Source organism: Podarcis bocagei (genome assembly GCF_964188305.1).
Source record: "Podarcis bocagei genome assembly, chromosome: W".
NCBI lineage: Eukaryota > Metazoa > Chordata > Lepidosauria > Squamata > Lacertidae > Podarcis > Podarcis bocagei.
Window position 1 is genome coordinate 51,652,123 of NC_138131.1, and position 71,148 is coordinate 51,723,270.

At 50.6% G+C, this 71,148-nt stretch overlaps 1 protein-coding gene across 1 annotated transcript; it reads left to right on the forward strand.

The window, feature by feature from the left end:
* Positions 1-45,389: 45,389 nt before the first annotated feature.
* On the forward strand, positions 45,390-53,609 carry LOC308577942 (carboxy-terminal kinesin 2-like). The gene is made up of 17 exons (XM_081178280.1): positions 45,390-45,434; positions 45,558-45,695; positions 45,850-45,964; positions 46,044-46,109; positions 47,244-47,285; positions 47,388-47,604; positions 47,696-47,894; positions 48,712-48,858; positions 48,938-49,069; positions 49,721-49,837; positions 50,287-50,460; positions 50,868-51,035; positions 52,207-52,345; positions 52,523-52,662; positions 52,994-53,067; positions 53,259-53,334; positions 53,515-53,609. Exons 1-17 carry the CDS (start codon positions 45,417-45,419, stop codon positions 53,554-53,556), a joined length of 2,004 nt encoding a protein of 667 aa, XP_081034406.1. The 5' UTR covers positions 45,390-45,416; the 3' UTR covers positions 53,557-53,609.
* The last annotated feature ends 17,539 nt before the right edge of the window (positions 53,610-71,148 follow it).

Below are 71,148 nucleotides of genomic sequence, written 5' to 3' on the forward strand. Positions count from 1 at the left end.
AACATACAAAATAAAAACAGTTAAAAAACACATTGATTCTCCATAACATATCTTCTTACACTTATTTCCCCGGACCTCCTCGTACCTCCCTTTTTTGTATTCCACTTCAGTTTGTTAGTTCAGCAAATCCTTACCATTAAGCTTTTACACTTTTGTAAACCTTTTTTCCTACCTCTTAAAGCATTACAGCTGGAAACCACTTAGTTTCTATCCAACATCCTTCTAGCATTCATTAATTTTACAATATTTCTGTAAATAGTCTTTAAATTTCTTCCAGTCTTCTTTCACCGACTCTTCTCCCTGGTCTCGGAGTCTGCCAGTCATTTCTACCAGTTCCATATAGTCCATCACCTTCATCTGCCATTCTCTAATATCACTACAGTCTTGGAGAGTCTCCCCCTTTTAGGACTGCAGTGAGATCAGGCTTAAAGGAAGGAGGGGAAGCCTTTGGGAGCCCCCACCTCTCTCTTGGAGAGCTCAGCAAGCTTGGGCTTCACAGGGAAGGGAAGAAACCTCTCCCTCCTTTTTTAGTGCTCAGAAGGATCTGAAGGGATGGGCAATTCTACTTAGTACTGAGTATTGGCTCGCCAAAGAGCTCTCTGCCAGGAGTGCCATGGCTCAGCCCAACTGAATGGGATGTTCTGCGCTGATATGAAGGGGGAGCCATCCTGCTTAGCAATGGGTCCCTGGTTTCTGCATTTCTTCAGAGGATCCTGACAACTAGTCCCATGCTTTGAGGGCTGTGCAAAGAAAGCAGCTTTGGAAAGCCATGTCCTATCAGTCAAGCCTCACCCCTTACCTGCATGTGAGAATGGCCTCATGGACCAAATGGGGAAGACTTGGGGAGGGGGCAAGATGTGCTCAGAGGTCAGACGTTCCCCACCCCAAAATTTCACCTCAGGAACTGATGGTCTCTTACTTTGCCTCACAATCGTTTTGAAATGTGCCGGGTTTTCAACGTTCGGGAGCCGAAACGTTCCAAAACGCAGGCGTTCGGGAGCTGAGGTTTGACTGTAATATATTGGCGTCCGCATGAAATCCGCCCCATCCCATTGTTGTCCCGTGTCTTTAAATGCAGGGTTTCCCCATCCTTTGGAAGTCCAAAAGGGGCATGATCTTTGTACTTAGCACACGACTGAGTGCTAGCAGTAGGAGGAAGTGCAGGGGCTGAGCCCCAGAACAAAATTTCCCCCATCACTGATTCTTGTTTCTTTTCTTATCAAGGCAAAATCCTACCTGTCTTTGCTTTTCGAAAGATCTCCAAGGGTACAAGGGGATCCCTCAGCTCAATTCTAGCAGGCGGGACAGTTCTTGAGTTTTGTGGTTACACATCAATAGTCAGCCAGTCTCCTGAAAATGCCATGGGGCCTGTTATGTATTCAGTGGTCTCGAGTCTGGACTAAGGATTCTGAGCTCCTGTGTTCTGATTCGATACATGATATCCAATCACAGAACATTTCTGGATTTGGACTCTGCCATTGGCCCTTAAACTCTGAGTCCTGATTCACAGCTTGGAAGTTTAGACAGCCAATCACGTGGGGAGTGGGAGTGGCCCAGGCCTTCAGAAATGTCTATAAGCAGTTGCTTCGACCCTGTTGTCCAGTTCAGTTACCAATCAACTCCTGTTTTTGCTTATCTTTAATCTTTTCCGAGAGACTATCTATCACACAGGATCTTAGAAAGTTGTCCCAAAACAAAGTTTGTCCTCAATACTGTCCTCTTCACATATATGGGGACATTCACCACCTGCACAGGCTCAATGTTTCCACATATTAAAGTAGCAAAAGTCCACATTAGCGGTGAATGTGAATTGCCACAAGCAATCTTGATTGCTTCTTAGCCCTCTCTAAGCAACAGGATGAGAACAGAAATCGCGCGGCGGCAGGAGACCCCATTAGCTAACGTGGTACCTCAGGTTAAGAACAGTTTCAGGGTAAGAACAGACCTCCAGAACAAATTAAGTTCTTAACCCGAGGTACCACTGTAAAAAACTTGGGCTGTCTAGTGACAAAGATGTAGACTGTCTCGCCAGAGTGGTGCATGCTCTGGTTATCTCCTGCTTGGACTACTGCAATGTGCTCTATGTGGGGCTACCTTTGAAGGTGACCCAGAAACTACAACTAATCCAGAATGCGGCAGCTAGACTGGTGACTGGGAGTGGCTGCCGGGACCACATAACGCCGGTCCTGAAGGACCTACATTGGTTCCCAGTACATTTCCGAGCACAATTCAAAGTGTTGGTGCTGACCTTTCAAGCCCTAAACAGCCCTGGCCCAGTATACCTGATGGAGCGTCTCTACTCCCATCCTTCAGTCCAGACACTGAGGTCCAGCTCCGAGGGCCTTCTGGCGGTTCCCTCACTGCGAAAAGTAAAGCTACAGGGAACCAGGCAGAGGGCCTTCTCAGTGGTGGTGCCCACCCTGTGGAATGCCCTCCCATCAGATGTCAAGGAAATAAGCACCTGACCTTTAGAAGACATCTGAAGGCAACCTTGTTTAGGGAAGTTTTAAATGTTTGATGTTTTATTTTTTAATTCTTCTTCTTCTTCTTCTTCATATTCTGTTGGGAGCCGCCCAGAATGGCTGGGGAAACCCAGCCAGATGGACGGGGTATAAATTTTTATTTTTTAAATTATTATTATTATTATTCCAGGAGTGCCCCCAACTATGCCCTGGCTCCTTCAGGGGGAGTGCAACCACATCCAGAACAGGAAACCTGTCAATTTCTGGAACATGAGAACCACCCACCAAGCTACTCCCATCGCCCCAGGATTCAAATGCAGTTTATTGTCCCTCATCCAGTCCACCAGTGCATCCTGACACTGACCCAGTCTAACTGCTACCAAATCTATTTACCTTTTGTGAAACAGGTGAATGTCAAGGATAGCGTGGAAAACCTGGTGAGCGTCTTGCTCAAAAAAGCCCACAGTGACCTGGAGAAAGTCCGAGCCATTTGGATGCGGATCTGCCATCATATAGGTGATTTGTTACACAATAAACTTTTGCTATTTCATTAAGGAAAAAAAGATATATGTTCATTGAATTGATTGATCACTCGCATCTTCTGAACGTTTGTGACCCACACGTGACTTTTGCAGACCCTTGTTCACTATGCATTTTGTGCTTTGGGGTGATAGTTCATAAATGTGTTTATTTCTCCAGAATATGATATGGAAGCCTTCTATGATGAAGCCAAGAGGGCTTCAGAGGCAGCAGATGTCCTGCAGTCAGGAAAAGGAATTTGTACGGGATTTTGTGGGCAGGCAGGTGTGGTGGACACCCTGGTCCTGAATGGGATAACTGTGCCAATAAAGGACCAGGTGCAAAGGACCGCCATGCTTATATAGCAGGCATGCAGAACCTTTGGCCCTCCAGACGTTGCTCAGCTGCAACTCCCATCAGGCCAAACAAGCTTAGCCAATGGCCAGAAATGACAGGAGCTATACTTCAGCAACATCTGGATGGCCAAAGATTTCCTCCATCTGTAATATGAAACAAAACAAACAAACAACCGAAATAAATAAATTCCTTCCAGTAGCACATTAGAGACCAACTAAGTTAGTTATTGGGATGAATGTTCGTGTGCATGCACACTTCTTCAGATACCATGCACACGGAAGCTCATACCAATAACAAACTTAGTTAGTCTCTAAGGTGCTACTGGAAGGCATTTTTTTATTTTGTTTCAACTACGGCAGACCAACATGGCTACCTACCTGTAAATCAGCCACCATAGCCATTAGAGGGCCGTGAAAATTTGTGTCCCGGGCTTTTTAGACTCATCTAAAAAGACTCCCCCTTCATGGATCACTGCCTTGCCGTGGCGAAGGGGCTTGAATAACTCAGGGAAGCTAGGAGCTATGCCATGCAGGGCCACCCAAGATGGACAGGTCATAGTGGAGAGTTTTGACCAAACGTGATCACCTGGAGCAGGAACCGGCAAGCCACTCCAGTATCCCTGCCAAGAAAACTTCATGGACAAAGACAACAGGCACATAAACGTTATGATGCTGGAAGATGAGCCCCTCAGGTCAGAAGGCGTCCAAGGAAGAGGAATGCTACTGAGGAAGAGCGGAGGACAAGTACAAGTAGATTCAGAGCTGATGAAGCGGCTGGGCCAAAGCCGAAAGGACGCTCAGTTGCGGATATGCCTGGAAGCGAAAGGAAAGTCCAATGCTGTAAAGAAAAATATTGCATAGGAACCTGGAATGTAAGAACCATGAACCTGGGTAAGTTGGATGTGGTCAAAAATGAGATGGCAAGAATAAATATTGACATCCTGGGCATCAGTGAACTAAAATGGACGGGAATGGGCGAATTCAGTTCGGACGACCATCATATCTACTACTGTGGGCAAGAATCCCGTAAAAGAAATGGAGTGGCCCTCATAGTCAACAAAAGAGTGGCGAAAGCTGTACTGGGATGCAATCTCAAAAATGATAGAATGATCTCGATACGAATCCAAGGCAGACCTTTTAACATCACAGTAATCCAAGTTTATGCACCAACTACTGGTGCTGGAGAAACTGAAATCGAGCAATTCAATGAAGACTTACAACACCTTATAGAAGTGACACCAAAGAAGGATGTTCTTCTCATTATAGGGGATTGGAATGCTAAAGTAGGGAATCAAGAGATAAAAGGAACAACTGGCAAGTTTGGCCTTGGAGATTAAAACGAAGCAGGGCAAAGGCTAATAGAGTTCTGTCAAGAGAACAAGCTGGTCATCACAAACACGCTTTTCCAACAACACAAGAGACGACTGTACACATGGACATCACCAGATGGGCAGCATCGAAATCAGATTGATTATATTCTCCGCAGCCAAAGATGGAGAAGCTCTATACAGTCAGCAAAAACAAGACCTGGAGCTGACTGTGGCTCAGATCATCAGCTTCTTATAGCAAAATTCAAGCTTAAACTGAAGAAAGTAGGAAAAACCACTGGGCCGGTAAGATGCAATCTAAATCAAACCCCTTATGAATACACAGTGGAAGTGAGGAACAGGTTTAAGGATTTAGATTTGGTGGACAGAGTGCCTGAAGAACTATGGACGGAGGCTCGTAACATTATACAGGAGGCAGCAACGAAAACCATCCCAATGAAAAGGAAATGCAAGAAAGCAAAGTAGCTGTCCAACAAGGCCTTACAAATAGCGGGGGAGAGAAGGCAAGCAAAATGTGAGGGAGATAGTGAAAGATACAGGAAATTGAATGCAGATTTCAAAAAAAAAAAATAGCAAGGAGAGACAAGAAGGCCTTCTTAAACGAGCAATGCAAAGAAATACAGTGGTGCCCCACAAGACGAATGCCTCACAAGACGGAAAACTCGCTAGACGAAAGAGTTTTCCGTTTTGGAGGTGCTTCGCAAAACGAATCTCCTATGGGCTTGCTTCGCAAGACGACAATGTCTTGCGAGTTCCTGCTGGTTTTTTTCTCCCCCCCCCCTTTTTCTAAGCCGCTAAGCCGCTTATCAGCTGATCCGATCACCAGATAAGCCGCTAAAAGCCTCTAAAAGCCTCTAATAGCGCTAATAGCGCTAATCCGCTAATCCTTCAATGGGCTTGTTTCGCAAGACGAAAAAACCACTAGACGAAGAGAATCACAGAACGGATTCTTTTCATCTTGCGAGGCACCACTGTATAGGAAAACGACAGAATGGGAAGAACCAGAGATCTGTTCAAGAAAATTGGAGATATGAAAGGAACATTTTGTACAAAGATTACCATAATAAAAGACAAAAGTGGAAAGGACCTAACAGAAGCAGAAGACATCAAGAAGAGGTGGCAAGAATACACAGAGGAATTATACCAGAAAGATATGGATGTCTTGTACACCCCAGGTAGTGTGGTTGCTGACCTTGAGCCAGACAGCCTATGGCAAGTTCTTAAAGAACTGGGAGTGCCTCATCTGTCTCCTGAGAAATCTCTATGTGGGACAAGAAGCTACAGTTAGAACTGGATATGGAACAACTGATTGGTTCAAAATTGGGAAAGGAGTACGACAAGGCTATACATGGTCTCCCTGCTTATTTAACTTATATCCATAATTCATCATGCGAAAGGCTGGGCTGGATGAGATTGCCAGAAGAAATATAGAATCATAGAATCATAGAGTTGGAAGAGACCACAAGGGCCATCGAGTCCAACCCCCTGCCAAGCAGGAAACACCATCAGAGCACTCCTGACATATGGTTGTCAAGCCTCTGCTTAAAGACCTCCAAAGTAGGAGACTCCACCACACTCCTTGGCAGCAAATTCCACTGTCAAACAGCTCTTACTGTCAGGAAGTTCTTCCTAATGTTTAGGTGGAATCTTCTTTCTTGTAGTTTGGATCCATTGCTCCGTGTCCGCTTCTCTGGAGCAGCAGAAAACAACCTTTCTCCCTCCTCTATGTGACATCCTTTTATATATTTGAACATGGCTATCATATCACCCCTTAACCTCCTCTTCTCCAGGCTAAACATGCCCAGCTCCCTTAGCCGTTCCTCATAAGGCATCGTTTCCAGGCCTTTGACCATTTTGGTTGCCCTCCTCTGGACACGTTCCAGTTTGTCAGTGTCCTTCTTGAACTGTGGTCCCAGAACTGGACACAGTACTCCAGGTGAGGTCTGACCAGAGCAGAATACAGTGGCACTATTACTTCCCTTGATCTAGATGCTATACTCCTATTGATGCAGCCCAGAATTGCATTGGCTTTTTTAGCTGCCGCGTCACACTGTTAGCTCATGTCAAGTTTGTGGTCAACCAAGACTCCTAGATCCTTTTCACATGTACTGCTCTCAAGCCAGGTGTCACCCATCTTCTATTTGTGCCTCTCATTTTTTTTGCCCAAGTGCAATACTTTACATTTCTCCCTGTTAAAATTCATCTTGTTTGTTTTTGCCCAGTTCTCTAATCTGTCAAGGTTGTTTTGAAGTGTGATCCTGTCCTCTGGGGTGTTAGCCACCCCTCCCAGTTTGGTGTCATCTGCAAATTTGATCAGGATGCCCTTGAGTCCATCATCCAAGTCGTTGATAAAGATGTTGAATAAGACCGGGCCCAAGACAGAACCCTGTGGCACCCCACTAGTCACTCTTCTCCAGGATGAAGAGGAACTATTGATGAGCACCCTTTGGGTTCGGTCAGTCAGCCAGTTACAAATCCACTGAGTGGTAGCATAGTCAAGACCACATTTTACCAGCTTCTTTACAAGAATATCATGGGCACCTTGTCAAATGCCTTGCTGAAATCAAGGTAGGCTACATCCACTGCGTTCCCTTCATCTACCAGGCTTGTAATTCTGTCAAAAAACGAGATCAGGTTAGTCTGACATGACTTATTTTTCAGAAATCCATGCTGACTATTGGTGATCACAGCAATTGAAGTCCCCCATTACTACTATCTCCCTTCCTTTTGCATGCTTGGCCATCTGTTCCAGGAAGGCATCATCTATGTCCTCCATTTGGCTTGGGGATCTATAGTAAACTCCCACAATGAGGTCACTGTTATTCTTCTCTCCCTTAATTTTGACCCAAATGCTCTCACTTTGGCTTTGAGGTTCTAAATCTTGGATCTCTTCACAGGTATACACATCCCTGACATATAACGCTACTCCTCCTCCTTTCTTGTCTGCTCTGTTTCTCTGAAATAGATTGTATCCCTCCATTATTACATTCCAATCGTGGGACTTATCCCACCAGGTTTCAGTGATGCCTATTATGTCATATTTAGTTTGCTGTACCAAGAGCTCAAGCTCATCTTGTTTATTTCCCATGCTTTGCGCATTAGTGTACAGACATTGAAGTCCATTAATCATTCCCCCGTGTCTCTTATTTAAGGATTTTTTCCTCCCACCACTAGGTCTGCGTGCTGTTTGCTCCATTTGGTCTATGACATTTGGATGATCATCTTCATCAATTGATAGACTCCTACCTTCAGGAGCACTGTCTCCCTCCCCCACATTAGTCAGTTTAAAGCCCTCCTGATGAGGTTTCTGAGATTTTTGGCAAAAACATTTCTCCCAACCGTTGTGAGGTGTAGCCCATCGCTTGCCAGAAGTCCATCTTCAAGAAACTGCAGTCCGTGATCTAAGAATCCAAACCGTTCCTGTTTACACCATTTGCGAAGCCAGCTGTTCACTTCCACTATTTTTCCAGCACGCTTCCCGAGACATCTTGTCAGGCCCACAGATCACTGCTTCTGTTCCCCTCAGTAGGGAATCCCCTATCACCACTACACGCCTCCTCTTAGGTTTGGTCGGGGTTCTTCCGTGAGCTGTCCGTTCCAAGGTTGCCTGAACATTCCCTGAGGACTGACTTTGCTGCTCGTCTTCATATACCTGATTGACTGTAATGAGGGAGAGATCCTCAAATGGAGTCTGCTCTTTGTCTTCCATGCTAGGGGAGAGGACCTCAAAGCGATTGTGTATTTCTAAACAATCAGAGCGAACCCTGGTCCTCCTACTTCTTTGAGTCACGTTTCTCCATATATCTGGCTCCTGTGTTGGTGAACTAGCCTCCTTCTCAGGGGAGTCCCATGTCTCCTCCTTGGTGGAGACGGTGTGCTCTGTTGCTTCCAAGAAGAGCTCCAGCTCTCTAATTCTTTGGAGCGTAGCTACACGTTCCTCCAGTTGCTGGACTTTGTCTTTTAAGAGGGCAATCAACATGCAATTGCTGCAGGTAAAGCTGCCTGCAACCTTTGGCAAGATGGCAAACATTGCGCAGAAACCGCAGGCGACTGCAGCTGTTCCCTCCCCCTCCATCTTGAGAACGTGTCTTTGGGGGTGGCTACAGCGGTCCTCCATCATAAAAAGCGTGAAGACAGGACAAATAACTCCCCCCACAAAAAAACCTAGGTCTCCTCCAACAAACGTTTGAGACTAGCTCCCCTAAATCTAAAAGATGGATCAAACTACCCTGCAAGCTCTGATAAGCTCCTCCAACAGCTAATCACCTGCCTCAACAGAAATCCTGCCCCCTCTGACCTTTGCACAGGGAGAACAGCTAATCAGCCACAAAGAAACACACACACACACACACACACACAAAAAAAACAACCCACACCCCTTTTTGCTCCTTCTTCAACTGCTGCCCTGCAAGCTCAACTGCTGCCCTCAACAACCTCAGATATCAGGTTACATACGCTTCAGGTCACTGACTCCGCTAACCCAGAAATAGTGCTTCAGGTTAAGAACTTTGCTTCAGGATGAGAACAGAAATTGTGCTTCGGCAGTGCGGCGGCAGCAGGAGGCCCCATTAGCTAAAGTGGTGCTTCAGGTTAAGACCAGTTTCAGGTTAAGAACAGACCTCTGGAACGGATTAAGTACTTAACCCGAGGTACCACTATACAAGGCTGAGATGCTTCCTTTCTCCCAACAGCTTCACGGGCCCAGAGTGTTCCTGATAAGCATCACCAGTCTCCTCCTCAAAATACCCAAACAGAGAGACAGTCTTTAGACAGTCAGGGATTTGAGGTTAGAGTAGGAAAAGGTTTTTGGTTGCTGCACTTCTGCATTGTTACTTGATTTAACTTTTGGCCCAGTATTTAGTTCTGGTTTTTCTGGTATACTGCTGCATTATTTCCTCCTTCTAGTCCCAGCTTTTGCCTTCTCTTTGAGAGAAGATAGAATTTAATGATTTCAAACACCCATCCCTTCATTATTTTGTTGCTCAGTCTAACTTTTGAGCTGCCATCCTGTGTTGGGGATTGGCTTAGGAACAGTTGTATTTCATTTTTTTTCAGTCTCTCTTTTCTCATTACAGAAGTCAGGTTAATTTTGTTTTTTGATTTCATTTTGTTTCCTTTGTTCTCTGGTGATGCTCAGACAAAACTATTTTCACTTTTAAAGCTATTTTTTACTCTAATGTATTAACTGGATTAATTTTCCCTGGGCTTCCTTTGCTGGATTGATTTAAACTTCTGCTTTGAATAGTTAGCTGTTTTTCTTTTTCTCCCTTTGGAAACCTAATATACTTTTAGGGGGGGGGGGTGGAGGAGGAAGGCCAGGAGCAGAATTGTCTCAGCAATAACTAATTTTGCCTGCTCTAATCAATGCATGTCACCATATGCTTTAATACAGTTTTATTTCACATTTAATTCACAGGCTAATTATTGTACTCTTCTTTTCTGTGAAGATGCTGTTCCTAAATTTTTCTTACCCCTAAATTTCATTGGGCTGTAGCCAATGTTAGTCCCACTCAGAGTAAACCAATTGAACTTTATGAACATGACTGGTGTACATTAATTTAAATGTGTCTACTCTGAGTAGAGTGAGGTCAAGTGGGCCTTAGAAAGCACTGCAAATAACAAGGCCAGTGGAAGTGATGGTATTCCAGCTGAACTATTTAAAATGTTAAATGATGATGCTGTTACGGTGCTACACTCAATATGCCAGCAAGTTTGGAAAACTCATAAGTGACCAGAGGATTGGAGAAGATCAGTCTACATCTGAATCCCAAAGAAGGGCAGTGCCAAAGAATAATAATAATAATAATATAATAATTTATTATTTATACCCCGCCCATCTGGCTGAGTTTCCCCAGCCACTCTGGGCAGCTCCCAATCAGTGTTAAAAACAGTACAGCGTTACATATTAAAAACTTCCCTGAACAGGGCTGCCTTAAGATGTCTTCTGAATGTCAGGTAATTATTTATCTCTTTGATATCTGATGGGATGCCGTTCCACAGGGCGGGCGCCACTACCGAGAAGGTCCTCTGTCTGGTTCCCTGTAGCCTCACTTCTCACAATGAGGGAACCGCCAGAAGGCCCTCGGCGCTGGATCTCAGTGTCCGGGCTGAACAATGGGGGTGGAGACGCTCCTTCAGGTATACAGGACCGAGGCCGTTTAGGGCTTTAAAGGTCAGCACCAACACTTTGAATCGTGCTCGGAAATGGACTGGGAGCCAATGTAGGTCTTTCAAGTTCTGTGGTCTGGGCGGCCGCTCCCAGTCACCAGTCTAGCTGCCGCATTCTGGATTAATTGCAGTTTCCGGGTCACCTTCAAAGGTAGCCCCACGTAGAGCGCGTTGCAGTAGTCCAAGCGTGAGATAACTAGAGCATGCACCACTCTGGCGAGACAGTTCGCGGGCAGGTAGGGTCTCAGCCTGCGTACCAGGTGGACACAGAATTAACCTGCGCCTCCATGGACAGCTGTGAGTCCAAAATGACTCCCAGGCTGCGCCCCTGGTCCTTCAGGGGCACAGTTACCCCATTCAGGACCAGGGAGTCCCCCACACCCGCCCGCCCCCCCAAAGACCGTACTTCTTTCTTGTCAGGATTCAACCTCAATCCGTTAGCCGCCATCCATCCTCCAACCGCCTCCAGGCACTCACACAGGACCTTCACCGCCTTCACTGGTTCTGATTTGGAAGAGAGGTAGAGCTCAGTATCAGTAGAGCTGGGTACTATTTCTGGATTAGCGGAGTCTGTAACCTGAAGCTTCTGTAACCCGAGGTACCACTGTATTGGGCAAACCAAGTCCTGCCTATTTAAACAGACAGGAATAGCTTCCCTAAGCAGGTCACCATTTGGAGTTTCACCATTTGTCTAGAGGAAAGTAACTCAGTTATAGCGGTTCTGCCAGTCTCTGCTTCCTCTTCCTCCATTTGTAATCTAAGGGGTAGCAAGGTTGGTCTGCAATACAGGGGTATAAGAAGTGCTGGAAAAAATGATAATAATAATAATAATAAATTTTATTTATATCCCGCCCTCCCCAGCTGAGCCGGGCTCAGGGCGGCTAACAACAATCAAATAAACAATCAAATAATAACACATTCTAAAAATATTTCAATATAAAAATTAGTTAAAATCAAATTGATGGCAACCGATTAAACAAAATTCTGTGCAGGTTGCCAGAGGAGGGAGTCAGGCTGCGCCCTGACCAAAGGCCTGGCGGAACAACTCTGTCTTGCAGGCCCTGCGGAAAGATGTCAAGTCCCGCAGGGCCCTAGTCTCTTGTGACAGAGCGTTCCACCAGGTTGGAGCTGCAGCCGAGAAGGCCCTGGCTCTAGTTGAGGCCAGCCTAACCTCTCTGAGGCCTGGGACCTTGAGGGTGTTATTATTTGTAGACCGTAGGTTTCTCTGTGGGGCATACCAGGAGAGGCGGTCCCGTAGGTACGAGGGTCCTAGGCCGTATAGGGCTTTAAAGGTTAAAACCAGCACCTTAAACCTGATCCTGTACTCCACCGGGAGCCAGTGCAGCTGGTATAGCACCGGATGAATGTGATCCCGCAGCGAAGACCCCGTAAGGAGTCTCGCCGCGGCATTCTGCACCCGCTGGAGTTTCTGGGTCAGTTTCAAGGGCAGCCCCACGTAGAGCGAGTTACAATAATCCAGTCTGGAGGTGACCGTCGCATGGATCACAGTGGCTAGGTCAGGGCGAGAGAGATAAGGGGCCAACTGCTTAGCTTGGCGGAGATGGAAAAATGCCGCCTTTGTTATAGCTGTAATCTGCGCCTCCATGGAAAGGGAGGTGTCGAAGATTACACCCAAACTCTTAACGGACGATGCTGGCACTAATTGCACCCATGCAAGAGATGGGAGTTGCCCCCTCAATCCCATATCGCTCCGTCCCAGCCAGAGGACCTCTGTCTTCGAAGGATTTAACTTCAACCGGCTCCCACGTAACCATCCAGCCACAGCTTCCAGACATCTGGTCAGTGTATCTGGGGCCGAGTAAGGATGGCCATCCATCAACAGATAGAGTTGGGTGTCATCGGCATACTGATGGCAACCCAGCCAAAAACTCCGGACAAGCTGGGCGAGGGGGCGCATAAAGATGTTAAAAAGCATCGGGGAGAGTATCGCACTCTGAGGCACTCCACACACCAAGGAGTGGCGCGATGACAATTCCCCCCCCCCAAGCGCCACCCTCTGTCCCCGACCGGAGAGAAACGAGCGCAGCCATTGAAGGACTGTGCCCTGGATCCCCACGTCGGCAAGGCGGTGGTCCAGAAGTTCGTGATCGACCATGTCGAAGGCTGCTGACAGGTCTAGAAGAATCAGCAGCCCCGACCCGCCTCAATCCAGCTGCCTGCGGAGATCATCTGTTAGGGCGACCAGAGCCGTCTCGGTCCCATGACCAGCGCGGAAGCCGGACTGGAATGGATCGAGAGCAGATGTTTCATCCAGAAACCTACCAAGCTGTTCAGCAACCGCTCTCTCAATCACCTTACCCAGGAATGGAAGATTCGAAACCGGGCGGTAATTGGATAGATCTAAAGGATCTAATGATGTTTTCTTTAAGAGCAGACACACCACTGCCTCCTTCAGTTCCCCTGGGAATATCCCAGTGCCAAGGGACAAATTGATGATATCCCCCAGGGGGGCCCGCACCTTGTCTGGGCACGCTCTAATCAGCCAGGACGGGCACGGGTCAAGAGGACAGGTGGTGGGCTTTCCAGCTCGGAGGAGTCTGTCCACATCGGCTGGGGATATCCGGTCAAAGTGGTCCAATACTGGACCCGAGGACAGTCGAGGGGCCTCCAGTTCCTTTATTGTATCCAAATTGGCAGGGAGGTCATGGCGGAGCAACAGGACCTTCTCCGCAAAAAAGCTCGCAAATGCCTCGCAGCTGTGTGTCGAATTGTTATTTAAATTTGGCTGTCCTTCAAGGGACAAAAAATAAAATAAAAATAAAAATAAAAAATAAAAAAACCTAAAAGAAAAAGAGAAAGTGCTTTATCCACAAGAGGAGAGCTTTCCCACAGGCACCAGACCAGCGCATGAGGAGTAATAATAATTATTAACAACAGCAACAATAATTTATTATTTATACCCAGCCACTCTGGGCGGCTTCCAGCAAAAGATTAAAATACAGTAAGGAGGAGCTCTTTCAATCTATTTTCCCCATGGCTTTGGAAGCTCACCTGATGGCCTCCTTGTAGTGCATGAGGGCCTCCTGGAGCTTCCCCTGCTGTTGCAAAACACTGGCTAAATTTGAATGCGCAGCTGCAAACTCCGGGAAGACCTGCGGGGAAGAAGCTCACTCTTAGTTTCCCTGAGAAGCATTCTAAAGAGATGGAGGCTGCTCTTTGAGGCTCAAAGGTTGTGGGCGTGAAATAAATCCTCATTTGGATTGACTTGCAAAAATTAAGGAGGAGGAGGAACCTATGGACTGCCTTTTTAGCATGCATAGGAAATACTGTTGGGAGATCAGACTGTCAAATGACTAATGCCGTATTTTAAAGAGCCCCTCTTTGATGCTCAAATGTGGCAGGGGCTGGCTGCAAAATAAATCACCGTTTGGAATGATTTGTGGTAATGATAATAATAATAATAATAATAATAATAATAATAATAATAATAATAATAATAATAATAATAATAATGGGCCTATGAACTGCCTTTTTCGTACGCATAGGAAATACTGTTAGAAAATAAGACTGTCAGGGGATCAAGCTCAGCCGACACAGAGAACAGCATGTGCCCAGCTTTTATTTCAATTTCTGTACCGTTCCTTAACACCTTGCATTGTTCTTCTGATGAAAAAGCAGATTTTTGGTCATTCCAGGAGGCCTAGGAATATAAAAAGGGGGACAGACCCTCTTCCTTCCAAAAGGGACTTATCGGACCATGCTTTGTCGAGCCTCAAAATGCTACTTCACTTTCACTTCTTCACCATTATTTCCGTTATTGATCAAGAAAAATTTGATCGGCGATTTTTAAAAAGACCCAGACTAGGAGTCCAGGGTACGCATGCCTAACCCTTATATGTCAATTTAATTGTTGTAATTCTCCACGCACGTACCTCAAGAGCTTTCCGGTAGAGGCGGACAGCCTTCTCGATATTCCCTTGTTCTCGCTTGATGTTCGCCAGGTTATTAAGAGAATCCGCGTGAGTCGGACATAAACGGAGAGCTGTATTGTAGCATTCCTCGGCTTCGGCAACCTTCGAAACACAAAACAGAGTTTTTACACGAATATTAGTATGTCTTTCACAGGAGCCCAAAAGGCTGCTCTGTGATGTGATGGCTGGATTGAGGTTTGATACGGCCCCTCAGCTCCTGACGGTAACTTGGTATTAGAGCGGTTCATAAAAAACTCTTTTTTTGAAAATGCCTGCTCCAAAGTTCTTCTCTTACCAACAGTAGAGATTATATAGCTATATCTGGAATGGCATGCATATCAGTTAATATCTTTTATATATATATGCCAGCTGTCCTTTGTCAACAACCAATTGTTGCTGTTTTTTATATTGAATATATGCTATATGGTAACTGTTGCACCTCATAGGTAACTCAAGCCTTCTGCACGTCACAAAAGATGTATTTTATCAAAGTCATTGTTGAACTGAAATACAATTAAGAAGTATATTAATAGTGAAATGCAATTAAGAAGAAGCATATTAACAGTAAAACCCCACAATTGTTGAGCCTTTTTTAAGGATTTGACCTCAGAGGTGCTGACCTTTTTTTAGGATTAAAGTTCTTGAGCTTTTTGGGGGGAAGTTTTGCCCTAGTAAATAAACCGCCACGAGGGCCGGATTAAATCGACCAGAGGGCCAGATTAGGCCCCTGAACTGGACTTTGGACATGCCTGGTCTAAAAGAACATTGGGAAAATTTAAATTCTTTGGCAGGATAGCAGGAAATATGACAAAACCAATGCATTTTGAGATCTAGGAGAGATGGGTGGAAGGCCCCCAAAGTGGACTTTGGACATGCTTGGTTTAGGGGAACATAAATACAAGAGCAGACTAATCCGATTCAAACTCTCTTTCCCGCACACTTACCGTCTTTTTCAAGATGTATTTAAGGAAGACAGTAAGGGAAATGGTTTTGGTCATACTGTAGCACCCTGCTTGTGGTTAACGCTTAGCTGGAATGAAATATTCAACGCAGCAATAGAGAAATTAAAATAATTATTTATTTGTCAGACAAATAAATGAGAGGCACAGTGGTATATGGTTACCAAGCTCTGGCCTGGCCTCCTGCCATTATGGCCAGCCCTTATATTCCCTTAATCCAGCCCCCTTTGCTCCTCCTGTGGCTGCCTCTGTCCAATCAGCCTGGTTGGATTTCCTATTGGCTGATTGCTATATCCAATCCTAAAAGATACACCCATATCCTCCTGTCCTTATATGGAACACAAAGAGCTATATATTGTTACATCTATAAATGACAAATAAGTAGTAATATATCTTACATGTGTCTCAACAAGGAATCTTAATTACCAGCTCACCTCTTGCCCTCCTTGCCCTATTGCCTTCTAAAACAAATGGTTAATCTTAAATTTTTATCTTAAACATATGTCAAGGATCTTGAGTTTCACATCAACATTGAAAGATCTCCTTCATTTGAAGGTTTCTAAACAAATGTCTGACAACTAATATATCAGGACAGCTTGGATGGCGTCTTCCTGTCTGGCAGGGGGGCTAGACTGGTGGCTGACTTAATTTCAAAATACAACTCTTACAACTATATGAAATCTAGCATTTCTTAAATCCTTTGCATAATTACATTTAAGACAATATATTTAATACACAACACAGGTAGCCTCTTAAAAGGAATAAGGTCTTTGTAAAGTAGAAAAGGGAACTCAGTAAAAAAAGCAGTTTCAAAAGAAGCCTCTTCAGTTTACACCCCCCCCTTCTCCAGCCAGTTGCTTTTCCCATTAGCTCTTCCCAACATTTATTGCCCTCAAACTCTCTCAGTTTAAGAAAGAAACAGCTTTTAAAAAGAGACTTCCCAAAAATGCTTTAAAAATACTTCCCAAAAAGCCTCTCTTTCTGCCAGCTAGATGCTTCTCCATTTGGTCTTTAACCTTAGAAAGAAGATCTAGCTCATTTTACTGGGAGGCACATTGGTATTATTTTACTATTTACCAACTATTAATTATATTTATCTCTGCCTTTTTTTTATCTTCTGTAACATGTAGGGTCAGTGTCCTTACTCAGTCTGTAATTCCAGCTTTTACGACTTTGAGAATTGTTTTCTGCTATAAATCAAAAGGGGGCCCCTTGTCTAGGAGGAAAACATTGCCAGTGTTTTCTTAAGCAGCTGGTCTGCCTGGCATAAAACTTTTTAAAATCTTTAAGCTCTCTCTTTAATATACAAGTCCTGACCAAACATTAATAAAATGCAGGCTTATGCCTGATGCCTCATTCCCCCCTTTCAAGCTCAAGGACCTTCGTCCCAAGTGTCCTTGATAGCTTGACCTTCATCATATTCCTGAGGTAAAGCTCTGTATAGGGCCATGATATGAGGTAGAGTTTCATTTGAAACCATCTTGCTAATTGTACTTCTAAAACATGAAATGATACATGGCATCATACATAAAACCATTACCACTACTGTCAAGAAAAACAAGCAAGACAATAGTATCCCTTTGAGTCCTGTGACATTAGGTAACCAATTGGTGAGCCATCCCATATCCCATCCTTCCCATGTTTGTACTGGGACATGTGCTATATTCTCCATCTTTGTGGCCAACACACGGATTGCCTCACCATTATCTGAAATGTTAAAGCAACAGGCATTCCCTGTCAAGTTCAAGACTCCACATAGGCCTCCCTGCTTGGCAAGTACATAATCCATTCCCATTTTCAGCTGCAAAATGGCGGCTCTACTTTCATCCAACTGTTGTGCAATAAGTCTCAAACTCTGGGCCGTTGCATTGGTTACAAGTTCCACTACTGCTTGCAATCGAATTATTCTGTTTAGATTATAAATAGGATCCCGTGCCCCTTGTATGAGCTCACCAGGATTCCAGGAGGCAGGATCATAATAGGCTATAATGCGCTCTGGTGGCCAATCATCAGTACCGCTCCAACTTTGGGTACTTTCTCCTGCTATATGAGAAATATCAGCGTTTCTTCGTGTACGCTTGGCCAAATTAGTGGGCATAATCCACATTGGTGGTAATACCCATCCCAGGAAACAAGTCCCACTCCATTTGGAGGGGAGTTTCTTGTATGCCCATTCTCCACATATCCACCACAACCATTGGGTCTGAGGTTTTTGGTACGTGGAGTACAGAAGGCGAAATATCAAAAGAGGTAGAGAGTTCACAGTGCAGTATGTTAGATTGCCTTTTTCTGTCACAGTTATGTTCCATACCACTTTCCATGCATGAATAAAAGGAGGTGCACAGGGCAAGGTATTCCGAGTTCGATAGGTAGTATCGTGTGCCCAGGTATTCTTAATATTATCCCAAGTATAGTGACAATGAGAAGAGCCTATCATGGTAGAATCAGCTGCATCTGATGATTTATGTACACAGAATTCCCCTTGTACAGGTATAACTCGTAATGGTTTAGTTGAGTTCCATCCGGGGAAATTCTGTATTTCTGTTTGGTGTGGTATTTCGCTTACCATACCAATGGCATCTAATGGTATCGGTAATAAGGGCATACCTCCCTCTGAATCATCTGGCCCAAGAGAGCAAACAAGGCAATTGGTCCTATTTGCAACATTGGCTACCATTTCAGCTAAACCTACCCACATATTGTGGTCATGGCGGAATCCATATTTAGTTAATTTGGTCAGATTCAAGGACCCTTCCCCTTCCCAAGGGATCAGGATTAATAATAAAATCATGTTGATGTCTAGCATATGCATTCCTTCCACAAAAGATTACCTTATTGTGATAGCAAATAAATATTAGTCCCAATATAATTCCCCCAGTGACAGAAATGGAGAACCACCAAGACCAAAACATATATCCCGAGGATCCCCAATGAGTAATATCTCTGATAATTGTTCCACAAGGGGGGGCAGTCAATTAATTGTATAAGAGAATCTTTCCTTTCACAATCGCTGGTTCAGATGCTCCTCAAGCTTCAGGCGTGCGCAGGTCAGCCAGCTTCCAGGTTGTGGCTGCAGCAGGCCGGTCGTCTAATGTTGCCCGTGACCTAGCCCGTTCCCGGTAGGGCTAGATACAGGGGTTTTTGGAGAGAGTCAGTTTAAGAGGATTAGAGGGGTCACCTTTGCACGTCCAACTGCCTTCGGACTTCTTCAAACGGGAGTGATGAATCCAGGGGGTCACCTCAGCTACCTTCACCGCTGTTGGAGTAGAGAGCAAGACGGTGTAAGGTCCACGCCACTTAGGTGCAAGTGGATCACGTTTCCACTCTTTCACCCATACGCTATCGCCAGCCTGGAACTGATGAATCGGCTCGGCAATGCTGCACGGCGTGCGCTCGAGGGCCCACCTGTTAAGAGAAACAAAAACACGGGAGAGAGATTGCACTTGTCCCTGTGTCACATGGTCTCCTATTTGTTTAAGATCAGCTGAAATATCCTGAACAAAGGAGGGCGGTCTCCCATACAGGAGCTCAAAAGGTGACAACTTAAGTCTTTTTGTGGGTGCACACCGAACACGAAACAGTGTTATGGGTAACACATCTACCCATCCCAATCCCGTTTCCTGGGTTAATTTTGCCAATTGGGTTTTCAGAGTCCGATTCATTCTTTCAGTTTTCCCTGAACTCTGAGGCCTATAGGCTGCATGCAGTCTCCATTTCACTTGTAGGACTCGACATACTTCTTGTACTACTTGATCAATGAACGCTGGCCCATTATCACTTCCAATGCATCTAGGTAATCCAAACCTCGGGATCAATTCAGTCAGGAGTCTCTTAGTTACCTCTCGTGCCTTTTCAGTTCGGGTGGGAAAAGCTTCAACCCATCCGGTAAGAGTATCTACAAACACAAGGAGATACTTGAATCCCTTAGAAGGGACCAGCTCTGTGAAGTCCACAATTAGGCTTTCCATGGGGACATATCCCACATGTTGGATTCCAGGAGGTTGTACCGGTCCCTGCCTGGGATTGTTTTTAGCACAAAGAACACATTTCTGTGAAATGCAAGTTGCTAATTGTGATAGGTTAATAATATACAACTTCCGACTGAGACTCTCTCTGGTTGCAGTACCGCCAAGGTGAGTAGATTCATGATAATTTCTTACAATTGTGCCTGCTAGATGATGAGGTACATAAATCCTATTGTCCGGCAGGATCATCCAACCGTCCTTCACAACTGCTCCTTCCTGTTCAGCCCACTTCCTCTCTTCTGGGGTATAGTGAGGTTTAACTTCTTCTGGAACTACCTCTGGTATGAGGGCTGCTATAAATCCTCCCACAGGCTTTTGGGCTGCCTCTCGGGCTGCTTTGTCAGCAGCATGATTTCCTCTGGTTATTGGATCCCTTCCTCGTCCATGACCTTTGCAGTGCATTACAGCAATCTGTTCTGGAGCCCATACTGCTTCTAACAGGATTTCTACTTCAGGTCCATATTTCAAGGCCTTCCCGTGGGCTCCTATTAGACCTCTTTCTTTCCATAGAGCTCCATGTGCATGCAGGGTTAAGAAGGCATATTTAGAATCAGTATAGATGTTTGCCTTACATCCGGCTGCCAATTGCAGAGCTCTAGTTAAACCTATAAGTTCAGCTTTTTGTGCTGAGGTGCCAGCAGGCAAAGCTTCAGCTTCCACAACTTCCTCATTGGTGACCACAGCATATCCTGCTCGTCTGGCACCTTCATGCAGGTAACTGCTACCATCAGTATAATATACAACATCTGGATTTTTCAATGGTTCATCTTTCAGATCGGGTCTACTGGAATAAACTTCATCCATTATTTGGAGACAATCATGTGATTCTTCATCATCTACCTCTGGTAGGGGCAGCAAAGTCGCTGGATTGAGCATATTCACTACTCGTAGATGAATCCTGGGATTTTCACACAATAGGCCTTGGTACCTAGCCATCCTTGGGTTCGTTAGCCAATAACTACCCTTATATTCCATGAGTGTCAGAACAGCATGAGGTACATTCACATACATCGTCTGGCCGAAGGTAAATTTATCAGCTTCTTTGACAAGGCTTGCAGTGGCCGCTACTGCCCTTAGGCATGGAGGCCATCCTTTTGCTACTGAGTCCAATTGTTTTGACAAATAAGCTACTGGACGGTTCCAACTTCCTAATCTCTGGGTCAGGACTGCCGCTGCAATCCCATTCTGTTCATGTACATACAGCTGAAAGGGTTTTTCCGAATTAGGCAGTCCAAGGGCTGGGGCCTCCATAAGTCGTTGTTTGATAACTAAAAAGGCTTGTTGCTGCTCAGGTCCCCATACGAATGGGTCCTTTTCTGCACCTCAAGTGCTTTCATGTAAGGGCTTGGCCAGACTGCTGAAATCAGGTATCCATAGTCTACAAAACCCTGCTGTTCCCAGGAATCCTCTGAGTTGTTTCCTTGTGGTAGGTTCCTTGATAAGGCAAATAGCTTCTTTCCTCTCTGGTCTCAATGCTCGTTGTTGGTGTGAGATGTCAAAGCCCAAATATTTGACCTTTTCTAAACATAACTGTGCCTTTTTCTGGGAAACTCGGTAGCCAGCTTGCCAGAGCAAGTGGAGCAGTTCCTCTGTCCCTTCTTTACAGGTATCAAAATCCTTTGCCGCAAGTATAAGGTCATCTACATATTGCAGAACCACCTTTTCTCCAGGTATTGAGGGGTAACTTGTTAGATCCTTCGCCAAGGCAGTGCCAAATAAAGTTGGGGAATTTTTGAATCCCTGGGGCAATCTTGTCCAGGTTAGCTGGCCTTTTGTTCCTGTCAAAGGGTCTTCCCACTGGAAGGCAAATATAGGTTGGCTCTGTGGTGCCAGCCGGCAACAGAAGAATGCATCTTTCAAGTCCAATACAGTAAAAAATGTTGCTTCTGGTGGGATCAAACTCAGCAAGGTATATGGGTTTGGTACATTTGGGTGCAAGGTCTCGATAGCCTGGTTTACGAGCCTCAAGTCCTGCACTGGCCTGTATTCATCTGTTCCAGGTTTTCGAACAGGCAAAAGGGGTGTGTTCCATTCTGATTGGCAGGGCTTAAGCAGACCATATTTTAATAGGCGGTCCAAATGTTTCTGGATGCCCTCTGCTGCTCGCCGGGGTAAAGGATATTGCTTTACAGATACAGGGGTAGCCATAGGTTTTAAGGTTACTACAATTGGAGCTATATTCTTGGCCATTCCTGGTGGGCTATTTTCGGCCCATACTCCTGGTGGCACCTGTAGGGTTCGGAGGAGCTTGTTTAACTCTGTATCCAATGTGGGTTGGACTCGCAGGGCTGACATTAGGCGCCATGATTGTTCCTTAGGTACTGAGAGGGTAATTATTCCTGCTGCCTTTGATGGCAATTTCATTTCTGGACCTCGAGGAGTGAAGGTGATTTGGGCCTGCAATTTGGACAGCATATCTCTACCTAAGAGAGGTATTGGACACTCAGGTATATACAAAAACTGATGGGTTAAACGATGTCCCCCAATCTGGCATTCCAAAGGTTGGAGGAAAGACCTCTTAGCTGACTGACCAGTGGCACTTTTAATGACTACACTTTTGGATGCCTTTTTCTGCAATAGTTCTGGGAGTACTGAGTATTCAGCCCCAGTATCAATCATAAAGTCTATTAAATGGCTTCCTAATTGAATCGTGACCGTGGGCTCCTGGAAGCCTAACTTTATGGAGTCCGGTCGTTCCTAGTCTTGGGTAAAATCCTCCTCTGCCAGTCCAATGAAATTGTCTCTACTCTGTCCTTGTCCAGGTCTCTGATATCTTCCATTTCGGATCATTCCCCGTCCCCGTCCCTGGTTTCTTGGGCCGGAGCCTGGGCCTGGGCCTGGGCCTGGGCGTACTTCTTCCAACCTCGGGGGTTCAGGACATTCCCGCTTCCAATGACCCTCCTTCTTGCAATTCGCACATTGATTCCTTCCCAGTGGTGGATTCCTTCCCCGCCCTCTTCCTCCATTTAAGGGGCGGTAGTCTTGCTTCACTGCTGTGGCCAGCATTACCATCTTTTCCTTCTGCCACTTCTTCTTCTCTTGCTTCTCAGCCTCATCCCTATTCCGATAAACTCGGCGTGCAATGGCCATAATTTGGCTCATCAGCATCCCTTCCCATCCTTCTGATTTCTGAATTTTCTTACGAATGTCAGAAGCGCACTGGGCCACAAATGTAGCAGTAATCATTCTGCTGTTTTCAGGGGCTTCAGGGTCAAAAGGAGTCCATATACGATAGGCTTCTTGCAGGCTCTCTAAAAAGTCTCCTGGACTCTCATTTGGTTTCTGTTCTACTTCTGAGACTTTAGACATATTAGTGGGCTTCTGGCATGCCCTGCGGATACCTTGCACAAGCGTCTGGCGATAGGTGGTAAGCCTGGCCAGATGAATTGCATTGTTTGGATCCCAATTAGGATCTTCCAAGGGAAAGTTGTCTTGGAGATGACGGTCAATATTAAAAATATTTCCCACTCTGGCCTGCTCACGCAAATATATCTGTGCCTTTTCAATTATGTCTCTCCTTTCCTCAGTGGTGAACAGAGTATTCAGGAGCTGGCGGCAATCTGTCCAAGTAGGACTATGAGTATTTATTATTGAAGTCACCAAGTCCATCATAGCCTGAGGTTTTTCTGCGAAAGATGGGGTGTGTGTTTTCCAATTCATCAGATCTGTAGTCGTGAATGGAATATATTGCAGGGTCGAAGTTCGAGGTGGCCGTGGTCCAGGTTGCCCGTTAACCAGCACAGGCTCCTCAAGTGCATCAAATACTCTTCTGAGAGGGGCTACTACGTGATCTTTCTCTTCGCTTTGCTCTAGGGGCCTCAAATCATAGGGGATGGTATTTGTCCCAAGGCGTTCTTTTAGCAGCTTTATACGCCTGGCTGTATTGCTTGCTGACCGATTAAGGTCTCCCTGTAACTTCTGTAATAATTCTCTAGGACTTGGATGTACAGGGGTTTGGGGTAGGCAATCAGTTGTTCCACTAAAAGAGACTGTAGATGGAGTTCTACTGGGACTCACAGATGGAATAACCACTTCTGCTGGTGCTGCTGCTTGCGTGAGTGTTGGGAGGACCGCTCCCTTTCTGCCAACTCCATCCGGCCTAGGGGGGCGGGGCCTGCACTCATCGCCACAGCATAAGAGGCCTGGGAGAGGCCTCCGGGACACGACTGCTGGTGCTGCTGCTTGCGTGAGTGTTGGGAGGACCGCTCCCTTTCTGCCAACTCCATCCGGCCTAGGGGGCGGGGCCTGCACTCATCGCCACAGCATAAGAGGCCTGGGAGAGGCCTCCGGGACACGACTGCTGGTGCTGCTGCTTGCATGAGTGTTGGGAGGACCGCTCCCTTTCTGCCAACTCCATCCGGCCTAGGGGGGCGGGGCCTGCACTCATCGCCACAGCATAAGAGGCCTGGGAGAGGCCTCCGGGACACGACTGCTGGTGCTGCTGCTTGCATGAGTGTTGGGAGGACCGCTCCCTTTCTGCCAACTCCATCCGGCCTAGGGGGGCGGGGCCTGCACTCATCGCCACAGCATAAGAGGCCTGGGAGAGGCCTCCGGGACACGACTGCTGGTGCTGCTGCTTGCGTGAGTGTTGGGAAGACCGCTCCCTCTCCTGCCAACTCCATCCGGCCTAGGGGGCGGGGCCTGCACTACCATCACAGTTTAGAGGACAGAGCAGCTACCGGCAGCAATGGACAAAATAGTTTTAAATGTTTTAATTGCTTTTAATTTGCAGCACCTTAAATGGGGGTTGTTGTTTTTTATAATATTATATTATTTCATTATCTGCTGCAAATGTTAAAGATGTTTATATATATTTTAAGGTGTTTTAAAGGTGCTTTTATTGTTTACTTTGTTGTACCACCGTGAATGGTGGTTTTTATTTATGTATTTTTGTTTGTTCCATTTTGTTTTGTTTTTGGGGTTGGCTATTGAGTGGGGCGGGGATTTGTTGTGTTGGTACAATTGTTTTTGATTTGACTTGTTTCTATTCTGTAAATGGAGGTTGGTTTGAGGCTTGGGATTGCGACCGTGGAGGGGCGAGGGAGGTATGGCGGTGGGGGCAGATGTTATAGGCGAAGGGGATCGAGATATGGATATGCTCGTACCCCTTCCAATCTGCGCCCCATCCCGAGGGACGAAGGTAGGGTGAGCAAGGATTACTCACCTCCGTCACTGGTGCTGTGCAATGCCAGGTCTATAGGCAACAAAACTGCTACCCTGCGAGATTTCTTTATCTCGCAGGGAGTTGACCTGGCTTGTGTGACGGAGACCTGGGTGCGCGAAGGGGTAACTGTTACCTTACGAGAGATGGCGCCCCCGGGTTTCTCCGTCCTCCACCAGTCACGGACTGTGGGCCGGGGGGGAGGGGTGGCAGTATTAATCCGGGAAGATTGTTCTTTCAGGGCTCTACCATCGCCATCGATCCCCGGCATTGAATGTGTTGGCCTAGTGTGGGGCTCCGAGGAGAGCTTGGCTGTCTGGCTGGTGTACCGGCCACCTAGCACACCAGCAGCCACCCTGTCAGGCCTGCTGGAGGCGGTGGCCGGCTGGGCCTTGGAGTTCCCTAACCTATTGGTATTGGGAGACTTCAACTTCCACGCTGATGCCACTCCCTCCTCACAGGCTCTGGACCTGGTGTCTTCCATGGCGACACTAGGGCTCTCCCAGTTTGTTTCGGGCCCCACACATCAAGCAGGCCACACGCTGGATTTGATCTTTGGCGCCGGTATAGATGTGATCATGTCTCCTTCGATGAAGGTGCCATGGTCTGATCACTACGCTCTGAAAGCCAGGATTGACTTTCCACCCCCACCCTGCTTAGGTGGCGAGCCGATTTGGGCTCGCCCGCAGAGGCTGATGGACCCTGATAGATTCCGTCAAGCATTGCGGGACCTTGCTCCCCCTGGCGACTCATTGACTGAGCTTGTTGAGGGCTGGAATACCCAGCTCCTGGCAGCCATCGATGAGATCGCACCTAAGCGCCCTCTGCGACCCCGCAGAAATCGGGCTCCCTGGTTTACCGAGGAGCTTCGGAAAATGAAGCGGGACCTCAGACGGCTAGAGTGAGTATGGCGGGGTGCCCGTGACGGAGCCTCAAGAACATCTTATAGGGTTTTTATGAAAACCTATGAGATGGCAGTGAAGGCCGCTAAGAAGTCTTACTTCTCGGCCTCCATTGCATCCGCTAGCTCTCGCCCGGCGCAATTATTTAGTATAATTCGGTCTTTAACGTCCCTTGAAGGACAGCCAAATTTAAATAACAATCTGACACACAGCTGTGAGGCATTTGCGAGCTTTTTTGCGGAGAAGGTCCTGTTGCTCCGCCATGACCTCCCTGCCAATTTGGATACAATAAAGGAACTGGAGGCCCCTCGACTGTCCTCAGGTCCAGTATTGGACCACTTTGACCGGATATCTCCAGCCGATGTGGACAGATTCCTCCAAGCTGGAAAGCCCACCACCTGTCCTCTTGACCCGTGCCCGTCATGGCTGATTAGAGCGTGTCCAGACGAGGTGCGGGCCCCTCTGGGGGATATCATCAATTTGTCCCTTGGCACCGGGATATTCCCAGGGGAACTGAAGGAGGCGGTGGTGCGTCCGCTCTTAAAGAAAACATCGTTAGATCCCTTAGATCTATCCAATTACCGCCCGGTCTCGAATCTTCCATTCCTGGGTAAGGTGATTGAGAGAGCGGTTGCTGAACAGCTTGGTAGGTTTCTGGATGAAACATCTGCTTTGGATCCATTCCAGTCCGGCTTCCGTGCTGGTCATGGGACCGAGACGGCTCTGGTCGCCCTAACAGATGATCTCCGCAGGCAGCTGGATCGAGGCGGGTCGGGGCTGCTGATTCTTCTAGATCTGTCAGCAGCCTTTGACATGGTCGATCACGAACTCCTGGACCACCGCCTTGCCGACGTGGGGATCCAGGGCACAGTCCTTCAATGGCTGCGCTCGTTTCTCTCTGATCGGGGACAGAGGGTGGCGCTTGGGGGAGAATTGTCATCGCGCCACTCCTTGGTGTGTGGAGTGCCTCAGGGTGCGATTCTCTCCCCGATGCTTTTTAACATCTTTATGCGCCCCCTCGCCCAGCTTGTCCGGAGTTTTGGGCTGGGTTGCCATCAGTATGCTGATGACACCCAACTCTATCTGTTGATGGATGGCCATCCTAACTCAGCCCCAGACACACTGACCAGATGTCTGGAAGCTGTGGCTGGATGGTTACGTGGGAGCCGGTTGAAGTTAAATCCTTCGAAGACAGAGGTCCTCTGGCTGGGGCGGGACGATATGGGATCGAGGGGGCAACTCCCATCTCTTGCGGGGGTGCAATTAGTGCCAGCACCGTCCGTTAAGAGTTTGGGTGTAATCTTCGATACCTCCCTCTCTATGGAGGCGCAGATTACAGCTATAACAAAGGCGGCATTTTTCCATCTCCGCCAAGCTAAGCAGTTGGCCCCTTATCTCTCTCGCCCTGACCTAGCCACTGTGATCCATGCGACGGTCACCTCCAGACTGGATTATTGTAACTCGCTCTACGTGGGGCTGCCCTTGAGACTGACCCAGAAACTCCAGCGGGTGCAGAATGCCGCAGCGAGACTCCTTACGGGGTCTTCGCTGCGGGATCACATTCATCCGGTGCTATACCAGCTGCACTGGCTCCCGGTGGAGTACAGGATCAGGTTTAAGGTGCTGGTTTTAACCTTTAAAGCCCTATACGGCCTAGGACCCTCGTACCTACGGGACCGCCTCTCCTGGTATGCCCCACAGAGAAACCTACGGTCTACAAATAATAACACCCTCAAGGTCCCAGGCCTCAGAGAGGTTAGGCTGGCCTCAACTAGAGCCAGGGCCTTCTCGGCTGCAGCTCCAACCTGGTGGAATGCTCTGTCACAAGAGACTAGGGCCCTGCGGGACTTGACATCTTTCCGCAGGGCCTGCAAGACAGAGTTGTTCCGCCAGGCCTTTGGTCAGGGCGCAGCCTGACTCCCTCCTCTGGCAACCTGCACAGAATTTTGTTTAATCGGTTGCCATCAATTTGATTTTAACTAATTTTTATATTGAAATATTTTTAGAATGTGTTATTATTTGATTGTTTATTTGATTGTTGTTAGCCGCCCTGAGCCCGGCTCAGCTGGGGAGGGCGGGATATAAATAAAATTTATTATTATTATTATTATCATTTTTTCCAGCACTTCTTATACCCCTGTATTGCAGACCAACCTTGCTACCCCTTAGATTACAAATGGAGGAAGAGGAAGCAGAGACTGGCAGAACCGCTATAACTGAGTTACTTTCCTCTAGACAAATGGTGAAACTCCAAATGGTGACCTGCTTAGGGAAGCTATTCCTGTCTGTTTAAATAGGCAGGACTTGGTTTGCCCAATACAGTGGTACCTCGGGTTACAGAAGCTTCAGGTTACAGACTCCGCTAATCCAGAAATAGTACCCAGCTCTACTGATACTGAGCTCTACCTCTCTTCCAAATCAGAACCAGTGAAGGCGGTGAAGGTCCTGTGTGAGTGCCTGGAGGCGGTTGGAGGATGGATGGCGGCTAACGGATTGAGGTTGAATCCTGACAAGAAAGAAGTACGGTCTTTGGGGGGGCGGGCGGGTGTGGGGGACTCCCTGGTCCTGAATGGGGTAACTGTGCCCCTGAAGGACCAGGGGCGCAGCCTGGGAGTCATTTTGGACTCACAGCTGTCCATGGAGGCGCAGGTTAATTCTGTGTCCACCTGGTACGCAGGCTGAGACCCTACCTGCCCGCGAACTGTCTCGCCAGAGTGGTGCATGCTCTAGTTATCTCACGCTTGGACTACTGCAACGCGCTCTACGTGGGGCTACCTTTGAAGGTGACCCAGAAACTGCAATTAATCCAGAATGCGGCAGCTAGACTGGTGACTGGGAGCGGCCGCCCAGACCACAGAACTTGAAAGACCTACATTGGCTCCCAGTCCATTTCCGAGCACGATTCAAAGTGTTGGTGCTGACCTTTAAAGCCCTAAACGGCCTCGGTCCTGTATACCTGAAGGAGCGTCTCCACCCCCATTGTTCAGCCCGGACACTGAGATCCAGCGCCGAGGGCCTTCTGGCGGTTCCCTCATTGTGAGAAGTGAGGCTACAGGGAACCAGACAGAGGACCTTCTCGGTAGTGGCGCCCGCCCTGTGGAACGGCATCCCATCAGATATCAAAGAGATAAATAATTACCTGACATTCAGAAGACATCTTAAGGCAGCCCTGTTCAGGGAAGTTTTTAATATGTAACGCTGTACTGTTTTTAACACTGATTGGGAGCTGCCCAGAGTGGCTGGGGAAACTCAGCCAGATGGGCGGGGTATAAATAATAAATTATTATATTATTATTATTATTATTCTTTGGCACTGCCCTTCTTTGGGATTCAGATGTAGACTGATCTTCTCCAATCCTCTGGTCACTTATGAGTTTTCCAAACTTGCTGGCATATTGAGTGTAGCACCGTAACAGCATCATCATTTAACATTTTAAATAGTTCAGCTGGAATACCATCACTTCCACTGGCCTTGTTATTTGCAGTGCTTTCTAAGGCCCACTTGACCTCACTCTACTCAGAGTAGACACATTTAAATTAATGTACACCAGTCATGTTCATAAAGTTCAATTGGTTTACTCTGAGTGGGACTAACATTGGCTACAGCCCAATGAAATTTAGGGGTAAGAAAAATTAAGGAACAGCATCTTCACAGAAAAGAAGAGTACAATAATTAGCCTGTGAATTAAATGTGAAATAAAACTGTATTAAAGCATATGGTGACATGCATTGATTAGAGCAGGCAAAATTAGTTATTGCTGAGACAATTCTGCTCCTGGCCTTCCTCCTCCACCCCCCCCCCTAAAAGTATATTAGGTTTCCAAAGGGAGAAAAAGAAAAACAGCTAACTATTCAAAGCAGAAGTTTAAATCAATCCAGCAAAGGAAGCCCAGGGAAAATTAATCCAGTTAATACATTAGAGTAAAAAATAGCTTTAAAAGTGAAAATAGTTTTGTCTGAGCATCACCAGAGAACAAAGGAAACAAAATGAAATCAAAAAACAAAATTAACCTGACTTCTGTAATGAGAAAAGAGAGACTGAAAAAAAATGAAATACAACTGTTCCTAAGCCAATCCCCAACACAGGATGGCAGCTCAAAAGTTAGACTGAGCAACAAAATAATGAAGGGATGGGTGTTTGAAATCATTAAATTCTATCTTCTCTCAAAGAGAAGGCAAAAGCTGGGACTAGAAGGAGGAAATAATGCAGCAGTATACCAGAAAAACCAGAACTAAATACTGGGCCAAAAGTTAAATCAAGTAACAATGCAGAAGTGCAGCAACCAAAAACCTTTTCCTACTCTAACCTCAAATCCCTGACTGTCTAAAGACTGTCTCTCTGTTTGGGTATTTTGAGGAGGAGACTGGTGATGCTTATCAGGAACACTCTGGGCCCGTGAAGCTGTTGGGAGAAAGGAAGCATCTCAGCCTTGTATAGTGGTACCTCGGGTTAAGTACTTAATCCGTTCCAGAGGTCTGTTCTTAACCTGAAACTGGTCTTAACCTGAAGCACCACTTTAGCTAATGGGGCCTCCTGCTGCCGCCGCACTGCCGAAGCACAATTTCTGTTCTCATCCTGAAGCAAAGTTCTTAACCTGAAGCACTATTTCTGGGTTAGCGGAGTCAGTGACCTGAAGCGTATGTAACCTGATATCTGAGGTTGTTGAGGGCAGCAGTTGAGCTTGCAGGGCAGCAGTTGAAGAAGGAGCAAAAAGGGGTGTGGGTTTTTTTTGTGTGTGTGTGTGTGTGTGTGTGTGTGTGTGTTTCTTTGTGGCTGATTAGCTGTTCTCCCTGTGCAAAGGTCAGAGGGGGCAGGATTTCTGTTGAGGCAGGTGATTAGCTGTTGGAGGAGCTTATCAGAGTTTGCAGGGTAGTTTGATCCATCTTTTAGATTTAGGGGAGCTAGTCTCAAACGTTTGTTGGAGGAGACCTAGGTTTTTTTGTGGGGGGAGTTATTTGTCCTGTCTTCACGCTTTTTATGATGGAGGACCGCTGTAGCCACCCCCAAAGACACGTTCTCAAGATGGAGGGGGAGGGAACAGCTGCAGTCGCCTGCGGTTTCTGCGCAATGTTTGCCATCTTGCCAAAGGTTGCAGGCAGCTTTACCTGCAGCAATTGCATGTTGATTGCCCTCTTAAAAGACAAAGTCCAGCAACTGGAGGAACATGTAGCTACGCTCCAAAGAATTAGAGAGCTGGAGCTCTTCTTGGAAGCAACAGAGCACACCGTCTCCACCAAGGAGGAGACATGGGACTCCCCTGAGAAGGAGGCTAGTTCACCAACACAGGAGCCAGATATATGGAGAAACGTGACTCAAAGAAGTAGGAGGACCAGGGTTCGCTCTGATTGTTTAGAAATACACAATCGCTTTGAGGTCCTCTCCCCTAGCATGGAAGACAAAGAGCAGACTCCATTTGAGGATCTCTCCCTCATTACAGTCAATCAGGTATATGAAGACGAGCAGCAAAGTCAGTCCTCAGGGAATGTGCAGGCGACCTTGGAACGGACAGCTCACGGAAGAACCCCGACCAAACCTAAGAGGAGGCGTGTAGTGGTGATAGGGGATTCCCTACTGAGGGGAACAGAAGCAGTGATCTGTGGGCCTGACAAGATGTCTCGGGAAGCGTGCTGGAAAAATAGTGGAAGTGAACAGCTGGCTTCGCAAATGGTGTAAACAGGAACGGTTTGGATTCTTAGATCACGGACTGCAGTTTCTTGAAGATGGACTTCTGGCAAGCGATGGGCTACACCTCACAACGGTTGGGAGAAATGTTTTTGCCAAAAATCTCAGAAACCTCATCAGGAGGGCTTTAAACTGACTAATGTGGGGGAGGGAGACAGTGCTCCTGAAGGTAGGAGTCTATCAATTGATGAAGATGATCATCCAAATGTCATAGACCAAATGGAGCAAACAGCACGCAGACCTAGTGGTGGGAGGAAAAAATCCTTAAATAAGAGACACGGGGGAATGATTAATGGACTTCAATGTCTGTACACTAATGCGCAAAGCATGGGAAATAAACAAGATGAGCTTGAGCTCTTGGTACAGCAAACTAAATATGACATAATAGGCATCACTGAAACCTGGTGGGATAAGTCCCACGATTGGAATGTAATAATGGAGGGATACAATCTATTTCAGAGAAACAGAGCAGACAAGAAAGGAGGAGGAGTAGCGTTATATGTCAGGGATGTGTATACCTGTGAAGAGATCCAAGATTTAGAACCTCAAAGCCAAAGTGAGAGCATTTGGGTCAAAATTAAGGGAGAGAAGAATAACAGTGACCTCATTGTGGGAGTTTACTATAGATCCCCAAGCCAAATGGAGGACATAGATGATGCCTTCCTGGAACAGATGGCCAAGCATGCAAAAGGAAGGGAGATAGTAGTAATGGGGGACTTCAATTGCTGTGATCACCAATAGTCAGCATGGATTTCTGAAAAATAAGTCATGTCAGACTAACCTGATCTCGTTTTTTGACAGAATTACAAGCCTGGTAGATGAAGGGAACGCAGTGGATGTAGCCTACCTTGATTTCAGCAAGGCATTTGACAAGGTGCCCATGATATTCTTGTAAAGAAGCTGGTAAAATGTGGTCTTGACTATGCTACCACTCAGTGGATTTGTAACTGGCTGACTGACCGAACCCAAAGGGTGCTCATCAATAGTTCCTCTTCATCCTGGAGAAGAGTGACTAGTGGGGTGCCACAGGGTTCTGTCTTGGGCCCGGTCTTATTCAACATCTTTATCAACGACTTGGATGATGGACTCAAGGGCATCCTGATCAAATTTGCAGATGACACCAAACTGGGAGGGGTGGCTAACACCCCAGAGGACAGGATCACACTTCAAAACAACCTTGACAGATTAGAGGACTGGGCAAAAACAAACAAGATGAATTTTAACAGGGAGAAATGTAAAGTATTGCACTTGGGCAAAAAAAATGAGAGGCACAAATAGAAGATGGGTGACACCTGGCTTGAGAGCAGTACATGTGAAAAGGATCTAGGAGTCTTGGTTGACCACAAACTTGACATGAGCTAACAGTGTGACGCGGCAGCTAAAAAAGCCAATGCAATTCTGGGCTGCATCAATAGGAGTATAGCATCTAGATCAAGGGAAGTAATAGTGCCACTGTATTCTGCTCTGGTCAGACCTCACCTGGAGTACTGTGTCCAGTTCTGGGACCACAGTTCAAGAAGGACACTGACAAACTGGAACGTGTCCAGAGGAGGGCAACCAAAATGGTCAAAGGCCTGGAAACGATGCCTTATGAGGAACGGCTAAGGGAGCTGGGCATGTTTAGCCTGGAGAAGAGGAGGTTAAGGGGTGATATGATAGCCATGTTCAAATATATAAAAGGATGTCACATAGAGGAGGGAGAAAGGTTGTTTTCTGCTGCTCCAGAGAAGCGGACACGGAGCAATGGATCCAAACTACAAGAAAGAAGATTCCACCTAAACATTAGGAAGAACTTCCTGACAGTAAGAGCTGTTTGACAGTGGAATTTGCTGCCAAGGAGTGTGGTGGAGTCTCCTACTTTGGAGGTCTTTAAGCAGAGGCTTGACAACCATATGTCAGGAGTGCTCTGATGGTGTTTCCTGCTTGGCAGGGGGTTGGACTCGATGGCCCTTGTGGTCTCTTCCAACTCTAGGATTCTATGATTCTATATTTCTTCTGGCAATCTCATCCAGCCCAGCCTTTCGCATGATGAATTATGGATATAAGTTAAATAAGCAGGGAGACCATGTATAGCCTTGTCGTACTCCTTTCCCAATTTTGAACCAATCAGTTGTTCCATATCCAGTTCTAACTGTAGCTTCTTGTCCCACATAGAGATTTCTCAGGAGACAGATGAGGCACTCCCAGTTCTTTAAGAACTTGCCATAGGCTGTCTGGCTCAAGGTCAGCAACCACACTACCTGGGGTGTACAAGACATCCATATCTTTCTGGTATAATTCCTCTGTGTATTCTTGCCACCTCTTCTTGATGTCTTCTGCTTCTGTTAGGTCCTTTCCACTTTTGTCTTTTATTATGGTAATCTTTGTACAAAATGTTCCTTTCATATCTCCAATTTTCTTGAACAGATCTCTGGTTCTTCCCATTCTGTCGTTTTCCTATACAGTGGTGCCTCGCAAGATGAAAAGAATCCGTTCTGTGATTCTCTTCGTCTAGCAGTTTTTTTCGTCTTGCGAAACAAGCCCATTGAAGGATTAGCGGATTAGCGCTATTAGCGCTATTAGAGGCTTTTAGAGGCTTTTAGCGGCTTATCTGGTGATCGGATCAGCTGATAAGCGGCTTAGCGGCTTAGAAAAAGGGGGGGGGAGAAAAAAACCCGCAGGAACTCGCAAGACATTGTCGTCTTGCGAAGCAAGCCCATAGGAGATTCGTTTTGCGAAGCACCTCCAAAACGGAAAACTCTTTCGTCTAGCGAGTTTTCCGTCTTGCGAGGCATTCGTCTTGTGGGGCACCACTGTATTTCTTTGCATTGCTCGTTTAAGAAGGCCTTCTTGTCTCTCCTTGCTATTTTTTTTTGAAATCTGCATTCAATTTCCTGTATCTTTCACTATCTCCCTCACATTTTGCTTGCCTTCTCTCCCCCGCTATTTGTAAGGCCTTGTTGGACAGCCACTTTGCTTTCTTGCATTTCCTTTTCATTGGGATGGTTTTCGTTGCTGCCTCCTGTATAATGTTACGAGCCTCCATCCATAGTTCTTCAGGCACTCTGTCCACCAAATCTAAATCCTTAAACCTGTTCCTCACTTCCACTGTGTATTCATAAGGGATTTGATTTAGATTGCATCTTACCGGCCCAGTGGTTTTTCCTACTTTCTTCAGTTTAAGCTTGAATTTTGCTATAAGAAGCTGATGATCTGAGCCACAGATCATCAGGTCTTGTTTTTGCTGACTGTATAGAGCTTCTCCATCTTTGGCTGCAGAGAATATAATCAATCTGATTTCGATGCTGCCCATCTGGTGATGTCCATGTGTAGAGTCGTCTCTTGTGTGTTGGGAAAGAGTGTTTGTGGTGACCAGCTTGTTCTCTTGGCAGAACTCTATTAGCCTTTGCCCTGCTTTGTTTTGAACTCCAAGGCCAAACTTGCCAGTTGTTCCTTTTATCTCTTGACTCCCTACTTTAGCATTCCAATCCCCTATAATGAGAAGAACATCCTTCTTTGGTGTCATTTCTATAAGGTGTTGTAAGTCTTCATAGAATTGGTCAATTTCAGTTCAGTGGTTGGTGCATAAACTTGGATTACTGTGATGTTAAAAGGTCTGCCTTGGATTCGTATCGAGATCATTCTATCATTTTTGAGATTGCATCCCAGTACAGCTTTCGCCACTCTTTTTTTGACTATGAGGGCCACTCCATTTCTTTTATGGGTTTCTTGCCCACAGTAGTCATCTCATCTGTCCTCCCAGTTGAACGACGTGGCCCAGGGAGAGAGGGAAAAATAGTGGAAGTGAACAGCTGGCTTCGCAAATGGTGTAAACAGGAACGGTTTGGATTCTTAGATCACGGACTGCAGTTTCTTGAAGATGGACTTCTGGCAAGCGATGGGCTGCACCTCACAATGGTTGGGAGAAATGTTTTTGCCAAAAATCTCAGAAACCTCATCAGGAGGGCTTTAAACTGACTAATGTGGGGGAGGGAGACAGTGCTCCTGAAGGTAGGAGTCTATCAATTAATGAAGATGATCATCCAAATGTCATAGACCAAATGGAGCAAACAGCACGCAGACCTAGTGGTGGGAGGAAAAAATCCTTAAATAAGAGACACGGGGGAATGATTAATGGACTTCAATGTCTGTACACTAATGCGCAAAGCATGGGAAATAAACAAGATGAGCTTGAGCTCTTGGTACAGCAAACTAAATATGACATAATAGGCATCACTGAAACCTGGTGGGATAAGTCCCACGATTGGAATGTAATAATGGGGGGATACAATCTATTTCAGAGAAACAGACCAGACAAGAAAGGAGGAGGAGTGGTGTTATATGTCAGGGATCTGTATACCTGTGAAGAGATCCAAGATTTAGAACCTCAAAGCCAAAGTGAGAGCATTTGGGTCAAAATTAAGGGAGAGAAGAATAACAGAGACCTCATTGTGGGAGTTTACTATAGATCCCCAAGCCAAACGGAGGACATAGATGATGCCTTCCTGGGACAGATGGCCAAGCATGCAAAAGGAAGGGAGATAGTAGTAATGGGGGACTTCAATTACCCGGATATTTGTTGGATGTCAAACTCAGCCAAGAGCATAAGGTCAAACAGATTCCTCACTGGCCTTGCAGACAACTTCATTGTCCAGAAAGTGGGAGGAACAACAAGAGGAACAGCCATTTTAGATCTGGTCCTAACCAATGTTGATGACCTGGTTAGTGGGGTAGAAGTGGAAGGATCATTAGGCGCGAGTGATCATGCTCTTCTGAAGTTTACTATACAGCGGAAAGGAGCAGCCAAGCATACTAGGACTATGGGTATGTTTGTAGGGTATGTTCGTAGCAAAAGGAAGAACAAAGAAACAGTGGGGTCACTCAGAGGAGAAGATGGTGAAATGCAAACAGGGGACACAGAAAGGGCTGAACTCCTCAATGCCTTCTTTGCCTCAGTCTTCTCCGATAAAGAAAAGAATGCCCAACCTGAAGAATTTGGAGCAAATGATTCAGCAAAGGAAACACAGCCCAGAATAACTAAGGAGATAGTACAAGAATACTTGGCTAGTTTAGATAATAATAATAATAATAATAATAATAATAATAATAATAATAATAATAATAATAATAAATTTTATTTATATCCTGCCCTCCCCAGCCAAGCCGGGCTCAGGGCGGCTAACAACAATCAAATAAACAATCAAATAATAACACATTCTAAAAATATTTCATTATAAAAATTAGTTAAAATCAAATTGATGGCAACCGATTAAACAAAATTCTGTGCAGGTTGCCAGAGGAGGGAGTCAGGCTGCGCCCTGACCAAAGGCCTGGCGGAACAACTCTGTCTTGCAGGCCCTGCGGAAAGATGTCAGGTCCCGCAGGGCCCTGGTCTCATGAGGCAGAGCATTCCACCAGATTGGAGCCGCAGCCGAGAAGGCCCTGGCTCTAGTTGAGCCAGCCTAACCTCTCTGAGGCCTGGGACCTTGAGGATGTTATTATTTGCAGACCGTAGGTTCCTCTGTGGGGCATACCGGGAGAGGCGGTCCCGTAGGTACAAGGGTCCTAGGCCGTGTAGGGCTTTGAAGGTTAAAACCAGCACCTTAAACCTGATCCTGTACTCCACCGGGAGCCAGTGCAGCTGGTATAGTACCGGATGAATGTGATCTCGCAGCGAAGACCCCATAAGGAGTCTCGCCGCGGCATTCTGCACCCGCTGGAGTTTCTGGGTCAGTCTCAAGGGCAGCCCCACGTAGAGCGAGTTACAATAATCCAGTCTGGAGGTGACCGTCGCATGGATCACAGTGGCTAGGTCAGGGCGAGAGAGATAAGGGGCCAACTGCTTAGCTTGGCGGAGATGGAAAAATGCCGCCTTTGTTATAGCTGTAATCTGCGCCTCCATAGAGAGGGAGGTATCGAAGATTACACCCAAACTCTTAACGGACGGTGCTGGCACTAATTGCACCCTCGCAAGAGATGGGAGTTGCCCCCTCGATCCCATATCGTCCCGCCCCAGCCAGAGGACCTCTGTCTTCGAAGGATTTAACTTCAACCGGCTCCCACGTAGCCATCCAGCCACAGCTTCCAGACATCTGGTCAGTGTGTCTGGGGCCGAGTCAGGATGGCCATCCATCAACAGATAGTGTCAGGGGTTCAGGAGCAGAGACGCAGAGAAGGGAGGAGACAGAGAGCGAGGGGGAGGAATACGAAGGAAAGATGAGTGGGGATGACGACCCGAGATCACCGAGCCTGTCCAGTGAGTCCGAGGATTCCCAGAAGGGAGCGCCAGCGGTCAGAGCAAGGGGGGAAAGCAGGGGGACACCCCAGGAAGAAGGGTCCAGAGAGGGATCAGAGAGCAGCAGTTGGAGATCGGGACCCACGTACCCAGCCGGGAGCAGCGGGGAGAAAGGGGACCAGATATCGGGTTCCGGAGGCTTTCAGAAGGAGGGAGGGCATGAGTCAGGAGTAGTCACGCCCACCTCGGGGAGCGACGAAACGATCAAGAGGAAGGTAGAGAGTTGGGCGCGCGCACCAAGTTCAAATGTAGCGGAAGCTGGCGCAGTAAGCAGCCCAGAGAGTGAGCCAGGTCCCAAAGCCCGCCGCAAGGAGGCGGAAGGGTCAGGGGGATCCGCGTCAGAAGAGAGTAGGAAAGAAGAGACCCCGGGGGGCAGAAGGACCCAGAGACGGAAGGAAAGGCGCAGGAGGTGGAGCAAGGCTAGGGTATTAAGCTGGTGTGCTAGAGGCGGAGACTCAGACGGGTCTTCGCCGGTCTGACCTAGAAGAAGTAGGGCTGCACATTGCAGTTTGGAAATGGAACCTGTAATCCAATAAAGACTCTTTTAACCGGAACGCTGGCTAACGTGGTCCTATGTGAGCTGGGACTGAGTGGCAGCCCTGACAGTAAGACCCGTCTCCATTAGCTTCGGACACCTGATACCTCGCAGCGGAGGCAGAAGCAGCGAGAGGAGGAAATTGGTGTTTGGGAGCAAGCTCACAACGGTTGGCAGAGATGACGGAAGCAGAGAAAATTTCAGCGCTGCAACAGGCAGTGACCCAATTGAACGCGGAGGTACAGGCATCCAAGAAAAGGGAGGAGGATGCGGCAGCCGCCTACAGAGATCTCCACGCCAGGTTTGAAGCATTGGTTAAGCATGGGCAGCCAGGACCCAGACCGGAGGGGGTTGGGTTGGCACGGAGAGCAGGAGGGCTTGTGGCTCACTTCGATGGGAATTTACAACAGTACCCCAATTTTCGAGCAGACGTAATGTGCGCAGTGCAACTGCTGGCAAAAGACTTTAGAGATGAGGAAGAGAAAGTGGGGTTTATACTATCCCATTTGCATGGGGATGCTAAAGCGTGGCTACGCAATTTGTGGAGGGATAAAGATCCGGCGCTTCAGAGTGCAGATGCCTTTATCAAAGCGATGGATGCGTGCTTTTTATCTACCATTGACGTGGATCTTGCCCGACGGGAGATTCATGGACTGGAACAAGGGAGGGCGAGCGTACGGCAGTACCACGCCCGCTTTTTTGCGCTGGTCAGTGCCTTGGAATGGGACCGGGATTCGCCCCCAGTCAGAGACCTATTCTGGGAGGGTCTGAGCAGTGCTGTTAAAGACGAAATTGCGAGGGGGGAGAGGCCCCGGAGCACGCAGGAGGTGGTCCAAAGGGCGCTGACTGTGGGGGTGAGGCTGGAAGAACGTCCATGGTGCAGAGACGAAGGACGTGGAGGGCGCGAAGCAGCGAGAAGTTTCTCTTTCGTTCCCAGGGAAGCTGCGCGTGCGCAATCCACACCTCCGCCAGGAGGGGGAGTGGAACCTATGGAGGTGGGAGGCGCCAGGGCTCAGTCAGCTACCAGAGCCCCTGCACCGGCGGCAGTCAAGACTAAACCTCCTAGAGGGACCCGGAAGTGTTACATATGCGACAGCTCTCAACACTTGGCGAAAGAGTGTCCCCAGAGGAGCTCCAAGCACACTGCAGCCTCCGCAACGGTGAAAGCGGCCACGCAACACAGCGAACCCCAGCAGGGAAACGATGATGTCTGGCTGGAGACAGAGGCACTGGGGCCCAGCCAGACGCATCACTGAAGCAGTCCCCAGCGATCTTGCAACCCACGGACCCCCTCCCACCCAAACCAGTAGTGCAGCTCACAGCATCTCTCCAGCTACCCGATGGCGTCACTATCGAAGTGCCGCTTTCTGTGGATTCTGGAAGCAACGCAGACTTTATAGCGCAGGATTTTGTGGAGCAGCACGCTATACAGCTATTACCTGCCACTCTGCCCCTGCAAGTCGTCACAGTGGATGGCAGAGAGTTGCTGGGGGGGCAGGTGGTGAAGCAGACGCCGCCAATGGTGATGCGCCTTGGTAACCACAGGGAAGTCATCAGTTTTAATGTCACCCGACTGTCGGACACACCCATTGTGTTGGGCATGAGTTGGCTGGACAGGCACAGTCCGACACTGGCTTGGTACCAGCGACAGCTGATCTTCGGCTCCTCTTACTGCGCAGAACACTGCATCCTGCCCAGACAGGAGGGAGAGGAGGAGGAATCACAACTGCAGTTGGGAACGTTGCAAGCAGTCCCCCACAAATACGCAGACTTTCTGGAGGTCTTCTGCGAGAAGGAGGCAGACAAGCTACCACCACACAGGCAATATGACTGCAAGATTGACCTCCTACCAGGGGCGACGCTACCGAAAGGGAAGCTGTATTCCATGTCTGAGGCCGAACTACAGGAACTCAAACAGTTCATAGATCACAATTTGGAGCGCGGTTTCATCCGGGAGTCCAGGGCAGTAGGGGGCAGTCCTGTTTTCTTCGTGAAGAAGAAGGACACGCCCCAAAAAAGACTGGTGGTGGATTTTCGCCTCTTGAACAAGATGACCAAGCCCTCTGATTTCCCCATGCCCAGGATTGACGACCTACTGGCGACGGTGCGCAAGGGACGCGTGTTCACCAAGTTGGACCTGCGAGGGGCGTACAATCTCATCCGCATGAGGGAGGGCGATGAGTGGAAGACAGCCATGTTCACGCCTCTGGGCACCTACGAATACAGAGTGATGCCGTTTGGATTGCAAAACGGTTCTCACTGTTTTCAAGCTTTCATGCATCATGTGTTGGCGGGACTCCTCTACAAGAAGTGCGTCTGCTTTCTGGATGACATCCTGATATTCTCCGAATCGCAGCAAGCGCATGACCAAGACGTTCGGGAGGTGCTGGAGAGGTTGCAGCAGCATAGACTGTACGCCAAACTGGAGAAGTGCCAGTTCGACACGAAGGAGGTGGATTTCTTGGGTTACAAGTTGTCGGACAAGGGGCTAGCCATGGACAGCGCCAAGGTTCGCGCGGTGTTGGATTGGAAGAGCCCGCGCAACCGGAAGGAGGTCCAGCGGTTTGTCGGCTTCGCCAACTTCTATCGCAAGTTTATCAAGGGGTTCGCGATGCAGACGGCGGCTATTACGGACACGCTAAGCTCCAAGAAAAAGAAATTCATCTGGACGGAGCAGGCGGAGCAGTCCTTTCAGGCACTCAAGCGTCTCTTCGCGTCGGAAGAGCAACTGCTGCATATCGACCCCAGCAGACCGATGCGGGTAGAGACAGACGCGTCCGATAGAGCAGTGGGAGCTGTCCTGCTGCAGAGGGACCCACAGGGGGCCTGGAGGCCGGGAGCGTTCTACTCCAGAAAGCTCAGCAAGTCGGAGCAGAACTACACCATCTGGGACAGGGAGTTGCTTGCCATTCATGCAGCTTTCAAGGCGTGGAGACACTTCCTGATCGGCGCCAAGCACACGGTGCAGGTCTGCACGGACCACAAGAATCTGGAGCACTGGCGCACGGCGAAGTTCCTGAACCAGAGGCAGATACGTTGGGCGGAGTTCTTTGCTGACTTCGATTTCCGAATAGAGTACGTCCCAGGCGACACCAACATCATGGCGGATGCACTGTCCTGAAAACCGCAATACCTCGAAGAGGCGACGCCAGCGGCAGCCATGCACATCTTCGCGCCAACAGCGTGGGCGTGCGCTTCAGCCACAGTAGACCTGGATGCGGTGCGGCGGGCGTTGCAGGACGACTCATTCGCGCAGGCGAAGATGGCCGAGGTGCACAAGGGCACGGCGAAGAGCGACGAGTTCCAGATACGAGACGGCTTGCTCTTACGTAAAGGGGCCATCTACGTGCCGGGAGACGAACTTCGCGCCAAGGTACTGCAGCAGTTGCACGACGCACCCACGGCCGGGCACTTTGGCACAGAAAAAACGGTGGAATTAATCGCAAGGGACTTTTGGTGGCCCAGACTGAGAGGGGAAGTCGCGGACTACGTCGCGAGGTGCGACACCTGCCAGAGGGCCAAACCGGTGCACAAACCACCGGCGGGACTGCTGGAACCGCTGCAAACGCCGTTTGAACCGTGGGAGAGGGTGGCCCTGGACTTTGTCACGGATCTACCCAGCTCGAGAGGCAAGACAGCTGTACTAGTGGTGGTGGACTTGTTCACCAAGATGGCACATTTCATACCGTGTGCGAAGGTGGCCACGGCAGAACAAACAGCCAAACTGTTCATAGATCACGTGTTCAAAGTGCACGGGCTGCCGCGGTCTATACTGTCCGACCGCGGCCGCCAGTTCATCTCGAATTTCTGGCAGAAGCTGATGGGCTTCCTGAACGTCAAGATCAACCTGACATCAGCGAGACACCCGCAGACCAACGGGCAAGCGGAGAGGGTCAATGCCATCATGCAGCAGTACCTGAGATGCTATGCCAATCAACAGCCTGCGACGTGGGTGGATTACCTGCCGCTCGCCGAGTTCGCCTACAACAACACGAAGCACGTGTCCACAGGGGTGACGCCGTTCTTCGCCAACAATGGGAGGAATCCCAGAACCTTCCCGGGACTGGACAGAGTGGGGGAAGGGGAACCGCAGACGGCGGACGCTTTCGCGTCTGAGTTGCAGGAGGTCCACGATCAACTCCGACGGCAGCTGGAGCTAGCGAAGCACGCATACAAGGTGCAAGCTGACAAGCACAGGCGGGTTGGCGAAGAGATACGAGTGGGAGACTGGGTCTGGTTGGCAGCCCACGCAGTGCCGACCAGATCGTTAGCCAAGAAGAAGTTGGGGCACAAGCAACTCGGTCCATACCAAGTCGAAGCGCAGATCAACCCAGTAGCTTTCAGGCTGGTGCTACCGGAGGGTTCCAGGATGCATCCGGTGTTCCACAGGTCGGTGCTCACTCCCTACAGGACACCTCACAGGTTCCAGGAACCAGGAACGGCACCGAGTCCGTCTCAGGAGCGGACGGAGGCGGGGAGATTGCCACAGCAGGACCCCATCAACGAAGTCACGGAGATTTTGGACTCCAGATGGGGGGAAGACGGAGTAGAATACCTCCTAGCCAGAGAGGGCACCCGGGCCAGTGCTAATAGCTGGGTGCCAGACTACGCTTTGGAGGAACCCCTGCTCAAGGACGAGTTTCATGCCCTTTTCCCACACAGACCCATGCCGGCAGGCTTCTTCGACGACTGGTTGTTCACGCCCACACTTTCCTCCAGCACGTTCCATGGCTTCGACTCGGACGGGGAGCCCGCACAGGGCACACGTTCCCCAGAGGGGTCACCGGAGGGTTCGGCGTCTGACACCTCGTATTGGTGGGACGATCGGCCAGAGGAGCAGTGGCGCCGGAGGTGGCTGGAGATGCCAGGTCAAGCGACCGACGCAGAGACTGACATGGACGTGTGCGGGGAGGATCTCGGTTTCGAGCACGGCGGCACTGAAATGGAGGCGGAGCAGCTCACCGTTGACGAACGCGAGGAGGAAGACTCGGAGGTCTTCAGTTGGCGGTCAGCGACGAGGAGCGAACTGTATCCGGCATTCACTCCTGTGATGATGGAGCACCCAGCAACCACCCTTGAAAGCGGGGAGGGGGGAAGGGGGGGCTTCGAGGGGGGGATGGATGTCAGGGGTTCAGGAGCAGAGACGCAGAGAAGGGAGGAGACAGAGAGCGAGGGGGAGGAATACGAAGGAAAGATGAGTGGGGATGACGACCCGAGATCACCGAGCCTGTCCAGTGAGTCCGAGGATTCCCAGAAGGGAGCGCCAGCGGTCAGAGCAAGGGGGGAAAGCAGGGGGACACCCCAGGAAGAAGGGTCCAGAGAGGGATCAGAGAGCAGCAGTTGGAGATCGGGACCCACGTACCCAGCCGGGAGCAGCGGGGAGAAAGGGGACCAGATATCGGGTTCCGGAGGCTTTCAGAAGGAGGGAGGGCATGAGTCAGGAGTAGTCACGCCCACCTCGGGGAGCGACGAAACGATCAAGAGGAAGGTAGAGAGTTGGGCGCGCGCGCCAAGTTCAAATGTAGCGGAAGCTGGCGCAGTAAGCAGCCCAGAGAGTGAGCCAGGTCCCAAAGCCCGCCGCAAGGAGGCGGAAGGGTCAGAGGTCAGGCGGGCGCTGGTCCGGGTCAGGCGGGCCGAGGCGGGGGAGGGGCGGGGGGGCGCCCCCTTGCCGGCTCCGCTCTGGGGGTCCCTCTCGCCGCGGGGGGGCGGGGGGTCTCAGGGGCGGCGGAGCGGGACCCTCGGCGGCTCCAGCCTCCCGCCGAGCGCCAGTGACGCAGCAGCCGGAGCGGGGGGCCGCCAGGGGGGATGCCGAGGGCCGGGCGGCCCAGCCCCCCCCAGCGCCCCCACCCGGGCCCGCCACGCCCCCGCCGGGCTGGGGGGGGCAGCGGGGGAAAGACCGTGGCAGCGCCCGGGGGTCCCCCCAATGCCAGGACCCCCCGGCCCCCCTCCAAGGGGATCGCCCCGCTGCAGCGTCCCTGTGTGCCCCCCCTGCCTCAGGCCCCCCCCGATCCCCCTTCATGGGGGGGAGGGGAAAGGGGCCAGGGTCACTCGGGGTCCCCCCCCTCCAGGCCCCGCCCCACCTGCGCAGAGGGGCAGGCGAGTGTTCAACGGGGGAAGCTGCTGCCCCGGTGGCCAAGGCGCGCTCCGCCGGCCTCCCCCGGGGGGGCCCCTCCCGTTTGTTTATTGATCTCCCTAGACATTGATCTCTCTCCCCCTAGATCTCCCTGGCCCCGCCCCTCCGGCGCAGGCCCCGCCCCCGCCCGCCCCCCCGCCCGCTCCCTGCGCGCCGCGGCCGTTGCCAGGGAGGGGCGGGGCCGCCTGCGGCACGCGCGCGCGCGCACTCACGCTCGCCCTCCCGCCGACGCTCCTTCCGGCGGAGGCGGGCTCGCGGCGCGCGTGCGCAGTGCGTCCTCCGCTCGGGCCGTGCGCCAAGGAGGGACTTGGGGGCGGAGCCGTGGGCGTAAGACGAAGAGGGCGGGTCCGGCCCGCGCGACGGGCGGCGCGGATTGGTCTCCTCCTCTCGCCGCCTGGCCATTGGCTGCCGGGCGGCGCCGCGGAGGAGGACGGGAGCTGTCCGTTTAAATCGACGGCGTTTGGGTCGGAGAGGGAGACGGAGGGCGAGGTGGAGGAGCCGGAGGGGCGCCGGTGAGGCCTCGGGGCGCGGGCAGAGGGCAGAGGGGCCCCTTCCTCGGGCGGGAGGGAGGGGGGACCAGCCAAGCCCCAGCAGATCGGGGGGAGGCGGCCTGAGGCCCGCGGGTGGATCCGGCCCCCGTCGCCTTCTCCCTCCGGCCCGCGGAGGGCCCGGCAATCGGCGCCCTTGGACATGCGCAGAAGGTGTCCTTTCCTTGAAAAGGCATCTCTGGCTTCTTTGCGGGGCAGAGGAATTCGCTCTCTTCCCCCCCCCCTCCCCGTGTAGTCCGGCCCCCCCAGGGCCTGCGGGACAGCGGACCGGCCCCCTGCGGGAAAGGGTTGCTGCCTCCCGGCCCAGAGGCAGCCTATCTCGGTGCTGGGGGCCATTTGGACTAGCCGGGCCTCCTTTGACCTTGCAGGCTGGGCTTCATTTCCTTACTGGCCTCCCACTGGCTTCTCCCCGAAGGCCTTGCCTGGAGCTGATGGATGGTCCACCTCCCGTGAGTCCCTTTCGGGGGTCGGGGGGGCGCCTCTCTCTTGCCTGCCTCGGCCTTCGACTCCCCCCCCCCCCTCCACCCTGCTTCTGAGATTCTTCATTAAATGAACTCAGCGGCCTTCCTCAGTTGCCACTCCGGGAGCAGAAGATGAACTCTGAGGGGAAAAGTTTCCTGCTGCCGAAAGGCCCCTCCCGGCTCCCTGTGTCTGCGCTGCACCTCAAGCGCCCGGCCAGCGATGAGAATGAGCCCCCCAAGGTGGACCGGGTGAGTTCCCAAGCCCCTCCCTTCTGCAGCATGGGGGGGGGTGCGAATGGGGCGTTGCCATTTCCAGCAGAGAGGGACGTGGAATAGGACCGGTGAGGGGGCATCCAGCCTGGCCCTGGAGAATAACAAGCGGCTGCCCTTTCCTTCCTCCCAGAAACGGGCTCGGGCTCCCCTGGACCCTACCAAGCAGGGAGGACCTGTGACAGCAGCCCCCTCCGTTCCGAAGCCTCTGCCAGCGGCCCCTGCGCTCCGAGGCCACCGCCAGGCCGGTAAGCTCAGGTCGGGGGGGGGCGGGGCAGAACCTGGGGAGCCCTTCTGGACTTTGCTGTAACACCGCTTTCTTGGCAGGGGGGCGCCGCCGCTCGAGCACTCGGACCCGGGGGACTGCGGGTGTGGCAGGGCCGTCCACCACAGGTAGGCAGCGGGCTGCAGAAGTGTCCCTGTTAAGGGTGCCATATCGTACCTGTAAGGAATTGATCATTTAGAGGAGCAGCACCCATCGTGTTATTTTTCAAAAATATTATAAATATTGTTGTATTGATTTCCATTACAGTGGTACCTTGCTTCTCAAACGGCTTAGTTGTTGAACAAATTGGCTCCTGAACGCTGGAAACTTGGAAGAAAGCTTTCCAGTTTGCGAACGTTTTTTAGAAGCTGAACATCCGACACAGCTTCCGAATGAGTGCAGGATGCTCCTGCAGCCAGTCGGAAGCCGTCCCTTGGTTTGCGAATGGTTTCTGGAGTCTTGGACTCCAGGAACGGATGAAGTTTGAGAACCAAGCCACCTCTGTATAAAAAACAATGGCATTGCATAGCTAACCTATGGAACTTCCTCCCACAGGAGGTAGTGATAGCTACTAACTTGGATGGCTTTACAAGAGGATTAAACAGATGCACATCCGAGAGGGCAATCAATGGCTACTAGCCGTGATGTCTGTGCTCTGCTTCTATGGCTGGAGGCAGAAATTCTTCTGGATACCTGTTGCTGGAAGCCACAAAGGGGGAGAGGGCTCTTGGGTTTGAATCCTGCTCTCTGGTTTCCCACAGGAAACTGTTTGGCCACTGAGAACAGGATGCTGGGCTAGACAGGCCCCCTTGGGCCTGATCCAGTTATGTTCTTACAACACCAGGCAGCTATCTTTGCTGGACTCTTTTTGGCACCTGCTGAAGCCATTTTAGTTTTTTCAAGCTGATTCAGATGTGTAGAATGTGGGTTCCCCGTAATCCTGCATCTGGTGCCCCTTTAACTTGTGTGCATTCAGTGTAGGAAACAATATAAAAAGTTTGGAGAGGGGCTGGGGAAAATGCTCTGGCAATCCTGCCCACCATTAAATCCAGCATATTTCAGCTATACGTGATTTTGACTTTAGGCGCAATCCGTGGAAGGGAACCCCCACATATGTTGCTTTAATCTGTCTTGAGTTCCTTGCTGATTTTATGTTTTGAAGTATTACTATTGTTTGGAGATATTTCATGAAGCAACGGAGGGGAGACAGGGTCCCCTTGGGAATCCTTTCACTGCTTCATGTCTCGTTCCTTGTTTCCCAGCAGGATCCCGTCGGACGGTGGCTGCGGCAGCCCCTAAGCCAGGTAAGGCCTAGAGAAGGGAGGGAGGTGCCCCCCCCCGTGCCATCCTTGAGCCGCCACCGGGACCCTCACACTGTCCTCTCTCTCTCCCTCTCCCCTTGGCAGCCGCTGCTCCTGCCGCTGCTGGCGGGGGTGAGAAGAAGCGGGCCCCCTGGGACTTGAAGGGGCAAGTGAGCGACTTGCAGGCCAAAGGGGGGACCTACAAGGAGAAGGCCCAGGGGCTGGCCGGGGAGAATGAGGCCCTGAGGCATCAGCTGAGCCAGCTGGAGGGGGAGCTGAAGCAGGCGACGGCCCGCAACCAGCAGCTGGAGGGGCAGAACAGGTGAGCGAGCAGCAGCCTGAGAAGGGCATGGCGGGCTCCGTCTGCTCCTCCTGCTGCAGGATCTGACCTCTGCCCTACCCTCTCTTGGCAGTGCCCTGGCCTTGGAGCTGCAGACCTGCCAAGCGCAGGCCACAGAGAGCCGGCAGAGGGTGGAGCAGCTGGTGAAGCAGGAGCAGCAGCTGCAGGAGACCGTCAAGAGCCAGAGCCAGGCGATCCAGGAGCTGGAAACCGCTGGCCGCAAAGCCAGGGAGGCCAAGGAGGATTTGGCTGCCCAGCTGGAGGCCAGAGAGGTGAGGGGGGGGGCTGGGGACCCTTCCACCCGCCCTTTAATGGTGCATGGAATCCCAAGGTGAGGCGAGGAATCCTTGGGACTAGCCAACATCCGCTTGTGACGCCTGCATTCCAGCGGGTTGGACTAGATGTCCCGTAGGTACCCTTCTGATTCCACAATGCCAGACTCAAGATCACAGTTAAGGGTCCTCAGCCCCAGAAAAGAGAGCTAGATACCTTAAAAAATGTTTTTTTAAAAAAATTATTAAATATTTTCAACATATAATACAAACCAAACTAGTTTTAAAAAAGATAATAAGATGAGAGAAAGATGTTGCAAACACTCTTGGAAAACAAGAATTTTTTAATAAAAGATAATAAGAAATACAGAAAAAAGCAATAAAAGGTGGGAAGATAAGGAGAAAAAGAAAGAAAATAAATAAAAATCACAACAGTAATAGTAATAATCGCAATAAAACACAAAATTTTATGTGTCTAGCCCTCTATCATAATTATATCTTAATCTTCAATCCCCCCCATACAGAGAAGTGTATCCCTCTCGGCTCTCGCTGGAAGCGCTTCCCTTCTCCTCAGCCTCACACCCTGTTTCTCACACAAGTCCCTTTTCTATCCATCGCAAGAGGGCCCTAGATATCTGTCTGGGGGAATTGCTAACCTCTGCTGTGTCTGTTCCTGCTGGTGCTTTTCCTTTCCCAGCTGAGGAAGCCTGCATTTGCCGCCTCCTCCCTGAATTGTTGCCTGGCTGAGAGGGCGGGTGGGCGGCTCTGGGTTTGAGGTGGCCCGTCCCTCACTGGCCCTGGGGTTTCTCTGACGCAGGCGGAACTGCGCCTGGCGCAGGAGAGCCTGGCCCGGCGGGCGCAGGAGAATGAGGCGCTGGCAGCACACAAGGCCCAGCTGGAGCAGAAGCAGCACGAGTCGGAGATGGAGCGGCGCTCCCTGCACAACGCCGTCCAGGAGCTGAAGGTGGGCCGGTGGTGGTGGGGGGCTGGCACTGGGGGACCCTTTGTGGGGCTGGGTGCTGACGACTCCCCGCTCCCTCCAGGGCAACATCCGTGTCTTCTGCCGCGTGCGCCCCCTGCTGAGCAGCGAGAAGGAGGCCCAGAAACAGGGGGTGAGCCACCTCCGCTTCCCGCCAGACAACAGCAAGAGCCTGGTCTTATCCAAGGCGGAGGAGGTCAGTCTGGGGGTGGGGGGACAAGGCGGTTGTCTAAGTCTTGGTGGCATCTTGGGCTGTCACAGTTGCCAGGGGACGTCAGGAAGTCTCCACCTGCCGCAAAGCCTGCCGAGAGCCAGTGTGGGGTAGTGCTTAAGAGCGGTGGCCTCGTAATCTGGGGAACCGGGTTCGCATCTCCGCTCCTCCACATGCAGCTGCTGGGTGACCTTGGGCCAGTCACACTTCTTGAAGTCTCTCAGCCCCACTCACCTCATAGAGTGTTTGTTGTGGGGGAGGAAGGGAAAGGAGAACGTTAGCCACTTTGAGACTCCTTTGGGTAATGATAAAGCGGGATATCAAATCCAAACTCTTCTTCTTCTTCAAATAAGCCAGTGTTGTTCCTGCAATGACCTTTGCAGGAGCAGGAGAAACCCAAATGTTGATGGCCGGCCCAAGGCCAACAGACCCAATGCCAGCTGGAGGATATGTGTGTGTGTGCGAGAGAGAGCATTGTGGCCCCGGGAGAGCTGGCCAAGGGGGAACGCGGCCCCTGTCACCACTTAGTCGGTAGAGGCTCATAATCTCAGAGTTGTGGGTTCAAGTCTTGCTTGGGGGTGGACTAGATGAGCCTCGTGGGTCTTCCAACTCTGCAATTCTTTGATTCTCTGCCAGTCCCACGTTGGCCGGGAGCGAAAAGAGGACATTGTCTATGAGTTCAACTTTGACCAGGTCTTCCCTCCGTCCAGCTCCCAGGAGGAGGTCTTTGAGGAGATCTCTCTGCTTGTGCAGGTAAGGAAAAGCATTTTATTCTGTCAACCACCCTGAAGAGCACATAAATCAATCAAATAAATATATAGAATAAATACATTAAGGGGGGAAGCGGCCCAGTTCTTCTAGTTTGTTATTATGTTGAGCATGGTACAGTCGTATCTTGGCCCTCAAACACCTTGGTACTCGTACACTTTGGCCCCTGAACGCTGAAAACCTGGAAGTAAGTGTCCCAACTCCCCAACATTCTTTGGCAGCCTTAGTTTTTGAACGGACTCGGTTCGACAACCAAGGTGCCACTGTATGATGATGATGATCGTGAGGATGATTCCCCGGCTGATTTGGCTGGTTTGTCCTGTGAGTCGTGGCTGAAGGATGGTCTGGAAATTCCACATAGGGCGGCTCTCCCCCTCCGGGGGCAGGTGGGGTCTGGTGGACGCCAGCCTGACGGCTTCCCTTCCTCCCCGCAGTCGGCCTTGGACGGCTACCACGTCTGCATCTTTGCCTACGGGCAGACGGGGAGCGGCAAGACGTACACCATGGAGGGCCCCGACTGCCAGGACCCTTCCACGGCCGGCATGATCCCCCGCGCAGTGCAGCAGATCTTCAGGAAAGCCCGGGAGATGGAGGCCAAAGGCTGGAAGGTGGGGGCAGAGAGGGAAAGCGGATGCAGGTGTCCAAAGGGGGTGGAGACCCCCGCTGCATTCACTCGCCATGCTGCAATTGCCAGGGGGGTTTCGCACTGGGCTTGGGAGCTCCCAGAGAGGGCGCTGGTGAGAGAGGGCTGCCTCCTTCACCCTCACCCACCCCACAGGATGGTGAGACCGCCAGTGTTTTTCTGCAGGGCCTTCCGTTCAGCCTCACAAGATCCCCTGAACACCCGAGGGCTGGCCTGTCTGAACTCCTGGGCCTCACCTTTGGAAGCCTCCTCTTGGAATAGCCATGCCAGTTGGTCCCCGAGTCTGAGCTGGGAGCGATGTGCTGGCTGGGCACGCGCCACCCCAGCCGCCTTCCCTGGTCTGATCCTGCCCCTCTGCCTGTCTCCTCCCAGTACCATTTCACTGCCAACTTCCTGGAGATCTACAATGAGTCTCTGCGGGACCTGCTGGTGTTGCGCCCTGAGCAGGGCTCTGAGCTGGAGATCCGGCGAGTGAGCCAATGCACGGAGGAGCTGCACGTTCCCAACCTCTGCTACGTCCCCGTTGCTTCGGAGCAAGAGGTACCGCGGTGGGGGGGGGCAGCTGTCTGTCTGGGATTTTCCTGGGGGGTTCCAGCGGTGCAGGGGGTCGGGTAGATGACCCTTGGGGGTCCCCTTCCAACACTACTCTTCTCCCGCTCTCTGCACTGTGTCCGGCCACCAGCCTGCTTGCAAGGGGTGGAGGAGAGGCAGAAGCCAGAGAACCAGCCCCATTGTGACCCGTTTTAGGGCCTTGGTCTGGGGACAAGGCAGCCAGAGTGTGTCTGCATCCAAAGCCTCTGAGGGGAGGAGCAGAGGGAGGAATCTGGGGTTGGGCTAGATGACCCTGGGGGCTCCCCTCCGACTGTGCCGTTCTCTGAGAGGCTTCTGCATGAAGGCCTGAGCCATCCTGCCTTTCTGGAGAGCTCAGATCACCTGGGTCTTGGCCCCTCGGCTCCTTATGGGGCTTCTGCCTGCCCTAGAGTTCCCAGAGGAAGAACTCCCCCCCCCCATGCTTCCCTTTCTATTTGCAGGCAATGGTAGAAACTCCAGTGTAGAGGCTAGGCACCAAGCGGCTCCTTAAACCAAGCTTAAACTCACCCAAATGGGATGTCTCGTTGCCATTTTGGGGCCAGGCGTTCTAAAGTCTTATTTTTCAAATGATGGCCTGACTGACTGACTGATTCTCAGTTAAACATCTGGCCAGTTCAGATGACCACCTTGAGCTGGGATTGGGGCAGTCCACATATCTTGGCCTATTCCAACTTCTCTTTCTTAACTGTACATTCAGAATATAAGAATATTCTTTGCAGCTGAGCGTGGGGCAGTGGGGGCAGCGGGGGAGTGAAGTCAGGTGAGAACAAGGAGCTGCCATTGTTCACTGCTCCTGCTCAGGCTGCTGAGAGAAACCGTTTTGGTTCCTGATACTCATTCTGATTGTGTAACGGATAGAATTCTATAGGACGAGGTCCTCGTGTGTGGAAAGAGTCTTGCTCCGAGGATTCCCAGGCTTCCCCTCCAGGCGGTGATGTCCAACGCCATCGGGCGCCCGGGCATCTCAGTCTGGTCGCAAGTAGCCAATAGCCGGGGGGGGGGGGAATGTGCCCGGCTAGCCTCTTCACGCTGTTTGCCTGGGGCTGGCTAGGGCCAGAGGATCTCTGGGGTCCCTTCCGACCGCCATTCTCCGCCTCCTGCCCCCCGCTTGCCCCTTCAGGTCCTGAAGCTGCTCCAGAGAGCCAAAGCCAACCGCTCAGTGGCCAAGACGAATCTCAACGAGCGCTCTTCCCGCAGCCACAGCCTCTTCCAGCTGCGCATCGAGGGCCACAACCCCAACCGGGAGCTGCACACCTCCTGTGAGTGTGGCCGGCCCCACGACCCCCTTCGCCGGAGGCCTCTGTCCCTGCCCTGGCCCAGAGGCGCTCCCTTGCTCTCCCTCCTCTTCTAGGCCAGGCCCTCTGTGGGTCCCTGGTCCCCAGCACCCCCCCCTTCTCCCTCCACCCTCACCCCTCCTTTGTCCCCCCCCCCCGCAGCCGTGCTGAGCTTGGTGGACCTGGCTGGCAGTGAGCGCCTGGACAGGTCCCTCTCCACCGGCGACCGCCTCAAGGAGACCCAGGCCATCAACAGCAGCCTCTCCAACCTGGGCCTGGTCATCACCGCCCTCAGCAACAAGGTAGGCGGGAGAGGGGGGTCGCGTGTGCCTCCGGGGGGGGGGGGAGTCCTGGCCAGCCATGGGGCAGCCCTTTGCAGCCCCACAGCCCGCCTCCCGCAGTGCGCTGGTCTTCTGCGAGGGTGAGGATGTGGCGTCCAGCACTGTCTCACGTGTGGGGTGCCCACCTATCGGGGGCTCTAGAGCTGTGATTCCTTCCAACTCTACAATTCAATCGGGAATGGGACAGCCTCATGATGCTGGCGGAACCGGCCTGCCCTAAGTGGGGAGGAGGGTCCCCACACATTTCCCCCTCCTGCACCCATCCTTGTCCGCTTCCTTTGCCCCCTTGCAGGAGGCCCATGTGCCCTACCGGAACAGCAAGCTGACCTACCTCCTCCAGAACTCCTTAGGCGGCAATTCCAAGATGTGAGTCGGCAAGGAGGGAGTTGATGGCTCCCCCTCCCCTTTGAGGCCTGGTCTGCGCTGTCCTGCCAGGAACGCAGGGGGTTGGGCTAGATGACCCCTTTCAACCCAGAGGTCTCTGACAGGGGGGCCATGCACCCCCCTTGAGGCAGCCTCTGTTTCTCCTCACCCTCTCCTCTGGCCTTTCCCCCCAGGCTGATGTTTGTTAACATCTCGCCCTCGGAGGAGAACTTTGCCGAGTCCCTCAATTCCCTTCGCTTTGCCAGAAAGGTAAGTGGCTGCAGCATCCGGCTGGGGGGGGGGGCGGGGGTGTCCCTTTCTCTGGGCTGCTTGCAGAATCTCCTCTGCGGAAGGGGCATCCTGACCGCAGCTGGATGGAGGAGGTGGCGGCAGCAGCAGCTGTGGGGACCAGTTTCTGGCCCCCCAAATCTGCCCGGTCTTGCCTTGCAGGTCAATGACTGTGTCATTGGCACAGCATCAAAGCGGAAGTGAGGGCGGCGGAGGCGGCTGGTCTTTCTGCGTCTCGGATAGCGACTCCCATTCTTACTCTTTTGTCTTCTAAAGTCATGATACTTTTTTTGTAATAAATGTTTATATTTCTGCATTTATATTCTGAAATTTTCTTCTTCCACTGCTGAATTTGGCTTTTTCTGCTGTCTTCCTCCGGTGAGCTGCGTGCCCAGGCTCCACTTCAGGGCGTCTCCTCCCTCTCAAGCCTCCCTGCCCTTTCGTTGGCAGCAGTGCAGTGGCCTGTGTGGTGTAGTGGTTAAGAGCAGTGGACTCGTAATCTGGGGAACCGGGTTCGTGTCTCCGCTCCTCCACATGCAGCTGCTGGGTGACCTTGGGCCAGTCACCCTTCTCTGAAGTCTCTCAGCCCCACTCACCTCACAGAGGGTTTCTGGTGGGGGAGGAAGGGAAAGGAGATTGTTAGCCACTTTGAGACTCCTTCTGGTAGTGATAAAGCAGGATATCAAATCCAAACTCCTCCTCTTCCTCCCCCTCTTCTTCTTCTTCTTCTTCTTCTTCTTCTTCTTCTTCTTCTTCTTCTTCTTCTTCTTCTTCTTCTTCTTCTTCAGGGGTAAGGGAAATAGGTGGCTTGAGCTTGAGTTTGGCCCTTCTGGAAAGGATCCTGTGGCAACGGGAGGACTTTAACTGTGGCTGAGGCAGGAAAGCCTTGTAGGTAACCGTAAGACCCTTGTGGTCAGAGGAGGCTTCAAGGGCTCTCAGCAACCAACTCTTGCATGATGTGGCTTTGCTAGCAAGGCCAAAACATGCAGAAATGGCCCGCCAGGAAAGATGGGCTACTCCTGTTGAACTCCTTCCTGCAAAAAGCTGCCACAGCACCTCGCCAGAGACTCCTGAACAGGCTATTATGTTCTTATGTACGAAGAGATAAAAGTTTAGCTGTGTTTCAGAGGAGAAAAACATGCTGGTTGTGTCAGGGCTTGTTTGTGAGTTGGGGGGTTCATCCAAGCAAAAATACACACCATAGTAACAAACAACATACTGTTACGGAAGAATCTAGGTGGGAGGCTGCTCAGTCCCCCAACCGGTCGGGCAGAGCCAGAATAAAGGAGGAGTCCAGCCACCAACCGGAGCAAATAGCTGTAGACCAAAGTTTATTGCGCAACAGGGTCAAAGAGGAATTTGGAACCCCGAGGATGGGGTGGCGACTTTTTAAAACTTTCCCACCATATCCCAGAATACAGTTCAAAGGGGAGGGGTTAACCTTGGCAAACATGTCCAGACAAGTCCTTGGTACAACATCAGCATAAGCAGACATGTCAGGGCAAGACCCAGGTGTTAGATTAGCATAGGCAAACACTTCTGAAGTCCCACCACCCAAAGTAAAACAGAACTTCCTTTGCATGTCTGGCCCCTTGGCAAGTTTGGGGATGGGATTAGGCTCTCCTTGGTATGTAGCCTTTTTAATCCATGGGTAGGAAAAATTGTTGCACCCGAGCAGAGACAAAAGGAGCCAAACGACACCAAGGGGTTAATCCAGAGAAAGAGTGTTTTATTCTGCCATGGGGGGGGGGGGCAGAGGCACCTGTGTGATTCAGTTCACAAAAGACAGGCCGCAGCAAAAAGTATTTTACATCAGGTTTTTATCCTGTTCTCCAAAGCCCCTCCTTCCCTCTCCCCCTTCACAGATTCTTACATAGAAATGTTGCTTTTCGTTCTCTGACTCTGTTCCCGGAAGTATGTTGCAAGTCAATGTACCAGGACAAGGTTATCTTGGATCTGGGAAGCGAAAGGCTTTACTGTTCTCAGCTGTAGGTTTGTTACAGCGTTTTTGTTACAGAGAGGACTGCTTAGCTCATGCTTTTTGTCTTAGAGGAAAATGCAGTTTTAAAATGCGTACGCCGAGGCCTGGCTGGGGGGGGGGGGGAATTCACAAACAGTTTTTAGGGCTTTCTGGGGTAACCCTAACTACCCCTTCATTCCACACCTCTCAATTTTGGGCAGCCTCCAAGGCTCGTCCCAGGAAGGCACAGGCTGATATACTCGGGTCAGAGCTATAATCTGGGGGCGAAGCATGCGTGAAATCATATTGCGTGTCATTGTATGCAAGCATTGCAGCAGGCAAGGTACAGAAAAGCAAAAAATTAGCAAGATGAACAGTGGGCCAAGCAGCAGCAAAAACAGGCCTTTTACCCATCCTAGGTTTGGCAACCAGTCAAGCCATGACATGTCCCATCCCTCCCAGGTTTCGGTAGGAATATGGGCCACTGTTTCAAGTCCTGCTGCCAAATTGCGAATGGCTTCACCATGATCAGAGATGTTAAAGCAACAGGCCCCACCCGTGAGATTTAACGCTGCACAAAAGCCGCCATATTGCGCCAGGAGAAAGTCCAACGCTAAGCGGACTGAGAGAAACGCGTGTCTCATCCAATTGCGTGGCAATTAACCTAAGGGCCGTGGCTGTTGTGTTAGCAACAATCTCTACCACTGCCTGGAGTCTGATTACGCGGTTCAAGTTCTAGATCAGCCCCCTTGCCCCAGAGATTTTCTCTCCCCGATTCCATGAGGCTGGAGAATAATGGGCCAGTATCCTTTCTGGAGGCCACTGATTTTTGCCCCAATTCTGGGAACTCCCACCTGCAATTGTTGCCAGGTCAGTCGAAACGCCTCCTTCTAGGGAGTGCAGAGGCAATCTGGTCAGGAATCCACATGGGGGGGTATTAAGTAGGCTGGAAAACAGACCCCGTACCATCCTCTTGGGAGGGCATAGAATCATAGAAGAGTTGGAAGAGACCACAAGGGCCATCGAGTCCAACCCCCTGCCAAGCAGGAAACACCATCAGAGCACTCCTGACATATGGTTGTCAAGCCTCTGCTTAAAGACCTCCAAAGTAGGAGACTCCACCACACTCCTTGGCAGCAAATTCCACTGTCGAACAGCTCTTACTGTCAGGAAGTTCTTCCTAATGTTGAGGTGGAATCTTCTTTCTTGTAGTTTGGATCCATTGCTCCGTGTCCGCTTCTCTGGAGCAGCAGAAAACAACCTTTCTCCCTCCTCTATGTGACATCCTTTTATATATTTGAACATGGCTATCATATCACCCCTTAACCTCCTCTTCTTCAGGCTAAACACGCCCAGCTCCCTTAGCCGTTCCTCATAAGGCATCGTTTCCAGGCCTTTGACCATTTTGGTTGCCCTCCTCTGGACACGTTCCAGTTTGTCAGTGTCCTTCTTGAATTGTGGTGCCCAGAACTGGACACAGTACTCCAGGTGTGGTCTGACCAGAGCAGAATACAGTGGCACTATTACTTCCCTTGATCTAGATGCTATACTCCTATTGATGCAGCCCAGAATTGCATTGGCTTTTTTAGCTGCCGCGTCACACTGTTGGCTCATGTCAAGTTTGTGGTCAACCAAGACTCCTAGATCCTTTTCACATGTACTGCTCTCAAGCCAGGTGTCACCCATCTTGTATTTGTGCTTCTCATTTCTTTTGCCCAAGTGCAATACTTTACATTTCTCCCTGTTAAAATTCATTTTGTTTGTTTTGGCCCAGTTCTCTAATTTGTCAAGGTCGTTTTGAAGTGTGATCCTGTCCTCTGGGGTGTTAGCCACCCCTCCCAGTTTGGTGTCATCTGCAAATTTGATCAGGATGCCCTTGATAGGCCTTCCTGCCACACACCCAGTAAACGTCCTGACCATGGGCAGATATGGTGCCTGTTAGCAAGCGGGCAGGCATGCAGTCAAATTGGAACCAGAAAAAGTTCCTGTCTCGGACTCAGGCATGTTTGTTGGGGCTGGGAAGGTACGATCACAGTGGGAAGTGCCCACATAGGTCTGAGCGTCACTGGCGTCATTCGATTTGTTGACACAAAGGCAGCCAGTGATCCGGTGAACCAGGAAAGGGACAGAATGATTCCATAAAGAAGAATGGTTGCCCAGAGGCTGGAAGGCAACAAGTGGAGTTGTGACCAAGGACTCATTCCAAGGCACAGGGAGGAGTGGCATTCCTCCCAGAGCATCTACAGGGGCCAGGGTGCAGACGGCACAATTGGTCCAATTCGCAGAGAACGCAACCATCTCGGCAACCTGAACCCACTTATTATTTGTGTGGTGGGCCCCCCACGATTGAAGCAGTTGTCTGGTCAGTGTGAGTGGTATTGGCATTTCTAAGGTCAAAGGCAACAAAAATACCAGCACGGGTACCAACAGTCGTATCTGAGCCATTTTATGCACGGGGAGGGGCTTAGGTAAGTGCCAGAGAGCGGGCTGGGGTGTAATTACGCTGAAAGAAAAGACCCACTAGACACCCTCCTCTGCAGGGGTGGCGTAAAGCAAACCAGGCCCAGGTACCTTCAATAAAGTTCAGTTATGCAAAAGGAAAGGAAAGAAAATGTCCCCTTTCAATCCACGCTGGTTGCAGGAGCTGGAGTGCAGTCTGGAGCACGTCTGGAAATGGTGAGTCGAAGCGGCTCTTGTTGATGCGGTGTAACAGTCCAATCCGAGAAGGCCTTCTTTACACGGGTATGATGTATCCAAGGAGCTATGCCGGAGACCTTAACAGCCGTGGGAGTAGAAAGTAAGGCGATGTGTGGTCCTTTCCAACAGGGCTGGAGCAGCGTCTGGGCCCACTCACGTATCCAGACCTCATCACCCGGTAAAAACGAAGGGAGGGGCTCAACCAAGGAGCAAGGCGTCCTGGCAAATTGCCACCTGTTGAGAGAAGAAAACACACGCGAGAGAGACTGCAAATAGTTTTCAATATGCATATCATGAGTTGAATGTGGAGATATCATTTGCACATAAGGCAGGGGCCTAGCAAACATTAATTCAAAAGGACTCCGATGAATATGCTTAGCGGGAATACTTCGAACGCGAAGCAATGCGAGAGGCAACATGCTAACCCAATTTTAGTTCGTTTCTTGGGTTAGTTTTGACAGCTGGTTTTTCAAAGTCCTATTCATACGTTCAACTTTCCCAGAGCTTTGAGGCCTGTAGGCTGTGTGAAGTTTCCAGTTAATCTGCAAAATTACAGCCAGTTCTTGCAGGACTTTATGCACAAATGCAGGGCCATTATCAGATCCCATAGACCGGGGCAGGCCGTAACGCGGAATTATTTCACGTAGCAGGCACCTGGTGACCTCTGAAGCCCCTTCTGATTTCGTGGGCCAAGCTTCCACCCTTCCTGTGTAAGTGCAGACAGCCACTAAGACATCATGGTATAAGCCACACCTGGGCAGTTCAGTGAAATCAATAATTAAGTCCCCCATGGGAGCTGTCCCTTGATGTTGAATTCCGGAAGGAGGTAAGGGTCCTGTTCTGGGATTCTTTTTCTGGCAGAGAACACAACGCCTCCAGGCCTCAGAAGCTAACCTTGGATCTATAGTAACTGCTCCCAAGATCTTTGGCCAGAGCATCGGGCCCCACGTGACAGGAGTCGTGGTACCGACGCACAACTTGGGGGGCTAGGGACTCTGCCACCCATAGGCAGTTGTCAGGTGTAAGATACCATCCCTCATCAGTAGTTGCCAACTTCTCAGCTTCTGCCACTTGTCGCTCCTGTGGTGTATGGTGGTCTAAGGCTAGTATCCACAATCTTCTCTGGTATCAGGGATCCCAGGAAGAGAGCAGGTGCCTCTTGTCTAGCTGCTTGTTTAGCTGTTTTGTCGGCTAGGCGATTGCCCCTGGCCGCATCACTTAGTCCAGTTTGATGTCCATAACTGTTGAATGGTTTCTTTAAATGTAAAGGTTCATCATTGTTCCACTCCATGTGTATGTCTTTAAGGGGCCAGAGCAAGATAACGAGACCCAGCTTTACAGCTGTGAAACATAGCAGGTGCTGCTGAGTTGTATTTGATTAAGGCGTGTCAGCATTTGGGTAGAGTATATAAGGAGCAGCACCTAGCTCTCCCATTACCCTGGGGGATGGGTTGGTGGTTGGGTCTGGTTTGGTTTGTTGATGTATTTAGTGTAAATGGAGTTTTTGTTTTTCTTATTAAAACCTTCTTTAAGTTATTTTTGAGTCCTTTCTTTTTAATGCATGGTCACCCCAGCAAGCTCTCTGCAGCGCTACCATACTGCAAAAAGCCAACATCTTTGGCTATGGGCCCAGCTGCTGAGTGGATGACTGCATATTTTTGGACTCTGAGAAAGGTTTGAAAACTCCTTCTGAGAAAGGTTTGAAAACTAGTGTAGTTTTTGTGGGTCTGGAAGAGTTCCAGAATGGTTGACCGGGTTCCTGAAGCTGAGAAGGCTCTGGTCTTCCCACAGCTAACAGATGAGAACTATAGTTTATGGTCTTTTCGGGTGGAGGCGCTTTTGACCTCTAGAGAAGTATGGACCTATGTAACTGATGACCCTCCTAACCCTGTAACTAATGCTTGGTCGAAAGGAGATGCAAAAGCCAGGGCAATAATTAATTTGGCAGTCAGCGACCAGCAAGTAGTCTATATAAGAAATAAGAAAACTGCCAAAGAAATGTGGGACAGTCTTGCAGCAGTGCATGTTAGAAAAGAGTCAGCGTCTGCATTGACGTTTTTCAAGCAGTTGTACCAGACGAAGTTGCAGCCTGGTGGTGATTTGGCAGCACACTTGAGACGTCTGGAGGCGATACGTGGCGAATTAATTCGAAGGGACATGGAGGTACCTGATATTCAGTATGTTTTTATCATCCTATGTTCCCTTAATGAGGACTTTGATGGTATTGCTAGCCAGATATCTGCCGTTCCACCAGCACAATTAACTGTGGAAGGGGTAACGGCAAGATTAATGGGCGAGTTGGATAGAAGGGAGGCTTGTGCCATAAGCACTCCTGTTTCCAGAAAGAATGAGGAATGCCATATGCAAACCTGTGGTGATACAACTGCATTTAAAGCTGCAACGCGTTGTTGGTTCTGCAATAAGCAAGGACATTTTGCAAGGGACTGCAGATCCAAAAGAAAGCAAAGTACTCCCAAGCCTGTTTCTGTTCGTCAATCACGGTCGTCAGCCCAGCAGCCGGCATCGTATAGTAAAGACAGAAACGAGCCGCGAGCTTTTCACGCTCGGACTAAAGATCGTAAAAGAATTAAAGATGCCAAGTGGAAGTCTTTTGTTATCGACTCAGGAGCATCGCAGCACGTTTGCAATGATCGAAGCTTGTTTATTTCTTTCGAAGAGGAAATTGGTAATGTACATTTAGCCAATTCACAAGTCGTGCAGTCGCTTGGCAGGGGTACTGTTAAACTTGACTCTTTAAACATTACAATAGCGAACTGCATTTACTGCCCGTCAATGGACAATTTATTATCAGTAAGGTGTTTTGCTCGTCAAGGCATAACTGTGCGTTTCTTAAAGTCAATGTGTGAGTTTTTCGAGGGGAACAAACGTCTATTGTATGCCCGGGAATCTGATGGTTTATATAGACTGTATTTTTGCACCTACTCACAATCGCCTATAAATTGCAGAGCAGCACATTCAAGCCAGGGGTTGAGGAATGTAAGGCCACATTCTGGGTGTGTCCACATGGCGCACAGAATTCTGGGACACCTGAATTTTGCTGATGTAATTAAGACACAGAATATTGTCAATGGCCTCAACTTAAAACCATGTAAATTCTTTATGCAGTGTCTATCTTGTTGCAAGAATAAGATTAAGGTTGCACGCAAGGGTAGGTGCTCAGATAGGAAAGTAACTGAGCCATTTGAGCGTGTACATTGTGATTTAGTTGGGCCACTCCCACCATCATTAGGAAGTTCGAAGTACTGGCTTACTCTCATAGACCAGTATAGTAGATACTGTTGGACTTATGCAATAGCTGAGAAGTCCCAAGCATTTGAGAAGTACAAGGTTTTTTGCAACTGGGTAAAAACGCACTTTAACAAACCTATTAAGAACCTGTTTTCTGACCGGGGCGGGGAATTTGTTTCTGAGGATTTTGAGAGATTCCTGGAAGCGCAGGGGACTACTCATGAGTTATCTTGCCCCCGAAGTCCCTGGCAAAATGGGCTTGTTGAAGTTGTGCAGCGTGACCTGCAGGCAGGGGTTAAAACTTATCTGCACGATGCTAATCTGCCCAAAGCGTTTTGGGCTGAAGCGCTCCATGCCTTTTGTTATGTTAGAAATTGCAGTTATCATTCTGGTTTAGATGTCACCCCCTATGAGAAGTTGTTTAAAAAACGCCCTAATCTGAAATACCTACTGTCAGGGGTTTAGGTGCAGAGGCACGGGCAAGGGAGGAAACAGAGAGCGAAGGGGAGGAGACAGAGGAAAGGATGAGTGATGACGACGACCCGAGATCTCCCAGTCTTTCCAGTGAATCAGAGGATTCACAGAAAGGAGCACCAGTGGCCAGGGCAAGGGGGGAGTCTAGGGAGGCACCCCAGGAAGATAGAGCCAGAGGAGACTCAGGGGGGAGCAGCTGGAAATCGGGACCAGCGTCACCGCCAGGAAGCAGGGAAGAGGAAAGGAGCCAGGAGGGAAGCGCTGGCAGCTCACCACAGGAGGGAGGGCAGGAGTCAGGAGTGGCCACACCTCCATCGGGGAGCGAAGAAACGGTTAAGAGGAAAGTGGAAGGTTGGGCGCGCGCGCCAAGTTCAAATGCAGAGGAAGGCGGCGCAGTGAGCAGCCCCGAAAGGGAACCGGGTCCTAAAGCCCGGCGCAAGGAGGCAGAAGGGTCTGGGTCAGCGTCAGAAGAATCCCGGAAGGAAGAAGCCCCGGGGGGTAGAGGGACCCAGAGGAGGACAGTCAGGAGGAAAAGGTGGAGCAAGGCTAGGATATTAAGTTGGTGCGCACGGGGCGGAGACTCAGACGGAGCCTCGCCGATCTAGCTAGTAGACGTAGAGTTGCAGACAGCAGCGTGAGAATGGAAACTGTAATTCAATAAAGACTTTTACTTAATGACCGCTGGCTAGCGTGATCCTCTGTGAGCTAGGATCTTGAAGCAGCTCTGACAGTAGGCTCCGTCTCCACATTGTGGGCATCTGCAGCCTCGAGGAGGGGAGAGAAACAGGCGCCCACTAGCGAGCTCACGAACGGCAGTAGACATGACGGCTGAGCAGCAGATAGAGGACCTCAGAAAAGCAGTGGCACAACTGAACGCCGAGGTTCTCGCATCCAGGAAGAGAGAGGACGAGGCAGCTGCCGCCTGCAGGGATCTCCAGGTCAGGTTAGACGTACTGGCAAAGCAACCACCCCGGCAGGAGGGAATTGGGTTGGCGAGACGGACAGGCGGGCTGCTCTCTCACTTCGATGGGAACCTGCAACAGTATCCCAACTTTAGAGCCGACGTACTGTGCGCACTGCAACTGTTGCATAAAGATTTTAGAGATGAACAGGAGAGAGTGGGGTTCATCATGTCCCATCTGCATGGGGAGGCGAAAGCATGGTTGCGCAATTTATGGAGAGATAACGATCCGGCGCTCCAGAATGCGGATGCCTTTATTAAAGCGATGGATGGGTGTTTCTTATCAAGTATTGACATTGATCTTGCACGGAAGGAGGTGCATGGGCTGAGACAAGGGAGGGCCAGCGTCAGACAGTATCATGCACGCTTTTTCGCCTTGGTCAGCGCCCTGGAATGGGACAGAGATTCGGCTCCTGTAAGAGACCTCTTTTGGGAGGGACTGCACAACTCGATTAAAGATGAGATAGCGAGGGGGGAGAGACCCCGAACCACCCAGGAGGTCGTTCAGAGGGCACTGGCTGTGGGGGTGAGGCTGGAAGGACGTCCGTGGAGCAAGGACGAAGGACGTGGAGGGCGCGAACCAGCCGGGGGCCCCTCCTTCTTTCCCAGAGAAGCAGCGCGAGCGCAATCCACGCCTCCGCCAGGAGGAGGAGCCGAACCTATGGAGGTTGGAGGTGCAAGGGCTCAGTCAGCAACCAGAGCCCTAGCACCGGCAGCAGTGAAGGCGAAGCCTCCTAGAGGGACCAGGAAGTGTTACGTCTGTGAGCAGCCAGGGCATATGGCGAAAGAGTGTCCCCAGAGGCCCCACAAGCTTACTGCAGCCTCAGCAATGGTGACTGCAGCAACGCAGCAGGGAGGACCACAGCAGGGAAACGACGATGTCTGGCTGGAGGAAGAGGCACTGGGGCCCAGCCAGACGTGTTAGTGACGCAGTCCCCAGAAGTTTTACAGCCAGTGAACCCCCTCCCGCCCAAACCAGTAGTGAGGCTCACAGCATCTCTCCAACTGCCCAATGGAATCACCATGGACGTGCCAATCACCATCGACTCCGGCAGCAACGCGGACTTTATAGGGCAGGAATTTGTCGACAGGCACGCTGTGCAGTTGCTGCCGGCCACACTGCCCCTGCAGGTTGTCACGGTGGATGGCAGGGAGCTGCTAGGGGGGCAAGTGGTGAAGCAGACGCCACCAATGGTGATGCGACTTGGGAATCACAGGGAAGTCATCAGCTTCAACGTCACTCAACTGTCTGACACGCCCATTGTATTGGGTATGAGTTGGCTGGACAAGCACAGCCCAACGATGGCTTGGTTCCAGAGGCAGCTGGTCTTCGGCTCTTCCTTTTGTGCTGAACACTGCATCGTACCCAGGCAGGAAGGAGAGGAAGAGGAATCACAGCTGCTGCTAGGCACGCTGCAAGCGATTCCCCACAAGTACGCAGAATTTCTGGAAGTTTTCTGCGAGAAGGAGGCGGACAGGCTACCCCCTCACAGACCATATGACTGCAAAATTGACCTGCTGCCGGGGGCGGCGCTGCCTAAAGGGAAGCTGTATTCCATGTCTGAGGACGAACTGCAGGAACTCAAAGACTTCATCGATCATAATTTGGAGCGCGGTTTCATCCGGGAGTCTAAGGCAGTGGGGGGCAGTCCTGTATTCTTTGTTAAGAAGCGAGACACGCCCCAAAAAAGACTCGTAGTGGATTACAGGATTTTGAACAGTGTGACCAAGCCGTCGGACTTCCCCATGCCCCGCATCGACGACCTCCTGGCGAAGGTACGGAAGGGAAAGGTGTTCACCAAGTTGGACCTGCGGGGGGCGTACAACCTCATTCGCATGCGGGAAGGTGATGAGTGGAAGACAGCCATGTTCACGCCACTGGGTACCTACGAATACAGAGTTATGCCTTTTGGACTGCAAAATGGCGCTCACGTTTTTCAAGCATTTATGCATCACGTGTTGGCGGGACTTCTCTACAAGACGTGCGTCTGTTTCTTGGATGACATCCTGATCTTTTCGGAGTCGCAGCAAGAACATGACAAGCACGTCAAGGAAGTGCTGGGCAGGCTAAAGCAACACAGGCTCTACGCCAAGCTGGAGAAGTGCCAATTTGACGTGCCGGAGGTGGATTTTCTGGGCTACAAGCTGTCTGCCAAGGGGCTCGCCATGGACAGCGCCAAGGTTCGAGCGGTGTTGGATTGGAAGAGCCCACGCAACCGGAAGGAGGTCCAACGGTTTGTCGGCTTTGCGAACTTCTATCGCAAGTTTATCAAGGGCTTCGCGATGCAGACGGCGGCCATCACTGACACCCTTAGCTCCAAGAAGAAGAAGTTCATCTGGACAGAGCAGGCGGAGCAGTCCTTTCAGGCCCTCAAGCGTCTCTTCGCGTCGGAAGAGCAGCTGCTTCATGTCAACCCCAGCATGCCGATGAGGGTGGAGACAGACGCTTCGGACAGAGCAGTGGGGGCGGTCCTGCTGCAGAAGGACCCGCAGGGCGTGTGGCGGCCGGGAGCGTTTTACTCCAGGAAGCTCAGCAAGTCCGAGCAGAACTACACCATATGGGACAGGGAGTTGCTGGCCATTCATGCAGCGTTCAAGGCGTGGAGGCACTTTCTGATCGGCGCCAAGCACACGGTGCAGGTTTGCACGGACCACAAGAATCTGGAACACTGGCGCACGGCACAGTTCCTGAACCAGAGGCAGATACGTTGGGCTGAGTTCTTTGCGGACTTCGACTTCCGAATAGAGTATGTCCCGGGGGACACCAACATCATGGCAGACGCTCTCTCCCGCAAGCCACAGTATCTGGAGGACGCAACACCAGCGGCCGCCATGCACATCTTTGCACCGACAGTGTGGGCGTGCGCCGCGGCGACCGTGGACCTAGAGGCGGTGCGGCGAGCGTTGCAGGGGGACTCCTTCGCACAAACGAAGATGGCAGAGGTGCGAGGGGGCAAGGCAGCGGCCGACGGTTTCCAGCTACGAGATGGCTTGCTCATCCGTAAAGGGGCCATCTACGTGCCGGGTGACGAACTTCGAGCCAAGGTGCTACAGCAGCTGCACGACGCACCCACGGCCGGGCACTTTGGCAAGGAGAAGACGGTGGAATTAGTAGCCAGGGATTTCTGGTGGCCTGGAATGAGAGGGGAGGTCGCAGACTACGTAGCGAGGTGTGACACCTGCCAGAGGGCAAAGCCGGTGCACAAACCGCCAGCTGGACTGTTGGACCCGCTGCAAACTCCGGTCGAACCTTGGGAAAGGGTGGCTCTGGACTTTGTCACGGATCTGCCCAGCTCAAGGGGCAAGACGGCAGTGTTGGTGGTGGTGGACCTGTTCTCCAAGATGGCGCATTTCATTCCGTGTGCTAAGGTGGCCACGGCGGAGCAAACCGCCAAACTGTTCATAGACCACGTGTTCAAGGTTCACGGTCTGCCACGGTCTATTCTGTCCGACCGCGGGCGGCAGTTCATCTCGAACTTCTGGCAGAAGCTGATGGGCTTCCTGAACGTCAAGATCAATCTGGCGTCGGCGAGACACCCGCAGACCAACGGGCAAGCGGAGCGAGCCAATGCCATCATGCAGCAGTACCTGAGATGTTATGCAAACCAACAGCCTGCGACGTGGGTGGATTACCTGCCGCTTGCAGAGTTTGCCTACAACAACACGAAGCACGTATCCACGGGCGTCACGCCGTTCTTCGCCAACAACGGGCGGCACCCTAGAACCTTTCCGGGACTGGAATGCAGCGGAGAAGGGGAGCCGCAGTCAGCAGATGCGTTCGCGTCGGAGCTGCAGGAAGTCCACGATCAGCTGCGGCGCCACCTGGAGCTGGCTAAACACGCATACAAGGTACAAGCGGACAAACACAGAAGGGTTGGCGAAGAGCTCCACGTGGGAGACTGGGTCTGGTTAGCAGCCCACGCAGTGCCGGCCAGGTCGTTGGCCAAGAAGAAACTAGGGCATAAACAACTGGGGCCCTACCAAGTCGAAGAGCAGGTCAACCCGGTGGCTTTCAGGCTGGCGCTTCCGGAGGGTTCCAGAATGCATCCGGTGTTCCACAGATCGGTGCTCACTCCCTACAAGGCACCGCACAGGTTCCAGGAACCCGGAACGGCGCCGAGTCCGCTCAGAGAAGGAACGGGGCTCGCGGGAGTGGCACAGGAGGAGCGCATCAACGAAGTCACGGAGATTTTGGACTCCAGATGGGGGGAAGAGGGAGTAGAATACTTTCTCGCCAGGGAGGGCACCCCGGCCAGTGCGAACAGCTGGGTGCCGGGCTACGCTTTAGACGAACCTCTGCTCAAAGACGAGTTTCATGCCCTCTTCCCACATAGACCTATGCCAGCAGACTTTTTCGACGACTGGCTTTTCACGCCCACGCTTTCGGACAGCACGTTCAGGGGGTTCGACTCGGACGAGGAACCAACACGAGACGTCCGTTCCCCGGAGGGGTCACCCTCGGGATCTGTCTCAGAACCCTCGTATTGGTGGGACGATAGGCCGGAGGAGCAGTTCCGCAGGAAGTGGCTGGACTGTTCCGGCCGAGCAACGCCGCCTGGAGGAAGTGCGGGAGAGACGGACATGGACATTTTCGGGGACGACCCTGGTTTCGAGCACGGCGGCACAGAGATGGAAGAGGAGGTGACTGTCGTCAACGAGAGCAGAGAGGAAGACCTGGAAGAGTTCCGCTGGAGGCCTGCCACGGGAAGCGACCGATATCCGACGTTCGTCCCTTTGCAACAGCAGCCCCCAGCTCCAGCACCGGAAGGAGGGGAGGGGGGACTGGGGGGCTTCGAGGGGGGGATGGATGTCAGGGGTTTAGGTGCAGAGGCACGGGCAAGGGAGGAAACAGAGAGCGAAGGGGAGGAGACAGAGGAAAGGATGAGTGATGACGACGACCCGAGATCTCCCAGTCTTTCCAGTGAATCAGAGGATTCACAGAAAGGAGCACCAGTGGCCAGGGCAAGGGGGGAGTCTAGGGAGGCACCCCAGGAAGATAGAGCCAGAGGAGACTCAGGGGGGAGCAGCTGGAAATCGGGACCAGCATCACCGCCAGGAAGCAGGGAAGAGGAAAGGAGCCAGGAGGGAAGCGCTGGCAGCTCACCACAGGAGGGAGGGCAGGAGTCAGGAGTGGCCACACCTCCATCGGGGAGCGAAGAAACGGTTAAGAGGAAAGTGGAAGGTTGGGCGCGCGCGCCAAGTTCAAATGCAGAGGAAGGCGGCGCAGTGAGCAGCCCCGAAAGGGAACCGGGTCCTAAAGCCCGGCGCAAGGAGGCAGAAGGGTCTGGGTCAGCGTCAGAAGAATCCCGGAAGGAAGAAGCCCCGGGGGGTAGAGGGACCCAGAGGAGGACAGTCAGGAGGAAAAGGTGGAGCAAGGCTAGGATATTAAGTTGGTGCGCACGGGGCGGAGACTCAGACGGAGCCTCGCCGATCTAGCTAGTAGACGTAGAGTTGCAGACAGCAGCGTGAGAATGGAAACTGTAATTCAATAAAGACTTTTACTTAATGACCGCTGGCTAGCGTGATCCTCTGTGAGCTAGGATCTTGAAGCAGCTCTGACACCTACGTATTTGGGGTTCAGATGTAATTATGCATTATCCCGCTAAGCAGAAATTGGGTGAGCGTAGTGTCCAGGGAAAATTAATGGGCTACCAGCAGGGGGCGTACAGAATTTTCATACCAGCAACTGGCAAATTTCATATTACCAGAAGCATGATACAAACTGTAAATTGGAATGGGGTTGCTGTTTTCCAAGACACTAATGGTATAGATAATACTGAGGAGGAAGAAGAGGAAGAAGCAGCAGCAGGAGGAGAAAATGGTGCTTCTGAATTAATGGGGAAAGACAAAAAGCCTGTTGGATCTGATAATTTGTTTGAGGATTTAAAGTCACAGGCACCTGAGGGGAGGTTAGATTCTCTTGAGTTTTCTGACCGTGAGCTTAGCCTACAGGCACCTCTTCAGTCTGACAATGATGATTTACAACCTGAAACTAGTAGTTCACTGAGTCCCATTAAGTCTGAGGAGTCTGACTCTCCTTCCGGACTGAGACGTTCAGATAGAAAGAGACATAAGCCACAACGTTTCGCAGATGAACATTTTAATACTGTGTATGCCAATAAGGCGGTTTTTGAGCCAAAAAGCTACAATGATGTTCAGAATTTACCTAAGCACCAAGCTGTAAATTGGTATAAAGCTATGAACTCTGAGATAGCTTCTTTAAGAGAGCATAACACTTGGTCTCTTGTGCCACAAACCCCAGATATGAGACTTATTGATTCAAAATGGGTTTATAGAGTTAAAATGAATGACAAAAATGAAGTTGTAAGGTACAAGGCAAGACTAGTTGCTAGAGGTTTTCAACAAATTCCAGGCGAAGATTATGATTTGTGCTATTCACCAAGTGTAAAATATGAAACAGTCAAGCTTTTGTTAAAAGATGCATCACAATGTGGAAAAGCCCACTATGCAATGTTTTTCTGCTCTTAAGAGAGTGGTGATGTACCTTTAAACATACCAAACATTATAGGTTGCAGTTTACATCCAGTATTGACAAAGGTTTTGAAATTTTCTGCGATGCATCTCATGCAGTGGAACAAAATAATTGCAGGGGTGTGTCTGGTATGGTGTTTTGTTATAACGGTTGTCCATTTGAATGGAAGTCCCAGACACAAACCATTATATGTCTCTCCACAACAGAGAGTGAATTATGTGCATGCGTTCAAGCCACTCGTGATATAGAATGGTATCTGCAAGTACTTGCAGACCTACAGATGCAAGTAACACTACCAGTAAAAGTTTACCTTGATTCCCAGAGTGGACTTGCTATCCTGTGTTCAGAGACCAATACGCAGCGCACTAGAGTCTTAAGATTACGTTTAGAATTTGTAAAGAAACTAATTGCTGATGAAATGGTTGTATTTAAATATGTTCCAGGTGACAATCAAATTGCAGACATTTTTACTAAAGCACTTCCAAAGGTTACACATGAAAGACATGTACAAAGTATGCTTTATGTTTTGGTTCCACAATGATGAACCGCAGGGGAAATGTTGAATGGTTTCTTTAAATGTAAAGGTTCATCATTGTTCCACTCCATGTGTATGTCTTTAAGGGGCCAGAGCAAGGGCCAGAGCAAGATAACGAGACCCAGCTTTACAGCTGTGAAACATAGCAGGTGCTGCTGAGTTGTATTTGATTAAGGCGTGTCAGCATTTGAGTAGAGTATATAAGGAGCAGCACCTAGCTCTCCCATTACCCTGGGGGATGGGTTGGTGGTTGGGTCATGTTGGTTTGTTGATGTATTTAGTGTAAATGGAGTTTTTGTTTTTCTTAGTAAAACCTTTAAGTACTTTTTGAGTCCTTTCTTTTTAATGCATGATCTCCCCAGCAAGCTCTCTGCAGCGTTACTATACTGCAAAAAGCCAACAGGGAGATGACCTCCGCGCGAAAGTCCTGCAGCAGTTGCACGACGCGCCCAGTGCTGGACACTTTGGCAAGGAAAAGACGGCGGAATTGGTGGCCAGAGACTTTTGGTGGCCCCAGATGCGAGGGGAGGTCGCAGATTACGTCGCCAGGTGTGACACATGCCAAAGAGCCAAACCAGTGCACAGGAAACCGGCGGGACTGCTGGAACCGCTACAGACGCCGTTCGAACCATGGGAGCAGGTGGCCCTGGACTTTGTCATGGATCTGCCCAGCTCGCGAGGCAAGACAGCGGTTCTACTGGTCGTAGACCTGTTCACCAAGATGGCGCACTTCATCCCATGCGCGAAGGTAGCCACGGCGGAACAAACTGCCAAGCTGTTCATAGACCACGTGTTCAGGGTTCACGGCTTGCCACGGTCCATCCTGTCTGACAGGGGGCGGCAGTTCATCTCGAACTTCTGACAGAAGCTGCTGGGCATCCTGAACGTCAAGATCAACTTAGCGTCGGCGAGACATCCGCAGACCAATGGACAAGCGGAGAGGGTCAATGCCATCATGCAGCAGTACCTGCGATGCTACGCGAATCAACAGCCCTCGACCTGGGTGGACTACCTGCCGCTGGCCGAGTTTGCCTACAACAACACGAAGCACGGGTCCACAGGGGTGACACCGTTCTTCGCCAACAATGGGCGGCATCCCAGAACCTTTGCGGGGTTGGAGAAGACGGGGGAGGGGGAGTCACGAGGGGGAGCTGAGCACTTGGCAGCAGAGTTACAGGAGGTCCATGAGCAGCTCAGGAGGCATTTGGAACTAGCCAAACACACCTACAAAGTGCAGGCAGACAAGCACAGGAGGGTAGGGGAAGACATCCAGGTGGGGGACTGGGTATGGCTAGCGGCCCAGGCAGTGCCGGCCAAATCGTTAGCCAAACAGAAGCTAGGACACAAGCAGTTGGGGCCTTACCAAGTGGAGGCACAAATCAATCCAGTAGCTTTCAGGTTGGCACTTCTGGAGGGTTCCAGGATGC

Coding starts and splice junctions, on each gene's coding strand:
- LOC308577942 (XM_081178280.1), top strand. Junction 51,036..52,206: donor CCGTTGCTTCGGAGCAAGAG/GTACCGCGGTGG, acceptor TTGCCCCTTCAG/GTCCTGAAGCTGCTCCAGAG. Junction 53,335..53,514: donor CCCTTCGCTTTGCCAGAAAG/GTAAGTGGCTGC, acceptor CTTGCCTTGCAG/GTCAATGACTGTGTCATTGG.